General features: G+C 47.3%; 4 protein-coding genes across 4 annotated transcripts; 1 reads left to right on the top strand and 3 right to left on the bottom strand.

The window, feature by feature from the left end:
* Positions 1-4,316: 4,316 nt before the first annotated feature.
* On the bottom strand, positions 4,317-6,430 carry gdf3 (growth differentiation factor 3; the record flags this gene model as incomplete). Its single annotated transcript, XM_079170935.1, has 2 exons — positions 4,317-5,148; positions 6,135-6,430. The coding sequence occupies 2 exons, from the start codon at positions 6,428-6,430 to the stop codon at positions 4,317-4,319; spliced, it is 1,128 nt and encodes a 375-aa protein (XP_079027061.1).
* Positions 6,431-8,717: 2,287 nt separating this feature from the next.
* Positions 8,718-26,659, bottom strand: trappc10 (trafficking protein particle complex subunit 10). Its single transcript, XM_079169615.1, has 23 exons — positions 26,502-26,659; positions 23,463-23,544; positions 21,817-21,952; positions 19,882-20,081; positions 19,545-19,740; positions 19,063-19,174; positions 18,682-18,929; positions 18,254-18,400; positions 18,002-18,116; positions 16,903-16,979; positions 16,628-16,719; positions 15,856-15,996; positions 15,563-15,672; positions 14,739-15,271; positions 14,428-14,569; positions 13,231-13,389; positions 12,828-13,057; positions 12,409-12,509; positions 12,099-12,222; positions 11,599-11,763; positions 11,182-11,362; positions 10,364-10,558; positions 8,718-10,186 (listed from the first exon to the last, which is right to left on the bottom strand). Exons 1-23 carry the CDS (start codon positions 26,560-26,562, stop codon positions 9,933-9,935), a joined length of 3,801 nt encoding a protein of 1,266 aa, XP_079025741.1. The 5' UTR covers positions 26,563-26,659; the 3' UTR covers positions 8,718-9,932.
* Positions 26,660-27,712: 1,053 nt separating this feature from the next.
* Positions 27,713-33,894, bottom strand: cnga4 (cyclic nucleotide gated channel subunit alpha 4; the record flags this gene model as incomplete). Its single annotated transcript, XM_079170217.1, has 7 exons — positions 27,713-28,512; positions 29,080-29,245; positions 29,369-29,614; positions 30,931-31,514; positions 32,174-32,280; positions 32,379-32,480; positions 33,743-33,894. 7 exons carry the CDS (start codon positions 33,892-33,894, stop codon positions 27,713-27,715), a joined length of 2,157 nt encoding a protein of 718 aa, XP_079026343.1.
* A 5,058-nt stretch (positions 33,895-38,952) lies between these two features.
* Positions 38,953-54,052, top strand: fhip1b (FHF complex subunit HOOK interacting protein 1B). Its single transcript, XM_079170602.1, has 11 exons — positions 38,953-39,434; positions 41,559-41,960; positions 42,473-42,703; positions 44,645-44,890; positions 45,157-45,324; positions 45,789-45,868; positions 46,571-46,740; positions 46,868-48,316; positions 48,700-48,878; positions 49,213-49,375; positions 49,615-54,052. The coding sequence occupies exons 1-11, from the start codon at positions 39,306-39,308 to the stop codon at positions 49,923-49,925; spliced, it is 3,528 nt and encodes a 1,175-aa protein (XP_079026728.1). The 5' UTR covers positions 38,953-39,305; the 3' UTR covers positions 49,926-54,052.
* The last annotated feature ends 16,735 nt before the right edge of the window (positions 54,053-70,787 follow it).

Genomic DNA, 70,787 nt, shown 5'->3' on the forward strand with positions numbered 1-70,787 from the left:
AAACACCACAACATTCACCAAAACATGCCAACCATGGAGTCAGATTCCCTGAACAGCGTTACGCTGTCATTTTGAGTTTAGAATAGAGCATTCAACTGGAGTTGTGTTTAACTGTGTGACTTTGATCATCCCTCTCCTTTGAGCTCTGTTTTTGGTCTCCTCCAGCTGATGAAGGAAATATCTGTTTCTTTAGCAGCTAAACGCTCCATTGTGTTCGCCAGCCTTTGTGACATGTTCATTAGTGATTATATTTGAAAATTGGTTTACGTATGAATACATCTTTGTACAGAACCAGCAAACATTAATCGTAAAGTTTATAAGTGTAAGTATTTGCAATTAAAGACCTGTCAGTCCATTTGGAAGTCATGGTGCATTGCTTCTTGTGTTCTGATTGGGCCGACCCCATTGGTCATTAGAACAAACATGAGGTTTGACTGTGTTTTAAATGTTTCATTGACACACTTGCCGCTTTGTCAAATTATGAAATAATTCAAACTTAGCATTGAGCCCCACAAACACATCAAACCCAATGGATACAAAGAGAGCTACAGCAGCCAGGCAGCTCTGGACTCTGAGCTGAAGCCACACTGCCCTCTGCTGGTTGGTAGAGGAACAGCGTTTACATCCTTCAGACCTGTAATTCTACTCATTATTTCAGTGCTAAACAATGTGGTAACCCAGAAGCAGTATAATGTTGCAGCTGATCCAGGTGGAGCTGAATCTAACTGCCTCTTTCTACTTTGTGGTATGCTGTGAAGTGGAAGTAAAAATGTGCATAACATTGAAATATTAGCAGTAGAAGTACAAGCATCTTAGAATTCAATTAAAGTACAGTGCTTGAATAAATGTGGTTACTTTCCGACATTTTCTGGATTATTTTTTGCTTTCCTTTCCTTTATTTTTTTGCATGATTACTTTATTAAACGTCATTTCCACCACCAACGAGTTTCTTACAAAATAAAGCCTCAAACTATTGCCACGAAGTTGGAAGAACATTGGTGTCTAAAATATCATTGCTGCTATTGTATTAAGATTCCCCTTCCCTTGAAGACATGTGGACAGAGGGTCTGGGAGACAGAAACACAGACGGCTGGAAGAAGCCACATCCAGGATGGCTGAGTCACGCTGGCTCCACAGCTCCATCTCCACTGGTATTGATTAATCGTCTCTCATTGACTGGGCACATGTGAGAGAGCGAAGCTGCAGAGGAAGGAAGGGAGAAAGGAAGCCATTAGCCGATAACATCGGGACCTCTTGGTCACGACGCCAGTCCATGAAAGATTTAAACAAAATGAGTGTGCATGTATCCATTTGTAGTGTTTGTGGTCAACAGGCATTAAGATTACATGCATTTTACCAAGAGGAACTGCTAAATGTAGTTAGCCATACTGGCTCATCAGCTAATTCCCATATCAACCAGCAGGTTAGCTTGGTTAGCTGCAAGTACCAAGTCAGTAGCCTCCTTGTTTGATCATATTTGAATTAGAGGAATCACAATCCAGGTGACAATTGGTGCATACCACATAATGTGATATACATCATCTATGCTTTGAACTAAATGCTAATACCAGCATGCTAACATGCAGATATTTAACAGATATCATGTTGTACATATTCACCATCTTCAGCATGTTAGCATGCTAACATATGCTGATTACCAGTAAACACAAAGTGCAGCTGTGGCTGATGAGAATGTCATCTAGTTTGAAGATATGTGGTCATAAACGTATTGGACAAAATAAAAATGTTAGCCTAGAAAAGTGAAGGGGTCGAGGAAGTTATGACAGACGGTTCATCCTGCGGGGGACGTGAATGTGGGAAGCAAACGTCATGGAAATCCACCCTGTAGCCTGGTTGCCAAGACATTTCACTCAAACCCACAAATGTGAACCTCGTGGTGGCGCAAGAGGAAAGAGCAGGAGATCACTAGCATTCATCCTCTGGGGAACATGATTAAGTGTCCCACATCTCATGACAATCCATCACACAGTTAAGATGCTTCAGTCAGGACTAAAAGTGGTGGACCAGTCACGCTGCTATAGGCTGGCTAAAAACAGACTTTTACCCTTCGTCCTAGACCCAGCGAGCGCTGAAGGAGCTCAGAGGGTCCCCAGGCTTCACCGCTGATGTAAAGCTTAACTATAATTTGACTCTGTGGCCTCGTCTGTAACTGAGTGAAGATTCATTTGGGAGGAGAGAGAGAGAGAGAGAGAGTGTTTTAGTTTTAGAGACAGTAAGGAAACACTTCTGAGGCTGCCTGTTTGAGATAGTGTGTATTGTGGGCCCCAGAGGGTAAAGTGGAAATGACTTTGTCTTTGACAGCAAAGTGCTGTTGAACAGCCTGAGGCTTCTTCCTTTTCCCATCTATCTCTGGGCTTCTCCTCTCTCTCTCATTCATCTTCTGTTTCAGCTCAGTTGTGTTGCACATCAGAGGACAATAGGAAAACAGTATGATTAAGAAAACTGGCAGAGCAATAAACAGGAAGGGATGAAGAAATATATAAATACTGAACTGCTTTCATAGATCAAGTCTTTTAAAGGGGACATATGCTAATTTTCATGTTCATACTTTGTATTTTGGGTTTGTACAAGAACACGTTTACATACTTTTATGTTCGCAAAAGACAATATTTTTCTCAAACTGTCTGAATATACGTACCTGTATTCACCCTCTCCCTGACACACTCCGCACACGTGTTTCGCGCCTGTCTCTTTAAGACCCCCTCCGTCTGCCTTGATTGGCTTGAGAGACAAGTATTGCTCACCTTTGCAAAGGTCCAGCTGTGGTTGGAGATACTCAAATGGGGGAGGGGGTCACATTCTAATGAGCCAGTTAAAATGCTGTTGAAACGGCAATAATATGTAACCCACACATGTAAAAACCACACTTAGAGGCTCTTTTTCTACCTGTTACACGTGAAGGTTGGTTTAGTTGGTGGTGCTGACCCTATTGGTTGCATTATATAAATAAGATCTGGTGTTTCAGGAGCTTAACCCATTCCAGGGACTAAAAGTATCGCGGCCTCTGCTAAACAGATGTTTACCTTCATGTAAAATAAATAAATATATTGATAGTGTAAACCAGATTTTTCTCAATTGTCAAAAGTTTAAAACGGGTAAAACCTTTTCTTTGAGTGTTTCAGGAATGTTCTCACAACGTAGGAATAAAAGAAAGACTGTCTGTGAACCTGTACGAGCCGAACGTTACCGTCATCCACTGGGAACGTTAGGGGGACATACCGGGAGCCAGAGACTGCTCACTGGGTCCCTTCTTCCCCCCACGTTCACACCCCAAACTCTCTCTCTCTCTCTCTCTACTACAACCTGTCAGCCTCTCCTGGTTGCTGTGGCAACCGGCCGTCGCCTCGGCAACCCCAGTGGTCTGTCTGGCTCGGTGAGGGGGGGAGGGGGGTGTTATCAGGCGGGGTGGTGAGATAAGAGTTAATTTCTGCTTTAGTTGATGAAAGAGAAGCTGGTCTGTCGGTGAAACACTGGACCCGGAGAGGCCCGGGCTTACTGAACTGCTGATGATGTGAATGTTTCTGTCAATCATTTAAGAGCTTCACCAAGCAAGAACACCCAACATCCCCTGCTTTCTTCTCAAATGGGAGATTTTAATCTACCTGCTCTGATGTCCACAGCCTGACATTCCCCCCAAGTCTTTTATTTTGAAGTGACCACTTCCTTAAAACGCATGTTGCACTGAACATGCAGAGCAGCATACTTGGGACAAGGGAGAGGAGGAGAGACACCAGCACTGATCTAGAAACTATGTTTCGTGGTTCTGGATGAGCGGTCTGACAGAACCTCGACACTACAGTCTCTAAATGTTGTTGGGGGAAGATTGCTGAGAACATAAACCCATTGGATGGTCGGCAGTCTTCCAGGGAGACAAAGAACTTCTTGAAAGAAAACTCTGGATTATGTTCCACCAAGCCTTAGAGGGACCCATCGGAGAGGAAAACCTGGCCAGGGCCCAGACCTCTTAACTGAAGTAGTCTGGGCCCTGAAGTGTTTATTAGTAAAGAAAGCTCCACCAAAACCAGTGACTGACTTTTCAAATTCAGTCCTCCAGTGTAGCTTTATTTGCAATTTTTATTAACATCAGCTTTCATATAAAAAGATGCGTCTACATCTTTGGGAGAACAAACAAATACAAATGGTAAATTCTTTAAAATATTTGACTGCAAAGAACATTGTACACTGAAAACCTAATCTGACCAACAATCAAAGCAATCAAAGCATCAAGTCACATTAACACTTACTAAAAAAAGGAACTGGTGGATATTCGACAGTCAGAAAATGTCCGACCAACCTCACCGACACCCGCACTCGTCCACCACCATGTCCTGGTAATGCCGGAGCACCACGTTGTCGTTGTTGTCGTAGTAGAGCATGGAGATCGGGGAGAGGCGGACGGGCACGCAGCAGGGCTGCGGCGTGACGTCCGGGTCCAGGGAGTGCACCAGGGTCTGCAGGATGGCGTGGTTGGTGCCGTTCAGGCTCTCGCTGAGCGGGAACGGGCACTCGCCGTGGCAGTAGTTGGCCATGTAGCCCTGCGGGGCGATGATCCAGTCCTGCCAGCCCACGTCCTTGAAGTCGATGTAGAGGCGGCGGGCCTTGCACACGTTGCTGGGCGTCACGGGGAGGTGGACGGCGCTCCGCCGCTGTCTGGAGCGACACTGGTGGGGGTTTAGGGACACGGCCACCAGCGAGGCCTGGACCAGGGGCAGGGTGAAGGCCGGCTCCAACGGGAGGGAGTTCCCGGGGTGAAAGGGAAGCAGCTCCTCCGGATCGCCGTCGAGAGGCAGCAGCTCCAGGAGCAAGCCGTAGTTGCGTCCCGGTTTGCGCCAGCTCTCCGCCAGCGCGGTGAGGTCCATGGCGAGGGAGGTGGGCTCGGTCTGCAGCCTCAGCGACTGGGACAGCAGGAGCCTGCGGCCGGCCTGGGGGTCGGCTCCCCTCAGCGTGGCCCGGATCACTTTATACAGAGACACGCTGAGGGCCCGGGGCCCCTGCAGGAGCTTCCAGTGGAACGTGATTTCCAGCTGAGCCAGAGACAGCAGCTCCACAGGCTGCAGGACGGACATGTTGAAGTAAAGCTGCTTCTCCAGACAGGCCTGACAGCTGCTGCTCCAGCCAGACACCAGCCTGCCTGCAAAAACATCAGGGGGGGGGGGATTAAGCAGTAGGCTACACCTAAGACACATGTGCAGTATGGTTTATTGCTAACACCTTAAAATAACAAGCCTTTTGTTGCCTGTTGTAACACTTTGATCAATAATAATAGTGCGTATTCTCTCTCACATCATTTTGGCCACTTACAGTTAAATCTTATACGATTACTGTGCAACCGGCTCATTAAATGTAGAGGAATACGCAAGAACATGAGAAGTGTAAATTAAACTCCACGAGGGATTTACGTCTTAAAACTAATTAACTTACTAATTCATTTATTCTAGTAATTTACTGAAACACAGCACCCTCACACTACATGTACAAACGATCTACCGGGTCGTTGACATTTCTTAAAGTGACAATCCTTAACATTCCAATCCTGGTTGATTTTGAAAACAAAAGGGAATTGTGCTCAGGTTTAGCACTCTGGGGTCCACAAAACAGCATTTTATTGAGCAAAGTCTACACAGACGCCTAGTTCGTAATATACAATGCATATATAAATTGCAATACTTGCATAAGAGTACCACAGGCTCAAATCACCTTTGTGTTACCTCCCTTTGGCGACAGACAGGGATTTACATTTATTTAAATCTTGAAAGCTGCGCATGTTGATGCTGATACTGAAGTGTAGCTTCACACGTGGAGGCCTACCATTGATTCAGCTTCTACTTACATTCAATCATGTGTTTGGTGTGCTGGATGAGGTGGTTTAAAGACGTGGCATGATGTTACGTTGTAAACAAAAAGAAAAATAATTTCTAACAAATTGCCATGTAAGCTCTACAGTGGACTGTATCTATTAGCTAAAGATGAAGTGTGTACATTTCAATTACTGTATATTAAAAGAACAATTCATTTAAAAACGTTGATGGTCAGACGGAACATCTTTATGGTCTGCTCATGCGGAAGCAGCATATTGAGCCTTTCCAGCCAATCAACATCACGCACGTGATCACCTACCTTGGTCTTGCACGTACCGGATAATGTTGCCTGGGACTCCGTACTCCGACACCGTGCAGGGGTCACTCTCCCGGGCCTGGTTGTTCTCTGACCTCCGGAACATCCTCCATATTTCCGAGGGGACGTGGCGCCGGGGCTGCCGGTTCCCCGCGGGCCGAGGCCGCCCGGAGAGCCCCAGGGAGCCGAGGAACAGCCGCTCGTGGCCCCTCATCTCCTCCACTTGTGAGAGCGCGCACGAGCCGAGGAGACACGCCACCGCCAACAGCGCCAGAGGCGTCTCGTTCGGCCTCATGATTGTTTGTGGGCCCACTTCGGCTCTGGCGGCTCCTCACCTGAAATGTCTCCCCCCGCCCCCCTTACAGAGAGCGGGGCGTTTGTTGTAACCTGTGAAACCTCCCGGTGTGCAGCTGCTTCATTATGCTAATGAGAAGCGGGCAGACATGCAGGAGATAAGGTGAAGGGGGAGCAGGCAGACTGCTCTCAGGGTCAGGCCCTCAGAAAACAGCATGGCATTTTAACATTGTTGAATAATGTTTCAATAATGAAATGCATACACGTGTTTTGCTGTGTCCTAAAGTTTATCCTCCATTGGTGAATGCTCAGTCGTCCTGCCCTTTGTCCCCAAATAACTCAGGCCCTGTCAGTATCTTTACAACATATCAATGTGAGTTCACAACAGAAAGGTGTCACCTGAAAATAAGACACACCGCGTTTTTCTTTACCTTAGAATGAGCCCGTTATACAGAGCTGCAGCAGCATTTGTTGAAGTCCAACCAGGAAGTTAGCATCGCACTGGTTCCATCAACAAAAAAAGATAAAGGGATTTTTGCATCGGATTTTGGATAGTTGCAGAAAATAAGCTCTGTGGCAAACGCTTATGATACTTCCACGCTTTGTTCAGCAAGATAATCTTCACAAATGAACACCACTTTTATGACTTTTGACGGGGGAAATGCAATCGGCAGAAGTAAAAAGCCTAGCGCTGTAGGCTGTACATTAACTACACCACGGCCGCATGAGACTAGTCGGTGCCATGACGTGTATAGTAGTCGCATGTAGACTACCTTCTTTAAGACACATAAAAGTTACAAAATTCACAAGAGGGGTATTTACTTACATATTTTATATCGCAGAACAGAGCTAGATAGTACCATTGACGTTGGTCACTGTAGTTCTACACACATGGCACACAGAAGACGTTTCAGTTGGTTGCAATCTGCAACCTCACCACTAGATGGCCCCAACTTGTACACACTGCACCTTTAAAGGGTCACTGCACTCAAATGATATATAATTTTGAAGAAAATAAATAATATTAAAAGATACAACTGAGCCCAGTACAGCGGGCGTTATGTTGTGCAAAACAGCAACTATTGCATAAAGAAATTAAAATCACTTTGTTTAGGATATTTAAAATATCAAAATTGCAAACACACACACAGGTTGTGAATGGACACCATGTAGCTGATTAGAAGTGTGCGGAGTCTCAACAGAAAAGGGTCTAGACTCTACAGTCTAGACAAACAGCTAGAGCAGAATGTTAAACAGATTCTTGAGTTTATTCAACAATATTTCAACCCAAAGCTGTGAGGCCTGCATGTGGTAGAAGCATTACTGCTGCCAGCGGTTCATGAGGTTCTTACGCCACCTAGTGCCCATTTTAGGTACCTCTTCATTGTAATTCTACAAACTGAGCAGCCACACCTGATCCAGTGTGTGTGTACTTGTATTATAATGTATATAAAGCAGTGATTCCTAACATGTTTGGCTTGGGACCTCCTATCGCAGTGTACAGTTTAACATTCCCAGTGGTGGAAGAAGTATTCAGATCTTCTACTTAGGTAAAAGTACGATTACCACACTGTGAAATCACAGAAGTAAAAAAAACCTTACTCAAGTAAAAGTATATCAGTAGTATCAGTGAAATGTACTTAAAGTGTTCTTTGTGCAGGAAAAATGATGTTTCTGGATTGATATTACTGCTGCATTTGTTTAATCTACAGCAATGCATCACATTCTATAAGATCGTCATATGCTTGCAGCCTTGTAAAGTCAGGAGTGTAGGGGGGTCTGCTGCTCAGGTTTTTATATGCATTAGTGAGTAGGTAAAGGGCCAGTGTCCCACCCCCCACTCCCCCACTCTCCCACTCTACGCCCCTGGCCCCAATTTGGCGGTGCAGCCGGTGCAGCAATCCCCTCTGTAACTGTAAAGTTATAAAAACAACAAACATCAAGTCAGTTCCAATGATTCTTTTTAATATAGTTGGCAATCAAAGATGATTTGGATTTGAATCATTATTTACAAATCAGTATGTACAGTGGTCAAAGAGCAGGAGGCTGTAGTTACACTGTGTGTGTGTGGGTGTGTGTGTGAGCCAGGAGGGAGGACGGTAGGGGCAGAAGTAGCTAACATTTATCCGCTCAAAGAAATGAACAAATAAATCCAATAATGACTCATTCCATTCATCTGTTCAACACCCAGAGCTTGGACACACACACAGAATAAATATACACACTGTATATGAACAATCCACTGATAAGTGTGAGACAATAATGTGCACTGGCTGATCTCACACACACACACACACACACACACACACACACACACACACACACACACACACACACACACACACACACACACACACACACACACACACACACACACACACACACACACACACACACACACACACACCTACAGCTGAACAGATACACACGACACGCACACACTGCTAGACTCAGTCTGAAGCTCTCATGACATCAGCGGTTTTACATTTCAGAACGTTTGCATTCAGTCAGAGGACATGGGTCACTGTTTCTGTTCAGAGTGAATACAGTCATTCAGTGGTTCTTACTGTATTGTTGGAGATAATCACCAAAAAACTTTTTGTGTCCTGTCCGCAGGTACAAAGAAGATTTCTCTTAAACTGAAGTTCAGAATACAGCGTGTAGTGTAGTCATGTTTCTCTATCTAAATAAAAGCTCTTTACAGGAAGCTTTTTTTTAAATGGAGGCTGAAATGCTGAGGCTCCGTTCATCAATCTCGCATTTGATAAATGGACCAACACGCACCAAAATGGAAACGTAAAAGTATTAGTTTAAAATGTTTGTCCATTCAGAACTTGTTAAGAAAATAGAAAATGATGCTGGAGGTAACTCAATTTCACAAGACAGCGTCACAACGGTCTGCTGATATGACGTAGCATGATCTGCAGGATTATGGATCTGTCCGCAAAGACGCATTCGAGTTTGTTGACCTGCTTTTCTTTACTTCTGTAATATTTCAGCCACTTGAATGTGATCGTAGAAGGCAAAACCATCTGAAATGTAAAAGCGGTGACTACTCGAGACATAGAAACAGCACTCGGGTCGCTGAGCGAGGTACACACACATCTAGGGCTTTGGTGCATCATGGGACAATCAGGACTGTTATCCTTCAGTTTGACGGAGCGCGACAGGCGCCCTATCTGATTGATCAGTCCATATATATATTTATATTTGTATAACTATAAATCCATCCAATGAGCTATGTACAAAGTATGGCAAAGAAAAAATCTTTATTTAAATGTTACCAGCAGATGTCATTGGCTCTTCACTGTGTCCAGTCCGTAAGTCTCCAGTGATGTGAACGTGTCATGCTTGGGGGGGGGAGGAGTCCATGCCGGCGACCTGCGGCGGTCTTCGACATGGACTCGTGGACCCGATCCGCCCCGGAGCAAAAGCTCAGCAGAGTCCACCCGGGGCCTGGGTTCGGTTCTATGAGAAGGGGGCGGGCGCTCTCGCCACCGGGGTCATGTGGCGTTGACCTCCATGATGTGGTCGTCGGTGGCGGGCAGCACCAGGACCTGCTGCGTGTGGCTTTGGTTGAACACCTGCCCGGCGGTGAAGGGCTCCAGGCGCGGCATGGCCACGCCCCTCTGCTGCTGCTGCTGGTCACCGCTGCCCACCGAGTGCACGCTGCCCCGGCTGCGGATGCTCGCCGTGTCCCCCTGGTCGTCCAGCACCTTGTCCAGCAGGGACAGGCTGTCGTTCTCCACGCAGCTGTCTGAGGGCGGCGAGGAAAAAACACGGGACACATTACTGAGCATCCACAAAGAAGAGGAGATCAACAAGGTCCTGGTTCTTAACCAGTGTGTTTTCCACCAGTTTGTCCTGAACGAGGACTTCATGTTGCCTCAGAGACAGTGGCTTAACACGGTTTAGCTGATATTTAGAGTCTTACCGGGGTCTGGTTGAATGGCCAGCGCTGCGGTGTGAGGCAGGTACTTCAGCACTTTGATCTTGGGGAAGGGCAAGTGTCCCGCGAACAGAGGCATCACCTCGATCTGCACCTTGTGGGTGGCGTCGGCCGCCATGGGCATCGACACCATGCCCGAACTCTTCCCACACACCGCCCAGTTACTGCTGCTGTCGGCCACTGTGGACACACACACACACACACACACACTCTGATAAGTTGTCTGTTCTACGGTTGGCGAATCTACAGTAATGACTCGAAATATGAACATTTTTATTCATACTTACACAATCTACAAAGAGATCAATCTACTCCTCGAATTATTTGTTTCTGATTAAAAATGCTAAAAACTCAGGCTGAGCCTTAGCTGTGCTTACAGCTGATAAACACACACAGAGACGTTTTACCTTCACTTTTGTCTGCAGCTAATGAACATCTTAATCATTTTGTTTTCTGTTTCGACTCATATTGTTTAGGTATGTGGTTCTTGTTATTGTCGTTGTAAGAATATTTTCCTCTAATCTTTCAGAGTTGCAAATAATGAATATTTTAATTACATTTAAAGTTAATCATATAGCAATTTAGTCTGTATCACGAAATAACAAGAGCTTAGAGAGAGCTTAGATTTGATGTTCATATTCACATTGGAGTCGCTGTAAATATACATGTTACTTATTCTTTTTAATTATTTTTTCAGTGCCACTGTAATCCCCAGTCCCTCTGCTAATTATTAACTTCTGCTCCTGTTTATCCATCTTTTCATAGAAAGCCCGGATGATAACGCCCTTCTCCTGCCGACGTACCTTCATACATGAGTTTGGTTGTTCTGAGGCCGTCGGTGTCGGTCTTGCTGTCCTCTGCCGCCTCCCCCTCGGCGGGCTCGGTCAGTCGCGTTATGCACACCTCCAGCCCGCAGAGGAGGCCGGAGCGGCAGTGCTGCTCACCGGCGGGAGGCAAGATCTCAGCTCTCACGCTGTACAACGTCTGACAGCACACAAAAAACAACAACGGTGGTTTGTGACGGGGGAGTGCCCGGATACTCTAAAACCTCTCTCTCAAAATAGAGTACAGAAAGTGTGTTTTTCATACATTATCAGTTATTCAAAACCAGGAACTAAAGACATGTTAAAACGTGCCATCTGGACAACACAATGACAGCTCCGCTTGTGAAACTCTCAGGGGGAAAAGGGAAACATTATGAATGTTTGAAGTGGACTTACGGTGACTCTCTCCAGCTGGAACTGGTAGTGGAAGGGTTTGAAGGTGGAGACGTCTTGCTTGGGCGGAGAGAAGTTGGCGGAGAAGACGCACTGGAGGCAGGAGGGCAGGTCGTCCTTCCAACTCACCTCCCACAAGCAGAACACGCTGTGCTTGCTGCACAAAAGCTACACACACACACACACACACACACACACACACACACACACACACACACACACACACACACACACACACACACACACACACACACACACACACACACACACACACACACACACACACACACACACACACACACACACAAATATGAATTAGTGGCTGATGTAGTTTTAAAACTAAATATCTGAGCTCCCTCCCCCTCTCCGTACTGCTTAGCCCAACTAAGGACACTCAGTGTGGCTGCTTGTGAACATGTGTGAACATGGCCTGGGAACCATCTTCCTAATTTCCTTTATTTCCCCTTTATCATTACTCATAAGGCTTTTTTTTTACTCCTCACCTGTTGAGTTTTAGTGTTGAGGGACTGCAGCTCCAGCGATTCATGCTGCTTCTCCGTCAGCTTCACTTCTGCCAGCGTGAAGTTCACATCCGACACGTTCTGCACACACACCTGGATGTACTTCCTGTGGGGTTAAAAAGTTCCATGTGTGTGAGTGAGTGAGTGAGGAGAACGCTGTTAATATTAAGGTCAACTATGGGTTCTTGTCAGTTAAGGATTTTATGTAAAAGAGCAAACTACCCAAAGGGATAAACATTGTTTTTCTTTTTGTGTGACACATACAGGTACTTCTATGGGAATGGAGGCTCACCTGTTACCAGCAGAAAGCAGAGTGTGTTTGGTCTTGAAGGGGATGTAGAAGGTGAGGGCAAGCAGCGTGGAGTAGATGGACCACGGACAGTCGATGGACATCTGTGGACGGACACCAGCAAAACCTTATGATCAAATCTCTTCAAGTACCGCGACAGAACGGCGGACTAGCCAAATTGCAATGAGCAGCTAATGACTATTTTCATCAAAAATGACTGTTGATTATGTTCTCTAATATGCGATGAATTGTTTAGTCCACAAAACATTAGTAAACAGTGATAAACGTTTTACGCTTCATCCCAAAAGTCCCAAAGCCCTTACATCATAGTTGAACACATAACGAGTTGCCCCAACAGAGACGTGACATGCCTCCGTCACTATATCCCCCCCCCCCCACACATCAGTCATAACTCCTCTCACCCTCTGGTCGATGGCGGTCATGGGCGTGTCAGGGTGACTGTAGCTGCGCGGCCGGTGGCGGACCTCCCCGTTGGTCAGCCTCTCGTTGGCGGGCCGGTCGGGCCCGTGCGGGATGATGCACAGGACCTCCAGGTGGAACTCCAGAGTGTGGTAAGGAGGCGTGGCGGGCAGGCTGATGCTGGTCACCTTCTCAGAGGACTGGATGGACAGGGCGCTTTCACTCACCAACTCTGAACACAGCGACGGGACGGAGAAGAGAACGGTTAAAGCCAGACTTGAGTCTGTCAGAGCGTTTATAGGCACACAAACATCTGCAGGGACCCGTTTTTTTATAAGGCACCTGGTTTCATTTGGGTTTTCAAGATGAAAACAACTTTAAAAAAAAAAAGGTACGTGCACTGACCAGCTGCGGGGCTGGTGATGCGGGCGGTGCAGCTGGCGGAGGGCAGGATGGGCATGGTGTCCGTGTTGCTGAGCTGCAGAGCGTCGCCTTTCTTCACGGCGTAGTGACCTGTCAGCAGAGTGAACTTCACCATCTGGGGCAGGCCGGCCAACAGTGGCTCTGAAAGCACAAACACCAGTACAGTGAGTACCGCTCACACACACACGCACACACACACGCACACACACACACACACACACAGACGCTGCACGGTGGTTTTGATGGTGGTGATCAGAGCGTTGGAAACAGGTGTCTGACGCGAGCTATTTTGCTAACTCAACTTCCTCCAACACTAAAGTTTATTTATGATGAAGAAAGTAGGAGCTGCAGTCACAATGTTTTTATTCTCCTACATTTAAAAAAACTGCAGCTGTGCAGTTGTATGCTTCCACAAACCAGTAAAGTTGCAGTTTCTGTCCGAAACACGTTTTTTATTCTGAGACATATTCTGGAGTTATGGCCAAAAAGTGTTTTGTGAGGACACAGTGACCTTTGACCAACACATTCTAGTCAGTTGTCTTGAGTCCAGGTGGACGTCGGTGCCAAATTTGAAGAAAAGCTCTTAAGATGTTCCCAACTATAAAACATAATGTCTCTGGCCTCGGCTAGAAACATCACTTTAATTGACCCTCACAGCTTTTGCAGGTGCTGACGCCACAAACATTTACAGCAGATTCAGCCCTGCACAAATACATAATACAAAGTACCCACGCTTGTACAGAAACAGATCAATAAATATGATACACAGCAGAGGTTGTACATCTTTTTTTTTCCAGCCAAGAACCCCTTATCTGATCCTGAAAACATTTCACGGACTGAGCTGCTACATGGCCTTAACCAACGGATTGTAGACAGCCCGTAAAACACACAGACGCTGAAGAAGCAGCAGTGCTTGTGCGTCATGTCTTGGTCTGCCAGCTGCCTTTTTTTGGTTTATTCAATAAGAGAAATATCTAAGTGCAGCTGCTAAGTGATCTACAGTTGTCAAGAGAAAATCAATGTGCTTCATGTGATGAATGTGTAACTCTAGTGTTTCATCAAATGAAAACAATTGCAACAAATACCATAACCTCAGATTGATCTCATAGCGTTCAATTTCATATACACACACACACATATATATATATATATAAAATTAAAATAAAAAAGAAGTCAGACCTGAGAGAGGCTCCACAGTGAGCTGGGGCTCCTGAGAATAGACTTCATACTGGACCGATGGGTAGATATGAGGCAGCACAAACTGCACCTGACCCACGGTGGCGTACAGCTGACGCAACGTGTAGGTACCCGGTTGTCCACTCTGCAGCGATTAGAGGTGGGAAGTAAGAAGTGGTTACAAGAAGTTATATTAAAGAGAACAGCAAATATTGAGAGAGAGGGAAGAGAAACAGAATCTCCTTCTGAATGCCAAACACCAACTAACTAGTTGACCACTTCAAAAGGTCACACAGCAGCAAAGCGTCTCTTACCGGTGCTGTGAATGTGATGCTGTTATTCCCGGGCTCTAACGTCACATCCTGCACTTTCAGCATCTGTCCTCCATCCTTCACGGTGACGGCGGGGGGGCTGACGCAGTTGGGCGTGTCCGCCGGCGAGCTGCTGTCGTGGTGACGCATGACCAGGTGAGTGTTTTTGCACACCACTCCCGTGGAGTTGAGGGAATTGTCCGTGGGACTCCTGTCCTGAATCTCGTCCAGCTCCAAAGGGGGACCAGCCGCCGAGGCCGACGTGGGACCCGCCGACGAGTTGGCCTGGCTGAACTCCACCGTCCCCGGGTTGGTTTGCCTCGGCGCTCCCTTGGACCTTCCGTTGGTCCCCGCGCGCTCCAGGTCAAAGTGGATGCTGACCGCCAGTTGCTGAATGTGCACCGACACGGGCATCAGACAGCGCAGGGTGAGCTCCGCCTGCAGCACGGCATCGGAGTGCACCGACGCCGTGGCCGGACGGAACTGTAGCCGTGTGAGCTGAGAGAAAACGCCCATGCTGAGGGTCACTTTGGGCGCTGAGGGGGGAAGAAAATACAAGCAGGAGGTCATGAAGTGCACAACAAGGACAACACTGTGGATGTCTTTTTGAACCACCGTAACATGAAGCAGATGCAAGTATTGTTGTTATAGTTCCAAATTGTACTTTTCAATTTCTACAGAGGTTGTCTAAAAGCATTGTGGGAAAATCTCAGACATCATCAACTGAGCGGTGGGATACAGGGGGGGCACAGGGGAACACTGAGCGTCACAGAGCGATGCTGTATGATCCCTTTGGGTTTGGTGCTGGACCGAGCGGGATCACTTACACTGATCTTCAGACTTGCCGGCAAAGGTCAGAATTTCTTGACAAAAGTGCTTCCTCTCCTCCGTGTTCAGATTCACATCACCAGCCAGCAAGGCACTGGTTTGCAAGTAGCTGCGGTGGCTCGTAAAGGAAAAAGCAAACACTACACACAGCGTTCAGCTATTTGAACATCTTTATGTAAAGCTTAATTCCTCTTACGGTTTCGTCTCGGGCGCTACTCTGAAAGCTGAGATATCTGGCCGTTAACTGGCCCAACGTACGGCTGTTGTTGGTGTTGGCTGTTTGGAAGGATACTCTTCAGTTCTGCCCAGCAGCTTCTGACACTCGGCAATCTGTTTCCTGGTGTGAGTGACAGGGAGGCTCCATCCCTCTGATGTGTACGACTTCAGAGCTTCCTGTAAGAAGGTTTCTGCCCGCTCGGGGTCCCCCTTCCTCCTAGTAAACACACACACACACACACACACATCACTTTGTTTCTCACACTGAAGAACACAGAAATAAAAAGAAATAGCGTGAGCTCGACAAATCTGTTTAATGCTACTTAGGAGTGCAATCAACTCTAACTCACAGACAGACAACAGATAGATGTCATGGCTGTATCAGTGAACAGATATCATGTATGTATTTACATCATAAGACTGTACAGTCACTTTTCTTTTCTGATATTATGTTCTGTGTGTAATGCGACACAGTGCTCTGATTCCTCTTTAAAGCCACTTCAGTCTGCAGCTCGACTCAACACAGCAAGAAGAAACCCGTCACTGCACGAGGACTCGAAGAAAAGCGTGTTTGAAATGTTACTTTCCACTGCACGTTCATGGCGTCACATTTACTTTAAATCTCCTTCACACCCGTCGCACCACATTAGTGTTTTCATTTATTCTGCCGGATTAGACCTCCTCCCGAGTGTGTGGCTGTTTACCAGCAGCGACTGAGTGACAGTTCTGGAGAAGAGGCCTAATCCGACACAATAACTGGAAATATTAGCGTGGCTGCGCGGGGGGGGCTTTTAAGATCATTCTTTGAGACCCGTGTGTATCCCGAGGGAACCAGCAGGCTTCCTTACATGTAGAACTCGGCGAGGCTTTTCCCCACCAGCCTGGCAGACCTCAGCCGGCCGATGGCCCTGTACATCTCCATGGCAGCATGGGAGAGTTCCTGATGCAAGAGGTGGAGGAAGGAGAGAGGAGAAAGATAAACAAACGCTTCCACCGAGGGTTTCCAGGAGATTACATCATCAAAACTAAATTGCTTTCAGTTTTGAGACAGGAATTCAGGGAATTCGCGTTAACTTCCTGCTTGGCAAACTGCTCACCAAGCTGTGGCAGGATATCGACTTACCAGATAGTGTCTTTCAAAAGCTTCCACAGACGACAAGGCTTCCTTCAGCTTTTTGTAAGGGCTCTGCAAACTGCTGACTGTGGAGGAAGACGACAGAAATTTAAAACAAGGCACACATTGTCTTCATTCCATCTTAATCAACACGTATGACCGAACGATCTCACATATCTGTCAGTGAAAGGGAAATTCCAACCCTGAAGGCCGACCGAACGACAGAGGCATCGCTTTATGGCTGCTGTTAAAGGCTGCACTTGAACCATAGACTGTATATAAGCGGACAAAGTCACTGTGACGTCAACCCATTGGTTTGTGGACTTCGGTTTTGAAGCCTTGAGTTTTTCATGTTGGCTGTCGCCATCTTGGTTTTCGTCCGTCACCATCTTACGCCGAATGAAAAATGCATAAGTTGCCCAAAGAAGAAAACTCCCAGGCCGGACAATGCCGTGGTAGCGACCTGTCAATCACCAGGTAGCCCCGCCCTAAAGCATACCCTGCTTTATGGTCTGTTTGACTGTAAATGGGACCATCATGTACTAAATGAACATCATGCTGTATTGAAGAAGACTTGAAACTAGAGATTGAGACCATAAACTCATGTTTACAATGTTTACTGAGGTAATAAATCAAGAGAGAGGTAGAGTCATAGACTCTCCATACAACCAGACTTCTTTTTACATCCAGAGGAAAGAAAAGTTGGAACTGGTGCAGTTTTGCTTTGCTGGTGTTTTCAGCCAGCAGTTGTCTGCTCGTAGAAGAAAGAAAAAAAAAGGCAAAAGATAACAAGAAACTGCACTGAATGTGTGAAATGACAAATCAAACAGCCAGGCAGACATCCAGTCAGTCCTGAATCAGCTGACCGGCTCCTGATGCGGGCCGATCAAATTGCAAAAGCTACAGGCAACAGACGACCACACACGGCTCAGAGATGCCAGACTGCGTGGTGTTTCGGGGCCATAAATCACAACGCATGTGTTCATGTCATCGAGGGGAAAGGTTGGGATTTTTGGAGTACCTATAAACCTGCAATCAGCTCCTCATTACCACCCAGCAGGACTTGCTTTAAATGAAATGTGAAGTCTACTTGTTTCATTTCACTCACCAGTCTCGGGCCTCTCGTCCCCCAGTCCGGCCAGCAGATCCACGGTCCTGTTCAGGTCCTCAGATGTGGGTCCCTTCTCTGACACCAGGCCACAGAGTTCCCCCAGGGACTTCAGCTGGAGGAGGCAGAAACGGAATTAATGATTATATTTGAAAATGCCTTTATTATTTGGAGAAAACCAATTATTGACTGTTCCCTATCGAACTAATGGAAGGCTATGGAAGGAATCTCCGTCTCCATGCATGTCGTTACCTTGTCAGTCGCGTAAGCCCACAGCCCAACAGTATGGGAGCAGTTCGCAGCTAACTGGGCCTGATCACAGCAGCCCTCGATCCTGTGCAGAACCTCCAAGCAGCTGAGAAACACCCAGCAGTCCAGCGCCCCCTCCAGCACCGACACCTGGACAACAAGGGCAACAGCATCATGGTCAGTCCATTTAGGTTTTCAGTGTAGCTTTGTTGTCTGTTCATCACTGTATGGACGATGATTCCCAATGATTGGGGTAACCCCTGACCTCTTGTGTAGTGAGGTCTAAACATTCCCCAGATGAACATTTGGTGTTTTACTTTTTTAAATTGGCTACAGAGTTCAAAGAGCTTTAAGAGCTTTCACCTGCATAAAGTACATGTTGATTTAAGTATAAAGTACATTAACAAATGCCACTGTGGGAGTGCTTTTACCTCCAGCAGCTGCAGCTCCTGCACACAGTTGTGCAGCAGCTCCAGGGCCCTCTGGGTGACCTCCCACGGCCTCAGGAGGAAGATGAGTAAGGTGCACTGGCGGGAGAACAGGTAGCTCCGTAGATCCAACAGGCTGGCCTCCCCGCGCTGGATCCCGTCCCTCTTCTCCATGTCGATGGGCCGCCGAAGCAGCAAGCCGCTCCAGCTGCGCACCGGGGCGCAGAACGATCCGAGCCAGTTGGCCGTATCTGTGGATAGAGACGAGACTCGTCAGACCGAAAACCCCAAACACTTCCTGTTTCTGATCCCGGAAACAGGAAGTGCATGCACAAAAATGCAGTTTGTTTCACTTGAGAAGAGCGTCAGGTGGAGGTAACTTACCTCCAGCTCCGAAGTTGAGGACGTATTGGGTAAAAAGAGCGTCGAGCTCATCGTACTGGACCAAGGCGTCTTCAAACTGCTGCAGCATCTCGAAAACAAAGGCCAGCTCCTCCTGCACACACACACAAACATCACACATATGTGAGTCACAAGTGAACGGAAATGGTAGTGTTTAGAAAACCTCTCATTCTACTGCACCAGGGGTCTGACCGATGCGATGCAAAGCTCTGCTCGTGGCCGGAGGAGGAGGAGACGCTGCTGCCGGGTGCGGAGCGCTCCTCCTCCCGCAGGTCGAAGGCGGAAGCGAAGCCAGGATCTGGGCCTGTCGCTGCTGGAGACTGAGCTGAAGGGGTTTCTGACCCGGTGGCACCGATGACAAGCATTTAAATATACATAAACGGCTAATTAAAACTCAGTCTTGACCTTTACGTCTCTTTCTGTGCAGACGCACGCCTGTTGTGTGCGTTTTCTTTTCTGCGTACCTGGACCATGAAGTATTCACAGAAGCTCCAGCCGGGCTGCGTGCGCTTCTCTCGGAGCGTGCGCATGTCGTCTTCGAAGCGCCCCAGGTTCTTGGTGAAGGACATGAGGAGGAGGGTCCGCAGCTTGAGCAGCAGAGAGTTCCAGGATTCCTGAGACCGAGACGAGTCCTTCAGAGGATCCGACAGCACCACACACCTGCGTCAGAAAAGGCGCAATAACCTTTACATACTCGGGGAGGGTTGACTCAACATGGGCTCTTATATTCATTGTGTCGCCTGCTGTGAGAACACATGAAAAGCGCAGTAATGAGTCCGTCTGTTGGAGCAACGTCCTCACCTGTCGTTCTGCTTGTTGCAAAAATCGCTGCGGATTTTGTCCACGATGGACGACCGCGGCAGGATGTTGGTCTTGTTCTTCTTCTTGGTGTCGTTGGTCTCCACGACGATGATGACCCAGTCCGCTGAGGCATGAGCCCGCAAGCTGGTCTGCCAGCGCGTCATGTCCTCCTTCACCGTGCTCTTATACGCCTCCGTGTCCTACGATGAAGTACAAAAATAAGAAGTCAAAATAAAAAAAAGATAATTTCTTACAGCGGGAGGTTGGCAAACATAATAATCTCACTCTGTAGATGTGCGTCATATAGAAATGGATTGAACGACTAAAGAAAAGGTTACTTCTCCTAAAGTGAGCTGCATGTCGTACACAGCGAGGGACTGGGACGACAAAAAGAATGCTGGCCAGCGAGTTCACCTTTCGTAATAACTACTCGTGTGAACAACTGAACGCTGCGACTGACAGCTACCTGAGGGTACGGGTGGTTTTAAACTGGTTGGGACGTTGTACAGGCGAGACATAGTGAGAGCATTTGCTTCTTATGTAACGGTGGGGGTCCGGTGGCAGAGAGAGGAACTGAAGCCCTGATGTGTCACACTCTGCTTCGGAAGATACAGTTTGTAGGATCATTTTTGGGGGAAGTAAGAGTCTTGTGTTTTCAGATTGGGATTTTTTTTATTGTTGTTTGTGCATAAAATAAGCAGATTAGAGTGAAAAGCTCCTACTTCAAGAGTTGTTTCAGGGACTTGATTCTGTTGTGTTAAGTTCTACACATGTGATAGTGTTACTGTGGCCCGACTGCATACACACACACAGGCTCACTCTACTCACACACTAGAGGCACAGGCCTAAGGAAATGTCATGAGTCACGCGCTGATGACAATACTTCCTTAAACTAACCGGCTGCTGAGTCAGCAGCAGCAGGTTCCTGCTTCCCTTCTTGTTTTTCTCTCATCGGCTGTTCCTCAAGCGTTTAGTCGAGCTAGTGCACTTCAGGCTGCAGCTCCTACACATGCATCTATTAAGTGCACATCATTTGAAAACATATCCGCAGATAGAAAATCTTTTCCAAAAAGCCGGGACGGGTCGTCCTCATGAGACGGGCTACTTCGGAGAACACCGGTGGAAGCACCGGGACTATTGCACCAGTAAGCATTAAAACCATCCTGCTGGTTCCCCATTGGCTGGCTGTCTGGCTCCATATCCTTGTGGAAAGCCCTGTGTGTGCCTGTCCACCTTTCACAGACATGGAGTTAAGCCAAAGTCATCTTAATCTGAGTCAACTTGCATATTTAAAGTTCTCCCTCTGAGACTTTGCATATCTCGCACACGGAGCAATCGTGACCTATTTCTTTCTTTGCCCGGCGAGGACGCTGCAGCGAGGATGAAGTGCTCGTCTGTTCTCAGAGACATTTTCCTCTCCTCCAGAACACATGGAGGAGACTAAACTTATTTATTGTGACTGTGGCAGCAACATTGAAAAGGAGACCACCTACAACATGACTATGACGGATCAGTTGTACGTAGAGGTGCCGTAACGTATCGCACAATGAAAGTGTTCTCATCGATGCGTCTTTATATTCTATATATATATATATAGCTCAGCGATGATCACCATGAAACTAATCCAAACTCTCACAGGAGCAGCACATTCCTCATTCGTCTTAGTTGACAGGTAAATTGTGCACGCAACTCATGAAAACCAACCCAGTGACCTCGTCTGCTGAGTGTTAGAGAGTGAATAGATTTTGATAGAACTTTATTGACTCACTGGAACAGGACGTTTGTCTGAAGGGAATTTTAAAACAAGCCTCCCTTTTATCCTGGCACAGACTGATAATGCACAGTGCAATAATTAATGTTTCCCAGTCATGTTAAATAGATTACAGAGCGACTGGATGTGTGTGTGTGTGTGTGTGTGTGTTTGCAGCTACTCACACAGCAGTCGGTCCAATAGATGTGGAGGAAGGGGAAGGTGAGGAGAGCCTTGTTGCCCTCCTTGGGGAGGAGCTCCTCTTTAAACTGGACGAAATTAGCTTCAAGGTGGATCATTTTTGGTGCGCGGCCGTACGTCCTGCATAGAACAGAAAGCAGAGTCTTGCAGAGTCAATATATATATATACACGTTGTTTACGATGATGCGTATCATTTTTTACTGCCCCGGGACAAAATATGTCCGCGTGTCTCCGGACAGCCAACGGCAGAAAAAGTCAACTGGAACACGGAAAATCCAGTTTATTGTCCTGGTTTTGACAAAGCTTTTATTTTGAAACAAACAAAACAATAATCACAAAACAAAAACACCACCAAAGTCACGTTGAAACAGACCAAAATACAAACTCAGATTCATACATTCGAACAAACACACAGCATAGATCAGCAGCCCTAACCTCCTAAATAAAGAAAACGTAAGGATGATCATTTATAAATACTTCATACTTCTTGCATACCAACTCATTTCATTATTGTATAATTATTATTATTTGAGACTGCTTTGTTACTGCAAAATGACACCTATGATATAAATAATACTAACATTAATAAACCCCTGGGGTTGTTCATTCACTGCTGTTCATCTCACTCTTCACCGTCTCCTTCTAAACACATCAAAACACAAGAATGTCACGTATCAAAACTCTGATACTCATCTCGGGTTTACTACTGTGACTTCTGATTTATTCCTGAGTAATATCCGTAAAATGGAACATCAATACAGATAGCAGTGAGGAAAGCTCTGAAAAACACTTAAAGCTGCCAGATAAGAGGGAGCATTTGGATTGCCTCTCAACGGCTCTCAACATGTCGACCGTGAGCTGGCCAACAGCGCCAACAGCGCATTTATTTTTGGGTATCTGGAACACATGTGATTCAACGAGCCTATCATATGCTGACTACAGTGAAAGTGACTACAGTGAAAGAGCTAACAGTGTTTAACTGAGGGGGAACCGGAGGGTAAGAGACCACGCTGTCGGTCGGGACGCCATCTATCAGCTATAACCGCCGTATGAGCGCAGTGCAGAGCGGCGGTCGTGAGCTAACCAGCGGGGCACGCTCACGTGCACTAACATGCACTAAAAGCAACAACGGCTATGTCAACAAAGCAAGGGGAACAACACACCCGAGGGGGAGGGACTTCATCGGACTTAAAATTCGAGGCGATTTCCCTTGCTCAGTCATCATAGGAAGCATTATTACCTCATACACAGCAGTGTGTTATTGCAGTCTGGATCGAGTGACCTGCATTAACACCAACACATTGTCAATAAGTCATTCAAAATCACGAGCACTGCCAGTTAAATGTCGTTTGTATTCATGCGCTTCTCGCACTCACTGCTTCATATCGCGTGCTACTTGCATTTTACTCTCAATGTTTAAGGCATATTTTTTGTTTTTTGTGGCTATGTAATAAATTAAAGATTCATGCTGTGATGGTATTAAATGTTGGACCCCCTGTACCAAAAAAAAATTACAAATAAAAAAAAAAATGCAAAATCCATCCACAAAATCCTCCAAAACGACCCTCTTTGATACGGCGGTGACACAAATGAAAAGGATGATATGTATTTCTATGTTGCAGCACTCACCTCCTCCACTCCATTGGCTCCCTGGGGAGTTGCTGGGCCAACGAGGTATAGAGAGACGTAAACAAGCCCTGGTCTCCAGCACCTGTGACGAGAGGGACGACACAAAGAGCATTTCAACGTTAGGCCAGAAATGAAGAACTCAAAAGAGCACGGACATTTGAATCTAATGCAGTAGAGTTTACATGCTTTTAAAACAACTCTGATAGTCTTTGTCCAAGACATAAAAACACAGATAAACACATCCAACAGGCCTAGCTAACGATATAACGTCACGGCTAGTTGCTGCAGTTTGTGGGAAGGATATCACCTTGTTCCCTGATGGACAGCCACAGTTTCCACCGTTAGCAGCTCTGACAGCAGTCGCCACATGATGTTTCGGGCGGTGGGGTCAGCTTGCCATTCATAAATCCCTTGGAATCTCATGGAAGCTTCTTGGAGGGGTTATTTTTAGGAGCCGACTCTGGTAGTGGGTGCCAGCCTCATCTCAAGCCGCAGGCTGCTCCATTTTTAGCACAGAGCGGTGCAGGTATCTTCATTAATGAGGCTGTAGTAAGAGGACACCGAGGTTCAGCCAGGACAGTCTGATTTAAGACTCTCTTCTGGAGCCCAGAGGAGTCAGCTTCAGCCTCTCTATCGGATCTACAGGAAAGCTGTTGTACCACTGAAGGAGGGTTTGTCCCCTCTTCCCAAAACACAAAGATACTTTTCCTCTCAGACCGTGTTGACATGTCTACTTCTCTTATGGATGGGCGATATGGCCAAAATCTTCTATCCCAATACAGGTCATTTCATATCTCCATGTATCACGATACGGCATGTTAGAAACGGTCTATATAACCGTAACTTATGGTATCTCCTGTGTGAATTACATACGCGACAAATGAGAAGCACCGAGTGCTTTTCTTCTAGTTAAGAACTTTAGTGCAACATGAGCATAAATAGTGCCAAGTGAAATTAAAGAAGTTTCCAAAAAGCTTTAGACATTAGCTCTGTTCTGCATTTCATTCGTCCATGCACATTTCATGCTTTCACATTTTCCCCTTTTTCATCACGGTGCACAGAGGCTGAGCCTGTCTACGTAGAATCATATATGTGTGTGTGTGTGTGTGTGTGTGTGTGTGTGTGTGTGTGTGTGTGTGTGTGTGTGTGTGTGTGTGTGTGTGTGTGTGTGTGTGTGTGTGTGTGTGTGTGGGGGGGGGGGGGGGGGGCACTGCACGCAAACACAAAGCACTTTCAAAATAAAAATGTGAATATGAGACGGAGGTGCTGATGTTGGCTTAGTAGTACCTGGTCCATCCTCCAAATCCTCCCTGAGTCGGTGGCCCAGGCCCTCACCAGTGGTAGAATCCTCAGTTTAACAACAAAGTGACTTCAATGTCACCACCGGTGCCCCGTTTATGAAAAGCTTATTAAAAAAAAACCTGTCATCTGTGGTAGCTGTGTGCGCTTTGATGAACGGTGACACGTAGGGTAATTGCTCCAGCTGCACTGGAACTGGGCTGATAATTTGACTGCATTGTAAATCAATTAGCCCTCCCCTTTGCTGCCAGCTGTTGTTAACACATTCATAAATACAAAACACCGCTGAATGTGGAGGTTTGCAGCGCGGCGTATGACAAAACTATTGCCTCACATGTCATATATATATATATATATTCAGAAGTACAATTGTACTGTGGCCTTTTTCTCAAAGTCCTTTCAGCGTGATCCAGTGAGTTTATGTTACAGGCTAAATCTTTCCAGTGTGTTAAAGCTGAACTTTGAATGTCCACAAAGGTTATCAAAAACTCTTATCAAACACAAGCCTGCAGTGCAAACAGCAGTCCCTGTGAGCGCCTGCTCATCTGGCAGGGGAACACCAGCAAAAGCAGACGGAGCAAAAAGAGTTACACATTTAAAAACTCAGAGGCAAGCCTTTTATTCATAAGTCTATAAATCTGTGTTGGTTTTTTTGAATCCACACTTCATCTGAGTGACACGTACAGTCTGAAGGTGATTTAAATCAATGATTGATGAGAACGTAACAATACATTTCTTAGATATTCTGACATGCAAAGTGTCCAGTATTTAACAGTTTTAAACAAATTCTTCCAACAATTACCGGCGACTCTCAGAAATAAGCCACCGTTTGAAAAAACCTTGCACATTTATGTTTATTATTACTTACTTTGTATTTCCATATGTCGGTAAACTTTAAAAGGGACACCTCTCCCCTAAATTCCCTCCACAGTACAGCAACTTCATCATTCGTTGACCAAACAATCAGGGGGCAACTGGAGAAGACAACTTGCCCACAGAAATGGACTGAATTCTGCATTATTGTACACTGTGGCTACAGACTCTTCAGGGGATATGGATGCACCCTATGCATCCTGCAGGTGGAAGTCATGATGACTAAAACTGCTCATTTCTGAATCTAATAAGCAATGCAATAACAAGCACACACCTGAGTTCGGACCCTTACTAAGCCTCAGGACGGCCTGAGGTTACCTGCACCGCTCTGTGCTAAAAATGGAGCAGCCTGCGGCTTGAGATGAGGCTGGCACCCACTACCAGAGTCGGCTCCTAAAAATAACCCCTCCAAGAAGCTTCCATGAGATTCCAAGGGATTTATGAATGGCAAGCTGACCCCACCGCCCGAAACATCATGTGGCGACTGCTGTCAGAGCTGCTAACGGTGGAAACTGTGGCTGTCCATCAGGGAACAAGGTGATATCCTTCCCACAAACTGCAGCAACTAGCCGTGACGTTATATCGTTAGCTAGGCCTGTTAATCAATGTAGCTGCAGGCTAGCTGAGAGATGCCGTTTCCCATGTGGACATTTATTAAAGACAGTGTTGTAGTGTGCGAGTATGAAACTATTAAAGCCTTGACAAGTGGACATTAAAGCACACTTCGCAACACACACGCAGTGCCTCCAAGCTGGTTAATATGGGTACCAGCTAGCTTAGCTGAAACGAGCTATTGAACATAGCTAGCTGGCTAACTGTCAAGACCAGAAAATAAGACTGAACGTCTCCTTTTTAATAAACACTCACATGTCACAATCGGCTTGTTTTCCATAGTATAGATGATCGGCTTTTCCTCTTGACACTCCATGTGTGTTAGCGGTAGTACTCCATGGAAATTATATACAAACCGAGCTTTATTATTAGTAAGTGCTTATCTATGCAGTTGTGTTGAATCGATGGGGCCTGTGTCCCCGCTGCACTTCCGGGAAGTACGTAAACTCTGCGTCATTAAAGGAGCGACCTGTGCTTTTTATGACACACATTACAGGTGTTCTGAGAAGTAGAAGGAGCGATACCACAGTAAGAAACGTGTACAAGTATTAACTGTAAATACAAAGTAGATAATAAAATAACTATCATCATAAACTTTATTTATACAGCACATCTGACTGCAATAAGGCCAATAAAAGGAGAACATTTAAATAATATATATATTTTAAAATAATAAAATATAGTGCAATAATATGAGATGAAAACAGTAACAATAATATGAATCAGACAAGACATGTTGGAAATAATTAGAAATAATGTGTCTTAAAGCCTCAGATCAGGTAAAAGTAGTCATAATACAGAAGAATGGCTCCCAACAGTGTCATATTATTATATATTATAATATGAGGTTATTGTCTGCAGGTTCCTTTTTTTGGTGGTGTGGTGGGACTGCCTGTTTGTTTAGATTTTGGATCACATATTGTACCTTTTAAGGAGTCAAAGAGAAACTATTGCAACGTTAACTATAATGTATCAATGTATTTTTATGCAGCATAATTAAGACAGAAGTCTTAAAAAATAACCCTGCAGGGAATATGGGTGACTTTAGTATTATTATGGGAATGAAATTATGAATAAATGCTTTTCTTTTTCTTTGCACAGTGAGCACCTGAACATAATGTAAAGCTGTAATATACCTGTAATTAGAAAACATGAACTCAGTAATTTTCAGAGAAGAGTTTGGTGCTCCAAGATGGTCTAACAGCGATAGTTCTTCCATTGAATTAAATAAATAAATAAATCAAGTCAATAAATGAATACATTCAAATCTACCAAGTAGTTTCAACCGTTTTGGATGATACACATACACATCTACTGTGGGGGATACAATGCTGCCATCTAGGGGTACAACGCTGTAACGCAGAAAGTGTGTCAATGAGATGTTACGATTTTCAATAATTCTATTAATAATTAAAATAAACAAATACCCAATGAAATAAATGACCTGTTTTTTTGTTTTTCATTCATTATTTGTTCTGCCCTTCATCTTTCTGCTCCCTCTCTACATGTTCTGAGTCTTCTTCAACCTTCTCTCTCCCCTCTTCAGATTCTCTCTCTCCACTTGTCTCTTCTTTCTCATCTTCATATTCAATCTCAGCCCCATCTCCTTTCCCAGGTCTGTCATCTCCTTTCTCTCCGTCATCTTCTTTTTTTTCCCCCCGATCCTCCGGGTCTTTCAGCCCACATTTATCTCCCTCCACCATCCTTTCCATGTCCTCTTTTGTACTTTTAGTGCTCTCTCCATCTCCCTCTTTGGTCACATCACCACCCTCTCCCTGTCCCTGTTTTTTCAACTTTGTATCCAAACCCTCATCTGCCTCCCCCTCTGCCTCTTCCCGCTCCCATCCGACCTCCCCTCCCACCCCTTCACCTCTCCCCTTTTCTCTTTCTCCTTCCCCATCTTCTGGCAGCTGGGGCTCCACGGCTGCCACCTCCCACTCCAGCTGCTCCACCCTGGCCTGCATCTTGCGGCTGCTCGACTCTAATTCTGACATCAGTCGAGCTAGATTGGTTTGCAGGATTTCCAGTTTGCTCTCCAGTCTGCCTATCTTGGTTTCCACCTTCTCTGCCTCCCCCTCCTCTGGCTCCCCGCTCTCCTCCAACATGCCCATCTTGGTGAGGATCTGTCGGCCTTTCTCCTCCAGGTGACGTTTGGCTGCAGGGAACTCGGACAACACGTCCGTCAGGTCTTCTTTGGACAAGCTGAACAGGTCAGAGTAGCCGATGCTGCGGATGTTGGCAGTGCGGCGATTGCCTGACTTGTTACCTAAAAGGAAACAAGTGGTGATTTCTTTTCAACTTTAGTGAGAATTTTCTTCAATAAAAAACAAGAATTATCTAAAGCAGGCCCATTTCAGTGTTCAAAGGAACACTAGGGAAACTTGTTGTTGCTGCTTTAAGTGAGAAAGTCTGTGTGTCTCAACTCTGTGCTTTCCATTCTCACATCAAGTTCCTTTCGTTATGTTCATCTACGGGACCACAGTTACACGACTGACCTTTCATTTGAGCTGCCACTCAATCATCTACCAAACTGTCCAGCCTTGACCAATGTTAACATAGCAGGTGCTTCATTCCTGAGTGTTGGATCCTTCCCTTCATAAGCCGAATGCATTAGCAGTCTAAATGCACCACAAAAAGAAGTCTACTCTTGTCGCGCCACATCAAACTTAAAGCATAAAGTCTAGCATTCCACCTTTTTGCATTGTTGACTTAGCTAAACTCTCTTCTGATTTTTTTTTTTTGTATTTTGCCAAGAATTGGCCCATTCCCCCTCACTTGCATGAATTAATAAATGTAGCATGACCACGTGCAAAGTACTTGACAACTAACTTACCTTTGATATTGAGGATACTAATTTCCCCAAAGAAATTTGATTCAGTCAGGACAGCATACTCTGTGACCCCGTCATCGGCTACAACTGCAAGTTTCCCCTCTCTGATGATGTACATTTCATGGCCCACGTCTCCTTTCCTGCAGACGTACTCTCCCGGACTGAACACCTGCGAGACAAAGGGCATGAGAATCCTTTCATCTTAATCCTTGAACAAGTCTTTTTCTGGAAGCATTTTCCGATGCATTCGATGAACCCCGGAGCAGCAGGTTCACCTTCTTTTCCCCCTGACCTGTGGCGTTAGTTTAAGCACCAGCTCCTCCAGCAGACTTTTCTCACAGCGCTGAAAGATGGTGACTTTGGAGAGCGTGGGCAGGTGGACGCTGACAGCGATCTCTGTCCTCAGGTGTACCGGCAGCTGCTCCAGGATTTCGTTCTCTCGCGTGATCTTTTTGTTGATGTGAAGATGCTGGTACCAGCTGTCGATGCGCTGACGAAGCTCCTTGCTAATGTGATGGCTACGCAGGTATGCCTTAACCTGAGAGAGGGAAAAGAAGCGCCTTATTTTCCATACAACAAATGACTTTGAGCCAAAGAATGTAATTAAACATGACGCAATCTGCCATTCCTTTTCTAGTGTCATATCACATCTCTAGGAATAGATTGTGCATTCACATGCAATCCTCCGGCAACGGGACAAGATTTTGCAGCACATTCTCGCTCCCAACTTGTCAAATAACGCAGCTTGGTCAGTGGCCCAAAGCTTCAAACTATATGATGTTCTAGGTACACCTCTAGCATCAGTTCTGGATGTGTCAGGGACGGCGTTTCAGGGTCCACTAAATAAATGCATAGTGTCTTTTAAAAACTTCACAGGAAGTTAACTTTAAGGCAACAAAACCACTTACATGACTGTCTCAGAAAATTAGAATATTGTGATAATCCCCATACGTGTGATTTAGTTTACTGAACCAAGCTGAGTGTTTTTCAAGGCTCAGGAAACCCTTGCAGGTGTTTCGAGTTAATTAGACGATTCAAGTGATTAGTTGAATACCCTACTAGTATACTTTTTCATGATATTCTAATATTTAGAGATAGGATATTTGAGTTTTATTAAGCTGTAAGCCATAATCAGCAATATTAAAAGAATAAAAGGCTTGCAATATTTCAGTTGATTTGTAATGAATCCAGAATGCATGACATTTTTGTTTTTTTAATTGCATTACACAAAATAAAGAACTTTATCACAATATTCTAATTTTCTGAGACAGTCCTGTAGTTAGGTTTAGGAAAAGAGCGTGGTAATTAACTTGACTGACTCATTACAGAGTGACAAACAACTCAGGTGACTAATGACTGACATGACAAAGTTTACTTCTAGTTTCATATGGGACACGAACTTCAGTCCCTTGTACGAAAATCCTGCTTCCTCCCACCCTTCACTCTTCGTGGAATACCTCCCGCTTATGCTCTGAGCATCTAATCATGATGCAGGTGAGTTTACATTGGTGTTAGATGAAAGTGCGGCGCATCGGTATCAAACGCAGAGGGGCATTGACCAAACCGGCTTTGATTGAATGCAGATTAACAGTTTGTGTGGAGAGCAAAGTGGCGTCACGCATTGGCTCACCTCCAACAGTCTTGCATCGCAAGTTGCTAATCGGACTCTAAACAACAAGCGACCCATGTAAAATGAAGTCTTGGCCCTTATATCCACTAGCTACACCGGATCCCCAGAAATGTAGCCCCTTGCCCCAAGAGGCTTATCAATAGCCAATGGGTTCCAAGATTGTATCACATACAGAAAATGTCAGGAAGAAGATTCATTTCAGAAACTGAGGTCTTCCAACTTACCAGCTCATGGTTAGGGAAGAAGACATTGTCACGGTCCCTTAGGCTTGTGATGACATTGCCAACATTGCCTACGATTGATGCAAACACCAGCACGGCAATGAGCAGGTCTGCAATCATAAACAAGTACTCTTCTTCCCTTTTCGGCAGGGGGGTGTCTCCCACTGTGGTGAAAATCTGGGCTGAGAACCAGAAGCAGTAAAAGTACTGACGACGCATGGAGGCGAACGCTGGGTTGGTCATGTTGGGGTAAACCCAACGATCACTTCCGAAGCCGATGTAGCTGGACAGTGCAAAGTAGAGACAGGCGTTCCAGTGGATCAACACAAAGATGTAGATCATGAGCTTGGAGATGCGGAAGGTGTTGGGGTAGGAGGTTCTCGTCTCCATGCGATCCAGGGCCTCGGTGAGTCGTGGAATACGGACAAGTCGGTTGATCCTCACCAGCGGAGCTTGGATGCCAAAGACAAAGTAGAGGAAGTCGGTGGGCAGTAGGGAAACCAGGTCCCTTACGAAACTTTTAGAGTGCAGGTAGCGCTTCCTCAGCTGCGTGACGTCCTTGACCAGGATGCCCTGATCCAAGTAACCTGGAGAAGGAAGAACAAGGTTTAACAAAGCCCAGACTACACTTCCTACACTGTTACCAAGTCAAAGCGTTGGTTGTCACTACTTATTGAGATATTAAATCCATCTGACTTGAAAGAGTTAGTGGCCTTCTGCTTTCACATCACGAATGGGAGGTAGGGATGGAAAAGATTCCCATATTTATGACTTTCGAGCATTCTCATCATCTGACGTCTTAAGACGATTGTTTGGCTACAGAGTTGCTCATATACGATACCAATACTTTGGAAATGTTGTCCTTATTACATTTTTTGCCATTAAAGTATATTGAATTGACTTGCTGTGCATGGTCAATACAACACGATATCCATTGATTGTTTTTAAAGTTACTATGAGGAACTTTCATTTTCTGAGGGTTTTGGTAGTGTTTGCCAGCATCGGAGCAATCTGAGTTTCACAGTCTCAGTTTTAACTCCCATGTAACACAAATGCAGCATTAACCCATTAATGCTATGATTAATTAAAAATGCTATTTCAGTTCATTACAACTCGGCTGAAACTCGGTGTTCCTTTCATATTTCACGTGTTGTAATACTTCACATAAAAGCTGGATTTGAAGAGTTGTATTCTATTTTAAAGTCTCAATCAAAACCAACAAAAAATAATAATACAGAATATTTACCTGTGTGGACTGTGATGATCATGTCAACCAAATACATGAGGTCTGCCAGATAGTCCAGTGTGAGCCACACAGGCAGGTAGCTCAATGCAATTGTAGTGAAGCATGTCCTGAGAAAACATAACCAATAAGACGACAGATGTCATGACAGGTTATATGCTTCGATGTGTGGTTAATATTTGATATCCTCCATGTTCCGTGTTTCTACCTCAGAATGATGATCACCCAGTTGTAGACGACGGGAAAGATCATGACCTGTAGCCAGACATAATAAAAGTGTTCTGCCGGATCAACCACCCACTCTTTCCAGCTGATGATGAAGAGAAAAGGAGAGGCAAATGAGGATCGTCAGTCATGATGATGTCGGTGTGACGTGAGGAGAATTGTCACATAGAGATTGTGTTTTTTGTGTGGTTCTCATAACTACATGAACAATAAGCTTAATGTTTCCATCTGTCACAGCATGACTTCTAAAAGTGAGGCGCTAAAACATCATTTTTCATGCACTGATCAATTTTAAGATTTTGGGCGTTTCTGCTTCCATGACAGACCAGTGGAAAGAAAACATCCAAAATACACATTTAGGTGTTTTGTTTTTACTACGTTGTCTATTTGTGTCTGTATTTCTCCTAAACTCACCAAAATGTTATCAATAGATGATGCCACATTTGCATATTTAAACATAATATTTCGGAAAACTTGTAACACAAAAAACAATTGTAATTAATTAAAGTAATCAACTGGGACACTTCCATTTTTTAAATCCTTTACCCATTCACATGTAGTGTTTTTACAATTTTACAATACATATCATTAAAGGACGTTTTCTTAAAATGAGAACTTCAGTACTTACACACCAAGCTTTCCAGTCTCATTCCCATCTATATTCTGAAGGTTTTTCCGTTCATTCATTGCCTGATTTATAGAACATTTTATGATGAAAAAAATAGAATTTGTTGTTTTTATGTCTGTTTGATTAATTTAGCATTATTTATGGATGAAACAGGAATTTTGAACCTGGCTTTATCATTCAGAATTCTGTTGTGAAAATGTACCGCAAATTAGCATATATTTAATTCGATTAATACATAATTTGCTTAATTAAACACACATTTCAGAAAACATGTAATACAATAGATAATGCCAGTTACCTGGGATGTGATACATATTATTTTGTTTCCCTATTCATCCAGGGTGTCTTCCCTTAAATACTCAAAAACACACACAGTATATGTTCTTTAAAAATAATACATGTTGATCATCTGTCGAATGGAATGAGCATAATTTAAATTGTATTACACGTCTTAAGGATTCTGTGGAAATAATGACATTTTGTCCACACTGCCTTGCCCGGCTTGTTGGTAAGGTAGGACACATGATTAGGTAGATTCTATTTTAAATACCCTACAAATTAAGATTCAAAACCAAGAATATACATTTGGGAAGAATGGCTTATACATTCATTCTCTCATCAAAAGGCTTGTTAGTTCTTCACCAATTCAGAAGTCTGAATAAATGTCCTCACACTAATTGTAATTACCAATTAACTCCGTGATTATGATCCATACTTACTTTACTTTCCACTTCAGATCCAGATTGGTGTTGCGTTTCTCCTCATCCTTGACTCCATCTTCTCCTTCCTCGGACACTTTCTTCCCCCGATGCCACCTGAGCAGTCTCTGCCATTGGTTACCTCCAATACTAACATCGCCTGTTTTAGCCATTCTCCAAAGCGTAGCCTCAGACTAACACATTGTATTCAGGGAGCATGGCCTTTGCTTTTGTTTCCTCCTGCATGATCGTTGCCCTTTCTCGTACGATAAATGAAACAACCTTGTTGACCTGCATCAGGCAGTGCGACGTGGTTCACCTAACAACAAACCAGGTGTTAAAGACGGAGGACTGCCTGGTGATGCAGGTCTCCATGGAAGAAAACCACAACAGATGTCATGTGTCCTCCGGGAGTTCTTTCTTCCCCTAGAAAAGAAAGAGGTCTTCCTTTGCACATCAGAGGCTAGAGACAACAAACAGTAATGGGAGCGTAGAGCCCAAACTACAGGGAAGGTGTCACTGTCAATAAACACACATTTTTTTAATTCGTTTTTTAATTATGGATAATCTGGCCCAAATGAAATGTTTATAATAAATACAATTTTTTTAAGTTTAATATAAAATAATATAATATTTTAATAATATAAAATATGCACATTACATTTTTTTCCCTTTAAATTAAATATATAAAGAAAAAAAGGTTACATTTAAATTTAAAAACGTGAAATGGGAACATCGGAAAAGCTCAAATGATGCAAAATGCTTTACAGAAATATCATCTTTTATTCCATTTTCTGCTTTCCATTTAGCATTTTTCTCTTTAGCATTTTGTCATTTGGGTTGATGGTTCATTATTATGAATTGTTCGCTCAACTGTAACGCTAAATCAACTGCATTTTGACAAAGAAAATCTCAACTCAGTCAACTCAAGTATTATTTTCAAGTTCAAGAATGAACTTTAGTGTTTAACTTTTAATCGGTCACAACATTTTACACATGAAGTACATTTTCAGAACGGAGTCGGCCCAAGGGATGTTTTCTGTGGCTATGGACGGAGCTTTAGGGGGAAACATAACCAAGATGGATTATCCTCAGTTTGGGTTTGATACTCTGACATTCTTTGGTGTTTTTAGCCCTGGTTTGGTTCAGTATTTGCCTGTTTTTTTATATTTGTAAAGCCAAAACTTCTGCTGCTGTCATTCCATGCTGAAATGAAAAGGTTAAAATGTATATTTGCTGTGTTTTCTGTGTTATTCACCGTAATCAGCCAAGTTAAGGGAATTGTTTAAGGGGTCTGATAAGATATATTACTGAGTTGTATTAGGAGAAATGTAGGATCAGCGTTTGTGGAGTTTGACCCATAGTGACTTAAGTTAAAGTGAGGGTATTTCGGCTTCTTCTGCTTTGATTTGGACCAGTCTCTTCTTTTACATCTGTTGCATTAACTTTATAAAAGTCGGCTATGACACTTAATTAGAATCAACACATGATAAGCATGTGGATCCATGACAGCTGAGCAACATGATGAAGACGGTGCGATTTGGTTGTAAGCACCACGGAGAGCTAATTAACAGTGTTGTGTATTTCTGTCGGGTGATGCTCGGTCCTCATGGTTTCAGATGTGATTTCCCATCTTTTTTTTTTATCAGCGCCTCGTGTTGCCTACTGACGGCCACAATAGAGCTGCAAGTACACAACGCACATTTGTCAGTGTTAGCGTGGAACTGGGTCACAGGTATCAACCTTTAATTTGGACACATGAAGCCGCTCCACGCACACACGAACAGGGTGACACAGATGAGCTGCAGCGTCGCTGTGGGTGTGAGTCACAAGTCGTGTGGGAGGAGTCAAAGTAAGATGGCTGCGGGGAAGGGACGAGTGTTTGAGAAATCATCAGATGGGATGTTTATCTGTCTCTAACAGGATGCACGGCAGCCCGACTGAAGGAGTGGTCAATGTGTTAGCTGCCCCGGCTCAATGCGGTCTAGCTCGCCAGTTGTCTCCAGGTTACCTGCGCGCTGCTCACCCGTTCACTGCTCTGACATTGTGGAATTCATTAGCGGCTAGTCGTTAGCAACCCAACGGCGCTAACTAACTAGCACACCGGCTAAATTAGCAGGTATCCGTGGAAATTGGGACCTCGTAACAACTGTTGAGACTCCCACAAATACCAAAGGTGAGTCACTATTTAATTACCTTCCATTAAATCGCACTGATATGTCAAACTTGGCGAACTAAGCACATACATGGTTGACATTTCTAAGCTAGCTAATTATCTTTTTTGCTGAAACGTTACCAACTAGCTTGCTACATCATCTCTGATTGTTTTCCCAGCGTAAGCCGCTCGGGTTGGCAAACATGAGATCTGGCGCAGGATGATGACTACAGATCAGGTGTAAAGCCCAAATACCGTTAAGATAACGGTTAGTCAACCAATCTGTCTAAAGGCAAGGTCGTCGTACGTGATGGTGAAGTGCTGGTGAGGTGTGCCAACGTCCAAAGTCTGTCAGACACATGACCCCCAGCACACTACCGTAATTGATGGCTGACTGTGGACGACAGGCTCCCGTGAGTGGACGTTGTTCTGCCTGAAACTCGGTCACGGAGATACTGTGGTGCTCATCCTGTCAGCCGAGGCAGAAACACGCAATCCTTCAGTCATCGCTCATCTTTTGTCACATACAACTTGAGTAGATCCGATACCTCGATCAAAGGTTACACTCTGATGAAGTGTACTTTTGACATATTATGATATACATTTCCGTAAGTTTGGGGTATTGAATACCAATAGGTCCTCTTCCTGACTTCTTCTTCTTCTTCAGATCTTTGAAGTGCATCTGAAGTCATTGATAAGCAGGTCAAGAGTTATGAATAATTTAGCTGATATTAGACCTCATTAGAGCTGAAACAATAAGTCAAGCGACAGGACATTTTGTATTTATTTTTTTCAATATGAGCAACAATGCCAAAGCTTTACTGATTACAGCTTCACCAATGTGAATATTTGCTGGATTATTTTTATTAATTTCAGGGATCTCCTTTGTATCATGAAACTTTGGCAAACGGCTGCTTTTGAGCTCTGTTCAGTTTCACTTGGTGAAAGTCTGTGGAAGAGATCCTGTATTGATGTCTTGTGATCATTTAACTTTGACGGCTGACATCGACTCTCTCGGAATAAGGTTGTGATTTGTGCCATGTCGGTAAAAAGATGCACTTTGTTTGTTTGGTACAGAGACGTCTTGTGAAGCTGGTTGTCACACTGAGAGGTGGTGCTTTACGGAGAGGAAATGTTTGTTGGCACACGAGATCAGTAAACAGGCGACAGGAAGTGAATGATGTGCGCTGCAGGTAGCACATAGGTAGCGACGCTTTGTGGTTTTGTGTTTCGGATCCGCTTTGCCACTGCCTTTTAAAAAAAGACATGTGTTAGGTGAACGGAGAGGCTGCTCACATCTGTCTCAGCTGCTCACATCTGTCTATCGCTGCAAAACACAGAAGTGATCCGTTAAAATAACACAAGAAACTTTGGAAGCAAACCACTTTCAGTCCGTCTGAATGTCCAAGAGAGTTTGTTTGCTTTGAGACATTGCGGTGTGAGAATACAACAAGTGGAGCTGTGTCGTGGCTAACCTTTGACAAACTCCCTTGTCTTAACTTTAGCCGAACTTTGAGCTCATTTTATGGGTGTCTTTTGTGTGTGTGTGTGTGTGTGTGTGTGTGTGTGTGTGTGTGTGTGTGTGTGTGTGTGTGTGTGTGTGTGTGTGTGTGTGTGTGTGTGTGTGTGTGTGTGTGTGTGTGTGAGAGACGTGACAAGACAACGAAACACGTATTTTGATCGTTTAGTCATAAAGTCTGTCAAATTGCTGTAGATGAATTTGCATCCCCCGTCATGTCTGGGTCTGAATTCATTTGGTAGATTTAAAAACAGAGTTTTCTCTGAGCAACACGACTATCATTAACTTTGACTCTCCTGCCGATGTTCTGGTGAATCATTAGAAGAAGCGTGGACGTTACATTTGACCTGCCGTACGCTCGCACAGCTGCTGTGTATTAAACCCCATAAGGAAAAACATGGCCCTGTATTGATTTAGGGGAGTCATGAGATCTGGTGCTTGTGTCACGTGACTTTAGTCCACATTATGTCACCACGAATAGGAAAAAAGGAAATCTTCTTCTAAAGTGTATTTCTCTACACTTTGTTAATAGCATTGAACTCATTGACCTATTGTTTTATTCAAACGGATGTCACAGAAATAGCTCTCATCACCACTAACCGATGCTTGTATTTCAGGGAAATCCCACTTTCATAATAACTGTTTCTCTTGATGTTTAATATCTTTTTAGTCTCAGGTTGGCCTGTTGGGCATCAAAGCCACTCCTGCAGCATAATCCACATGTTGACCCATCTGTTCAGTTCTTTCCTAATAATCCTCACAGTAAGTCACCAGATACATCACTTACCGCAGATATCTTTGGAGCTTTTAGGACGTAATAGCAGAAGCAGTGTATTAAGCGACATTATGGGAACAACTACAAAGTGTTTGTCATCCAGGTTGAGAGTATTTGATACAGGCATTATTTTCCATAGTCCCACAGCTCAGAAAGGAACCGGCATTGGTTCGATCCTCGCCGGTGTTTCTCCAACGTGACCGCAAACTACTCACCTGGCCGTCGGCTCGCTGCGGCCGCTTCCTCTTGTGTTTCGCCATTTCTTTGCGATAACATGCAAAACTGATCAGCCAGATGTTTTATCAACGTGAGCGCATACTTTGCACAGACCGGTCCTCCCGTGCTGAGCATGAAGGGGGACGGAGCCTTTTCCACAGGTGGACCGAATGTGTTTCCCTGGTAACGGCGTACTGTAAAGGCTCACTTATGTGTTTGTTTTAGGAAAACACAGAAACAATACAGACGCCCATCGGCACAAATGATGGACGTCTGACTGAATGCAGATGTATATCATTGACATTAAACTCACTGGAATTAGCCAAAACGGACATTCCCATCTGGGTATTTATTATTATTATTATTATTATTATTATTATTATTATACTGGTATGTTTCTACAATGTATACATACAGTAGAGCTTTCAAAGATAGATTGTGAAGCTGCAGGTCAACATGCGTGTCAACAATGTGTCTTGTGATTGTTTACAGCGCAGAGGGGCCGTCCCGACTGGCTATGGGGGGGTGTTGGCTGCAGACCGGATGACAGGGTCTACAGGGCGGACGGGGTCACACAGAACCTGAAGCAGCAGCAGCAGCAGCAGCAGCAACAGCAGCAGCAGCAGCAGCAGCAGCAGCAGCAGCAGCAGCAGCAGCGGTGGGCTCTTCCTGGATGTACTCTGACTGGCAGTGACAGCGCGTTTTGCAGCAGACCTCCTCCCCCTTCCTCCTCCTCCTCCTCCTCCCTGTGTGGATATACTTTCACTCCCCTCCCCCTTTCTCCCTCTTCACCTCCTCCCCCACATCTTTTCCTTTTTTTCTTCACCCCTCTTGATTTTTATTTTTCTTCGCTTCCGAGCTCCTCTCGTCGCCGAGTCTCTCGTGACGACTGACTCCGCCCCTCTCGCCGGGCGCCGGCATGAGCTGGCTGAGCAGGTTGAACCGGCGGGGTTCCGGGAGTCGGACCGGCCGGAGCTCCGCCCCCTCCGGCCCCTGCACCGCCGACCCGGAGACCTGCCTCATGGTGTTTGAGAACCACTGGAGACAGGTGAGACGCATACAATCACACATTTTGTGGAATTTCTTCATCGTTTCATTCTGGTCTCAATCCTCCGTTCACGGCATGAAGTGTACAGAGCAGCCACACAGGCCGGTGTCCACTTATAATATTATTCACCACTTACTTGAAATTATGACCAAAAGGACAAAATGAAGACTCGAGTTCTGAGAAGTGTCCATCTAACCCGGAGGTTTTGAAACTGTGAGGCGTACCTCCCCTGGGTGTGTTTCTCACGCCTCACTGAGTCACATCTGAACACAGACACACACTTTAGATTCAGCGTGACTTCCACTTTGGGAGGACATCATCACATCTGATGTTATGGCAAAGAAACATCCACGAATCCACTTAATATTCGTAGAATAAGTAGCTCCAGGACTCCAAACATTTCTTTTTTTCACGTTTTCTTTGGTATCAAACTGATCCAGTGATGGTTGGCTGGACATGCACGGGTGCATTGTCATCAGGAACTAGTACAAGCTAGTTCTGCAAACTTTAAAGATGATTCTGTTTGAGGGGAGTGGGGCCAAACTTAAAAAAATTGCAATTAAATAAATAATGAAACGGAGAAACGCAGAACATCCTTAAATCTGAGAACACGTAAACCACAAAGTGTCGTAGCTTGGCTTCATTTTCTGTTGAATAAATGAAGGTCACTCATTTCAGCACGAGACGAGTGACCTTCATTTATTCATTCACACTGGTTGAGAAATATTTGTTAAGCAGATTAAAAAGTAAATGATAGCGAGACCGGTTAGAATGTTTCCCCTCGTTTGAGTGAATGATTATCTGTCCTGACGTTCACACCTCCAGCGCTGACGAGAGGGGCGGGGCTACTTCAGCAAGATGACTTGGCTGGATGTTTTATGGGCTACCGAGCCGGGCCGCTGCCCGACCGGAGACCTTCCTCAGAGGCAGTATCAGACTTCTGAGTGGTACTTACTGGTTTATTGGGGGAGGGGGGGGGGGGGGCACCGTGAGTGTTGCCTAAGCTCTGCAGATGTACTCTTTCCAGACCAGACTCTTTGCGTTTAGTTCAAGCAGAAAGCCGTGTCACAAGCAGCAGACAGCAGTCTCAATAGGTGGATGAGCTGCAGCTGAATTGCCACATATCCACACGGTGTTAAAGCACTCCTACATGTCTCCACATGACTCCGAGTACTGCACCCAACATGCACTGGTTTGGGGGAAACTGGCGCACCCTGTCACACCCCTGTATTGAAATATCAATCCTCCATGTTATCATAGTTTGTAAGTGGAGGGTCGGGATAGAGGCGTACATCTCGTACCCAAGTTACATGAACGTGGATGTGAGATAATAATAAAACAAACATGTGTTGTGCAACATTCACCACACTGCGTCTGCACGAGCTGCTCTCAGATCTGCAACGTCACCGTTGCTGCAGACACGCCGACCGCTCGAGCTGTTGACAAATGTTGCAAAACGTTTATTGTTTTAACACCACAAATATGTCATTTTGGTACGTTTTGATCCTAGAAAAATTCAAACTGTGTTGCGAATGACTCTTTATTGCGTTTGTAATATCTATCAAAGTATTTTAGTATATTATGTAGAATGATTTTGCATAAATTGAATACCTATTTTTGAATATATCTTTAAAGGTAGAAAATACACAGAGGAAAGAAGGCTTTCAGGTGTGACCCTTCATCATATCTATCATTGTGAAAAAAAGATTTGTTTTACTTTTCCTTTTATCGTTTTATTGTATTAAATGATGTGTTATTGCCTTTTATGCACTTCTGAAGCCTTTGACTTGTGTAAACCTGTATAGAGGCGGCTAATAACCCATCCGCCTGAACGGGAAAACACTTCGGTTCAAGTCCTGTTGTTTTTAAAATTCTGCTCCATTGCATTATGGGAATATTAGCAGAAAGTGGTGTACAAGCCATGGACCTCTGAGGGCACTACAGAGAGTATTGATTTCACCCTCAGACACTCGAGTACAATGGCAGACAGTAAATGTAGCGGTTTCGGATACAGCTGCTGTCACAATAACACGATACAGAGAAACTGAAGCAGCTAAATGGAATCCGTTTAATCACACCTGCGCGTTTCCTGCTTTGACGAGTCAAAAATGCTCCTACGTTCAGGTCTCGTGGGTGTTGGAGCAGCAGGAGCCCTCGTCCTCCAGCGACGACCTGACGGCGGTGAGGAATCACACCGACCAGATGCTGTGTCTGCTGGCGGAGGAGCGGCCCGCCGAGAGCCCCGAGGGCGCCGGCGTCGCGCCCATGGGCCCCATACTGGAGCTGGTGGTCACCGAGAACATCCTGGAGCACCTGGTCCAGTGGCACCTCCGCCGCGGCCTGGACCCCGACAGCCAGGGGGCGCTGCTCAAGCTGTTCGAGATGCTCATCGGCCAGTCGCAGCAGCCGCTGCTGCAGCACACGGCCGTCCTCCACCCGCTGCTGAGGCTGCTGGGAGCGTGCGCCGACCCAGATCTCGGTTGCCCTCCGGCCCTGGAAAACAGCCTGGTGCTGCTGCTCAACCAGGTACCTTCAGTCTACACACGTCTACACTCGTCTCTGACGTGCAGATAGATGCCTTCAGCCCACATCAGGTGTTTGTTGTTCTGGCTCAATTAGCTAAATGTAATCTGAAGAGGAGAACGGGCTTTTTAGATTGAGACTAGATACCCCACACATGGTCAACATCAACATCTCGGAGACGAGGAACACAAGTTGACTAGAATCGTGTTGCTAGGCAACTCTAGATATTCCAGCAGACCACTTTAGATGGAGGTTTGCTCCACAGGAACTTTACTTTGCTAATTCTGCTGCAATATGCGTGCAAGAGGGAAAAGGAAAGAACGTTAAATTTGGATGAAATTGTGAATTTCATATGAGCTCTGCACTAAAACCTCTTGAAGTGAATTATAGAATCGCTCTCACGCCATTTCCCCAGAAGTTTGAAACGCGGATGCTTCTCTGAAATCAGGAGACGGTGTATTTTAGACCTTACCATAGCACTGGTAAGAATTGTGGCTGTGTAAACCCCCAACCAGATCTGCGTGTCCATGGCCCGGCAGCCGGTGGTTCTGGAGATGTTGTTCCGGGCGGCACCAGCCCAGCAGGGCTCCACCAACCTGCTCATCTTCTCCCTCCTCGTGCCGTTCATCCACCGGGATGGAGCCATCGGACAGCAAGCCCGCGACGCGCTGCTACTGGTCATGGCGGCCTCGGCCAGCAACGAGTCCGTGGCGCGCTACATCGCCGAGAACTCCTACTTCTGCCCGGTGAGTCGTGGCGCCCATGAGAACTATGTTGAGGACAGCGTTGGTGGCCAAAATGAATCTTAATACAAACCCTTTGGAAAGCCAGTAAAATAAATTGTCACGACTCATATTCAAGCATTAATTAAATCTCTTTTTCAGTTGTTAATAACTCACAAAGTAGGGCAGAGATCCGATCATTTGGGATAGACAGTTTATTAACATCCGCGATATTCTTCAGTTTCCACCCGCCATGCAGATCTCTATGAGCGTCTTTCACTCTCTGTTCCACGGTCAAAGGAATTTTTTATTCCCCTTTTTACCTCAGCTGACTGAACAGTAGTCCACATGTGTATGCATAACATCAAACTCGGCAGAAAAGGCCCATCCGTGTTACACACACATGAATGTGAGCTGCTCTTCAATGATGTGATGGTTGAGGACAGCTCATAATGTGAGGCTCGCTTTCGACACTGCTTTTAAGTGTGTGTGTGTGTGTGTGTGTGTGTGTGTGTGTGTGTGTGTGTGTGTGTGTGTGTGTGTGTGTGTGTGTGTGTGTGTGTGTGTGTGTGTGTGTGTGTGTGTGTGTGTGTGCGCTGTAATTCTGATGCATCAGTGATGGTGTGTGATAATGGAAGGGGAAGGATGTGACTTTGCACTCTGACAGGCCGTTAATCCTGATCTACATCTTATCAGCTCTGCCTCAACTTAGAAGGCTTCCTGCAGAGCACTTGCACACTAACCTTACCCAACGCCTCAGACTGCTAAACACTGCTGCTGCTTTACACAAATCAACTGTAGTCTGAACTACCAGAACAGCTCATCGGAGGATTCGACTGAAACGTAACCGCGTGATGGAACACGGCAGTTCGTGCAGCAGCTTACCTTAAAGAAATGATGCGGATGAAAACAAAAATGGTCTTTAATTAATTTGTGATCACTTTGATGAATCAGCTTTTGCTTTTTGATGAAATTGAAAAACCAGTCGGAGTGTGTTTTGACATATTTTTCTGTCTGTAGATGATCAAAAACAAAGACGATTGGAGCGGTGTCCTCCTGTGTTGTTGTAGTTTCTACAAGCCTCCACTAGGTGCTACTAAAGAGCCATGTTTTGCTCATTGCACTTTAACAATATATTTCTACTAAATCAGGCTGTACTAACCTGCTGGAGTGTGATAGGGACTCCTGTGCGTGTGCATTCATTAGAGCATCAAGCCCGTCGTTCTACATCCAGTCTCAACAGACCACATCTCTGGTCACAAATTACAGCAACCAGAGAGGACGGTGGTCGCGTGTGTCTGCACACCGTACAAAAGCTGCGGTCGGTGCTGTTATCGCGCTCCTCTGCCTGTTCACTCTGGCGTTAAAGAGCTGGCTCAGCTATTTTCTGCACTGCGCTCCTTCCAGCAGCTTCAGTCTGACCTACTTACAGGCTGCAAGGACCAGCGGAGGTGGCACCGAGGACCCAAACGCTCCTCTCCGAATCTTAACGGCTCCACGTTTCTGCATGGCGTGTTTCCACTGGTGCAGCAAGCAAAAACAACACAGTTTCGTGAATGTCATCAGCTGTTGTCAAAACACTTGAGTTACATGAGGGCTTTAAACTGGGATTGTGCGTCTTTACACACGGAGACTGCAGTAGGTTAGCGAGCTGTTGTGCATTTCCGTTGGGTCATTAGCGGTGTAATGAAAACACAACGTGTTTCAGCCAAGATGCGAGAGAACACTGCCAAGTATTATGTTAGCTACATAAACATGCCATCTCTGATTATTGTCTATTAATTAATCATTTAGTCTAGAAAATGTCAGCTTGTATTGTAGCGATGTAGCGATTACTCATCACAAAAACCCCAATGTGACATCTTGAGATAACTTTCTTTGTCAGACCAACAGTCCAGCACCTCGACCCCCCCCGTCCCGGCCCACAGCCGTCCCGTCTGAAGCCCGTCTCTTGTCTCCTCTCAGGTGTTGGCGACGGGCCTCAGCGCTCTCTACTCCTCCCTGCCCAGGAAGATTGAGGTCCGCGGGGACGACTGGCACGCCCTGCGGCGGGAGGACTGGATGGGCGTGTCGTCGCTCGTGCTGTTCATGAACTCGCTGGAGTTCTGCAACGCCGTGGTGCAGGTCGCTCACCCGCTGGTCCGCTCCCAGCTCCTGGACTACCTCCACAACGGCTTCCTCGTACCCGTCATGGGCCCCGCGCTGCATAAGGTAGGGAAAAGGGGGGACGGGAGGCAGAAGGAAGGTCAGTTACTGCAAGACATTATTATTACATTATCGTGAATTAGCAGGAGAACCATTGTAGGACCTGGTTTGTTTGCTGGACTTTCCACAACAGATGAGTCAAGAGTGGGAGTCGAAGCTAAAAAATAATTTCGATATCTTTGAGAGAATCTCATTTGCCGCCTTCATCTTATTCATAATCGCTCTGACCTCTTTTGCGGTTCTGATGCAACATTTCTGCGCGTGTTTTGTAGTCGTCGGTGGACGAGATGATCGCCAGCACCGCCTACCTGGACCTGTTCCTGCGCAGCGTGTCGGAGACGTCCCTCCTCAAAACCTTCCTGCGCTTCATCCTGCTGCATCGCCACGACAACGACACCATCCTGGACACGCTGCTCACACGCATCAGCAGCAATTCACGGGTATATAAATATATACGAATACGTGTTTGTGTGATGGAGCCTCAAGGCTCTTATGTGAACTCAGTGCGTGGGCTGAGTGCGTGGGCTGAGAGCATTGATTGAAAGCGTCTCTGGCAGCATGCAGACGGATCTGGTTTTGCAGAACAATTGCGGAGAGTAAATGTCATCGAGTCTGCTTCATCCGGCGGCTCTCGCATCGCACGTTGTTTGCGGTCGGTAAAAGGACGCGCAGTGAAATGTGTAGGACGTGATCTTAAATTTCAGCCGCTCTGAGAGAATCTTTTGTTTTTGTGACGATGAAAGCAAAACAGAAATCAAGCGGCGGTAGATACTGCAGTACCGTTTCTATTACTGGAACACACCTGGAAACGTGTCACAAATTTATTTATTCATATTTTATGACCATATCATATGTAAATTGGCAGAAACAACCCTTTTCCCACTGCCTTCCTGGTCTGTTGCAGCTGTGCATGGTGTCGCTGAGCCTCTTCAGGACGCTCCTGTCCCTGAACTGTGAAGACGTCATGCTGCAGCTCATTCTCAGGTACGTCTGCACATCTCAGCACGTCCTCCCAAGTTTTTTTATTTGCTCATTTAACATGCAAAAACATAGATCTAGCAAGTGAATCATTTTTCTCCATACTCGGATGAATTTACGGTTAATCTCTGTGTCAAAAAGTCACCAAAGCACAGAGCACTTCTGCCCCTCTATCATCTGTTTGTTAAAGTACCACCTGGGTCCTTTCAATGAGCCATTTAACTTTAAATGAAAAACATTTACACGGCAAAGTGACACACTTTGTGTCCTACCTTGCACAATGTTGAACAATGAAACACGGAGGTCGTTTAGTTTTCCTCTGTCCTCAAACGGTCACAGATCATTTGTTTCTGTTTTTACCATGTAAAGTGTCTTTTTTAAAGCGCTATACAATAAAATGTATTATATATTATCATGGTTAGATAGTGAATGTGCTGTTTCCACATGTTTAGTTTTTACCAGCCCTTTGTGAACTTCCAAGGCCAGTTTTGCCTATTTTTGTCTCCAGGACTAAAACAGCAAATCTGGCTCCCTGTGACTCATTACTTCTGTGTTTTCTCACCAGGATGATTAAGTATCTCGATTAACATGTTAGCTAAAGTCTGTGTCCGCTCAACTGTGAGCACTAGGATAGAACAGCCGACGTGGCCGAAGAGAGAACGTGGTACGAAAATATTTACCTGTGGTTTGCCCCCCCCCCCCCCCCAGGTATCTCCTGCCCTGTACCCACGTCATGCTGAGTCAGCGTCGTGCTATCAGGGAGACGGACCTGTACGGAAAGTCGGCCGACAAGTTCCTGTCGCTGATCCCACAGTGCTGCCGGCTGAACGCGGCGTCCTCCGCCGAGCGGGACGACGACGGTGCATTCTGGGGCAAAGGTGAGCAACGGACGCTTTGGACCGACTATGGACATGTTGAACATGAAGCACTTTGACTTGATGTTCTGTGTGTTGAGTTTTTGTTTTTGCTTGCGCCTGACATGATGTTTTTTTCATTCTAATGTAGTGAACAGTCCCAGCACAGAGTCCCCTGCGCCGCCCAGACCCAGCACCCCATCCCGCTTAGCCTTCTTCATCCGCCAACAGAGCAGCGGAGGTGGACCGGGAGGAGGGGGTCCCTCCACCCCCACCAGCACGGAGCCGCTGCAGTCGGGCGCCTCCTCCTCCTCCTCCTCCCGCCCCCTGTCCCCCGACAGCCCGATGCACCAGCAGCAGGCCAACACGGAGTGTCTGGACTGGGACTCGGGTTACCTGGAGTACCTCAAGGACTCTTGCCGGGGCATCGAAGTTTGCTCCTGGGCCTGTCGCGACTGGTCGGCCCCCTACGACGGGGAAAACCCCTCGCCGAGCGCGGCCCCTCCGCCCCCGCCTCCCCCCGCCTCCAACCCGGCCATGGCAATGTTCCCCGAGCACTTCTCTCTCCAGCAGGGAGGAAGCGGCAGCAGCAGCAGCGGCACCCCCCCGGGCCAGCAGAGGGCGGCCGTCGTGGCCGCCGCGCGGTCCGAGTGGAGCAGCTCGGAGCGGGACAGCGGCGAGTGGGACGTTACCATCGGCAAAAACAACTGCATCAGCCTCACGCCGCGCTCCAAGAAACGCAGCCTGCAGCGGGAGGAGGTCCTGCCGAAGCCTCTACCTTGTCTCGTCCCCCCCTCCTCCTCCTCCTCCACCTCATCATCAGCCACCCCTGTATCGGCCTCCCACGCCGCCTCGTCCCCAGCACCTCACAACCCCACCTCTGCCGTGACCGTGAGCTACCAGGCCATGTATAATGGAACGACGGGGCCGGGGGACGGGTGCTCAGACAACCGGGACCGAGGACTGGAGGTGAAGAAAGTGAAGAGGGACTTGGGGGAGCAGCAGTATTTGGATGAAAACGCCAATCAGAATGGGTCCCTCGTCACCTGCTCCTCGCAAAGCTGCGTCGCTCTGCCGCAGTCCATTTTTAACGACAGCGAAATGAGCGACGCCAAATCGCCTCGCCCCAATGCGATTTCCTCGCAAAGCCCCGTCGCCCAGCCGGCGTCTGACGCCAAACCGCAGGCCGGCGACACCTCGAACCCGCGCCTCGCGTCCTCCGATCTTCCAGAAGCCAACCAGACGCAACAGTCCGTGGAGAGTCTCATCCGGGAGCTGCTGGAGCAGGCGCCGGGAGAGCCGCAGCACCCCGGGGACTCCAACGGCCAGGGCATCAGCATCGAGGCCTTCACGCAGGAGCTGAGGGAGCTGGAGGACCGGGTGAGGGAGCGCGGCAGAGCGGCCTGCCAGCAGGAGGAAACCGCCAGAGAGGGTCGGTCGTCCGAGCGGCGGCGGCGGCAGCAGCAGCCGGAAGAGGAACAGCAGCTGTCCTCGGAACCGGAGGCGAAGCCGGCGGGCGGCACGAAGGGAGACGGGCCCGTGGTGGGCCTCTGCAGTCCTGCCAGACCGCTGAATCAGCCCACGTCTCAGCCGTACACAGGTGAGACGCACGCTGCTGATGGCTTTTTCTTTTTTCTGGTGGGTATCTGTCTGTCTGTGAACACAACATACAGAATCCAATACAAAAATGATACAGATGCACCAAAACCAATTACATAAGACACAGATTTATCAACGTAGATAATACATTTAATAAAAATAGATACATTATTTCCTCCATTGTAGTTTAAAATACAGAATCATAAATTCTATTGACAAAATCCCAGAGGAGGAGGATGTCTTTTTCCTTTTTTACGAACATGACGCTGACTTATTCTGTGTCCTGGGTCAGTGTCATCCTCCTGAATTTGGTATTCTCACTAACGCTGTTCACGTCCATAGTTTGTTCCCATGCAGCTGAGCTGAAGTTGTGTTCCTGTGCAGGTCCGTTCATGGTGGTCCTGTTTGCCAAGCTGGAGAACATGCTGCAAAACTCGCTGTACGTCAACATCCTGCTCACGGGCATCGTGGCCCAGCTGGCCTGCTATCCTCAGCCCCTCCTCCGCTCCTTCCTGCTCAACACCAACATGGTCTTCCAGCCCAGCGTCAAGTCGCTGATCCAGGTATGCAGAAACCTGCCACACGTTGACCCAGGATTTCTCTCTAAAGCGGATGCTCGGCACAGACTGGGGAGAATAGTTTGTACATTTCTGCTTGAACTGGTGACAGCTTTTAGTCTCCCGTTCGTGGGCATAGGTGTCCACTTCCTGCCCACCTCACTTCTGTGTTAACTCGCGTTCCAAAAGCATCAGGCCCACAATGCATTTACGTAGACTTATCTTTATTTATATTCTATTCCTGTCCATATTCAAAGATGCTGTAAATAGATGACTAATACGGTCGTTACTGACCAGCCTTTCAATCAAAACCTTTTTTTCCTCCCCCGACTCCCCTCAGGTTCTAGGTTCTGTGAAGAACCGCATCGAGGCGTTCGCAGCCTCTCATGAGGACTTCCCTGCCATGCTGAAGAAAGCCCAGCAGTACCTGGTGGCCCGAGGCAAAGTGGACTGGGCCGACTCGCCCGCGGCTGTTCCGACCCTGCGGCGCTCCGATTCATTAGGTGAGCGTGGAAGCAGGAGAAGCTGCGCGTGCGCCTGGTATCAGGCAGAGTAGGACGGGTCTGGGTTCTCTTCAGACCTGCTGGTTGTGTTTGGTTCATCTTGTGTCACTGTTAAACAAAATCATCTGAACTCAACGTCCACTAAGTAGCTTTGTTCCAGAGCTTTCAGTCGTCTTTGAACACTCTGTAAAAACCCAGTAAGTACCCCGTGCTCACTCTATCCCTATCTCTCGTTCCAGTGAAGAGTCGGAAGCCGTCCCTCGGGGACCTGATCCTCCGGCACACAAACAGCCCGACCCGGGCCCGGCACGCCGCCCAGCTGGCCCTCGCGCACGTGCGGGACGGCGGCCAATCGCTGCACAGCGCTCTGTTCAAGGGCGGCGGAGGCGGGGGGGCCTCCGGCCTGGAGAAGCAAGCGGAGGCGCTGCGGGTGAAGAACGCCGTCTACTGTGCCGTCATCTTCTGCGAGTTCCTCAAGGAGCTGGCCGCCCTGGCTCAAGAGCACGCCGTCACTCTGCCCTTCCCCCACAGCCGGGAGGCCGAGGAATAGACGAGAGAGTGACTCTTCAAATCTAGCTCTTAGCCGACCATTTCTTTTTTTGATTTGGCTGTAAAAAATAATAATAAAAAAAGAGTCCAGTAGGATTCTCCCATCGACAGAGGACGAACTGGAGAACCAAGACTTCTCTGTCACTGACGTGGAGTCGTCGTGCAACGACAAAATCATTATAGGATACCTATAGGACTGGAAGAATATTCCCTCATCTGTAAACTTCTACGACATTGTGCATATCATGTTATGTATTATATTTACATTCTATACATAGAAGATCTCAGTCATTGAGATTTAGGAGCTCGTACATACACGTTACCACGACACGCCGAAGCCACATAAACGAAGTAGGTGCCCACGCCGGTGCTAGTCTCTCCGTGTTTTTAAGTTGAAAAACGGTGCTTTTCTTCAGGCGGCGCAGAGGAGAAGGAGGCTTCGTCCTCAAAAATAGTTTGTAGAAACTATTGAAAGCGCAGACGCGTCAATCAACCCGCAAAGCGGTCCGATAGAAACGGTAAGTGATCCTCGGAGCATCTCAAGTGTCACGCAGGTGAGGGAGAGTGTTACCTTCTCTCCTGTGAATCAGCACGGCCAACACAAGTACTGGGGAAAAAAAAAACTTTGGGTAATGACTACCATTTTTTATTTCCTTTTTTAAAATATTTTGTTTGTCTTTTGCATTTGCACCATTTTCTATTCATATCAGCATTGCGTGGGAGCGGGTGTTGTCTGCCGGGGTTCCTTTGAGCTCTCCGGGCCATCAGTGAGCCATTCACCTGTTGCCATAAAGGAGGCCGTGGGATTCTGAAAAGGCAGCGCCGCTTTGCAAGTCATACCTTTTTTTTTATGTGTCATTTAGTCTTTTTATTATTTAAAAAAGGCGAGACGGGAAAGGTTTCTTTATTTTCTTTTCTTCTCGGGAGCGTTGGCGAGATTTCCATTTACTTTGAACTGACATTTGTAAAAAAAAAAAAAAAAAGCTCACGATGCGTTCACTGACTTCTCTGTTAAACAGGTCTTTGTTGTGAGCTAACAGTGAAGCTTGTAAGACACGTTCTCATTCTGTTTTTACCATCTTTTATTTAGCTTCCAAATATTGTCTCTTTTGGAAGAGACGGGCCAAACTGGACACGCAAACTGTTGCCTCCTGGAACTTTAACATGCTGCTATTGTTTTTGTTTTCTTTTAACACCAACGCCCATTTTGTTCTCGGTGTAATTTCACTTTTAGGTACCAAGTATAAATGTGCATGCGAGGATGTGCCAGTGTTGTGATCGGCATTTAATTTATGTAAATGTTTGTGCGTCTGAAGTTGAATGCGCTCGCAGCCACACAGTGTTTAAAAAGACGAAATTCTCTTTATATATTTCTGTTGTTCTCGACGTTCAGCAACCTTCTGAGGCGCTGGATTGTCGCACGTTGGTAGTTTGTTTTGTAAGATGGCGATTCTTTGTTTTCCAGGTCTGTTCGTTTCTTTATGATTTTCATAAAACTATTCAGAAATGGAGGACTTGTAAAGTGAAGCATCGCCTGTGTGATACTAGCCATTCTCTCTCAATGCCTGCCATCCTGCACAGTCTTCATCTTTTGAGATTGAACATCGCTTTTTTATTGACAACCGTTTCATCCGGACACGTCATCGTTGCCTCCCCAGCTCGTCGTTCGTCACGTTTGTAAATGTCCTCCGTTCCCCTTTTCTATGGACTTTTTCTAGACGCGTTTCGTAACACCCCGCGGTTTTAACGCCGTTAGTCGAGAGTCTCTGCATGCGAGTCAAGGCCGGGTTTATAACTCGATAGTTTAGGGTACGTTTTCTTTGGTTTGTGCGAGAGTGCCGAGCACTAAAGGGTAACTTGTTTGGATGTTTGAGTGACTAATTCGGACAATTCCTTTTTTGAAATCGGTCCGTTTAGCATTGAGGGAGAACGCCGTGTTTGACAACGTTACAGGAGGGACTCTGTCTTCTGTTGTGTGTCCACATTGTCGAAATCATCTTAATATCTCATTTAGGAAATATGCAGCGTTCTCCATCGATACTGGACCAATTAAAACAACCTCTTTGTCACCATTACTCACTTGGACATCATCCCGGTGACGAAGACTCGCACTGAATGTTTGCTCCCGCTTAATGAAGTCGGTGGAGAGTTTACCCGCTGCCATTGGTCCATCGGTCTGTTCGTCTAGTCTGATCAATGTCTCCTCGTCCCAGCTAAGAAGGCCAGAGGGCCTCACTCCTCACCAGGCTCCTCTGCTTTCACACTCAAGATTGTGTTGTTTTTTTAAACTAAACTATTTTTTACAAACGGTTCTGTTAGAGATAGCTGGTATTTTCTCAGTGCTGTCGCTTCCTCGATTCAGTCGTTCAGTCACGTTAGTTGTGTGTGTGTGTGTGTGTGACACACTCGTGGACACCAAAGACCATCTCCATCCACTGTCTCTGTTTAAGCACTCGAGACCGTTCCATGGCACGTAATCTGTAATAAACCATATTATTATTCACATAGCACTTTTTTTACAAGTGCTTTCAAGTAACCCCGCAAAAAAGATGCATAATACAGTCTCATTAAAAGTAAGATGGAAACCATGAGGATGAAACTGTCCTCAAGCTCATTGTTCAGGTGTGTTCTCCAAATGGAGCTGCTCAGTAACGCTGAAATGCTAAACCTTTTTTCTTGCCCTTGCACACCCGTCGACACTTCCTGCAGTCATTGTTCACCGCTTACTGGTCTTTATTTTTCAATATTTACTCGTATTTCATTTTGAAGAACGTAACGTGACGTTTTTAAAAGGGATTATTTCAAAACAGGGACTTTGACTTCTTCCCTGAGTTGTGACGGACTGTGAGCGCTGATGTGGACTAGCACGCAGTGGGGAAGAAAAAGAAACAAATACAATGGAGGTGGTGTGGTTACCGTGATGGATTATCTAGCTTTATGGAAGTTGTTTTTCACACTCCACAAGAAAGGCAGCAAATCGCTTCCTGTGCTGGTAGAGAAGTGAGTCCTCCAGCTGTTCAGGCACCAGAAGGGATCGATACTGAATTGAAGTCTTTAAATTTACACTTGGGAGAGTTATTATTGTTGTTTTTAAATATGCAGCTGGATGCTGCAGCCCACACAGAAAGGTCTTTACTTCCAGTTCCTTTGATAACCACCAGAAACATCTTACTGTAATGAAGCGACAGCGGAAACCAAGTAAACGAACAGTCTTAAAGGAACAGTGTGTAGCATTTAAGGAGGCCCAGAAATAAGACTGTAGATTGGGACACTTGTGTTTTCACATTGGCCAAAGGAGAAGTTTCAGCTGGAAGCAGTCTGCAACCTCACCGCTAGGTGCCGCCAAATCCTACACACTGCACCTTTAAACAAAAACGATCATTTAAAAACAGTTCAACGTATGTCTTTACAACAAGGAGTCAAGGCCTCGATGTGAGACGTCCTTTGTCTCAGCTCAGCTCTACTTATAGACTCAGAGTTTATTTGCTTGATCATTGTGTTAACTGACAAAAGATGGTGGGGAGTAGTGAACCCAAAGCTCAGCTTCAGAACATGTGTTTTTATTTTATTGTGCTGTCCGTGTTTCAGACGGATATACTTGAACACTACAAATGATCTATCGGTGAGTTGAAACTAGAATCAGATCCTTTTGAATTCCCCGTTGTTTGTAGTCGGGGCTTGATTGAGTGCATGTTATGTTTTGTATCTTTAAGTTGAGCGTCCGTTTGGCTTTGACAATATAATGTACGGTTCATCTGAAGGGACTTTCACAGCTGTTTTCTTACCGTATCTTTCACACGTTTTGAAAACGATTTTTCAAGTTTTGACTTTATGCTTTTTCACGGGATGTACCGAATCTTCTCACTTCTCTTTCTTTAAGAAGCGCTTCGACCCCCCCCCCCCCCCCCCCCACCTGATGAATTTCTCACCTGTGATCTATGCAAAACATGCTCTGGTGTCCCCCGTTTGAGGCTGAAACATGACGTGGACTGATGTAATGTGTAAATACTGTAAAAAAAAAAGAAAAGAAAAGAAAAAGAAGCAGCAATGGGTCTAAAATGCAGATGTATGTGAAAAAGCCAACAGGAAAGAATGAAAATCATGCTAAAAATAATGTAATGATGAATGTTGTCAGAAATATTTTTCTATATTTTGAAATCATTAGAACAAAAATACGAAGTGGGCAAAAAGCTGTCGGAAGAACACTACAAAGGGAATGTTTCTATTAATTTATAAATTCTTTGCCTAGCAATATCGCATTTGTCCCGGTGTCCTTTCTTTGTCGTCTTGTTGCTCCACTGGGGCTCCCAACCTTCATGAGTAACGTCACACGATTGTGTGGATATACATTCAACCAAACTTTTTTTAATTTCATGATTTTTAGAGCACTAAAAATATGGAACTTTCCAGTATTTACTTGGACTGTGTGTAGAAGTATCTGATGATGAAATGAACTAGTAAGCATGTTAACGCGCTCACTGCATTAAGCATCAACACTAAGCCGTGTTCATTTAGTATTCACACCCCGGCAGGTATTAGGCATGCTTCAGCTGCTGCACACTGGAATCTCAAATGAAGGTGTTTGTAGTGTCATGTTTAGATGTTTCCACATCCTGGATTGAGAAACCTGTGGGAGACCATCGACTGTTTCCATCAGAGTAAACCTGTTCCTCAAAACCAAAGATAAGTTTGTGACCTTTGCAGGGGAATCTTTGACTTCAATCATGTAGTCGTTAAACAAAGCTATATATATATATAGATCTATATATATAGATATCTATATATATATATAGATATCTATAGATAGATATCTATAGATATCTATAGATAGATATATATATAGATATCTATATCTATATATCTATATAGATATATATATAGATATCTATATATATATAGATATCTCAATGTCAATGTCTTTCATTACTGGTGAAGAGATGAAGAAGATACCGGCCGAGAGAACTCAAGTCTGTGCAGAAATGACCGAGACGCACCTGCACTGATGCACTGATGCACACACTGTAGCATCAGACACCTGAACGTGGTGAGAGATGTTATGGATTACAAAGTATCTGCAGCTACTTTGATGATCGTTTCAAGGAGGAATGCCTCGTACTCCTGTTGGGATCTGCCAGGAGCGTGTGTGATTATCGGCAAGTATGGAAACTAAACTATTGACATTATTAAAGTGATGAACATCATTAAGATTATCAGCATGTGTTAACGAGGCACCACCCTGGGATCAGGGACCAATAACCAAACTATAAATTGAGTCTTAAAATTGGTGTTCACTGAAAAACGTCAATAGCCAAAGTATACTATTCCACATGCAGGTCAAGAAGTGGGTCCGTGCTTTTCAAACTGATTTTAAAGCTACAGTAAAAAGAAATTCAGCTAACGAGGAGCCTGAAAGTGCATGAATTATGTTTTCTGTCTCGTGGTTGTGCATTTTGAAATTACAAACCGGAGAAGCTTCTTCACATGATTTAAAGGATTCGTTCAGCATCCTAAAGATAGATTTGGATTGACGTCCGTCCTGCAAGTATTGTATCATCTGCTGTAAACCAGCTGGAAAAATGGTATCTTATGAAGATTAGTATGTACTGTATACAATTAGATAGATACTTATATTATCCAGAGGGAAGTTAAGACGTCCAGGAGTTTATAAAACAGTGATACACACAGGTTTGAAGAAAACTCCCCATTTTCCATCTCATTTAGTAAACTTTTCAATATATTATATACAGACAGTGAAGCTAATGCTCTGTCGTCATCATCCATCCATCCATCAATAAATCAGTCACATCCAAGAGGAACTACAGCAGGGGTGTCCAAACCTTTTTCAAATAGGGCCAGATTTGATAATGTGAAGATGCCCAAGGGCCAACAGTCCCTGCTGTCATTATTTTAAACAATACAAGTTGCCTATACATACACTATTATTTAATAATTATATTTTCAATGACACAGCAGGGATAATTTTATTTTAAATATGATCTTTAAAATGTAGCATTCTGGTGTACTCTGAGAAGAAAATTAAGGGATAAGACATTTACTTTAAGCAAAAAACTAATTTATTATTCAGTTATTAATCAGTATTTCAGCTCTGGTTGAACAGCTGGATAGTTTTTTTCAATCAATATTATTATTAACCTTTTATGTAGACAAAATCCATTGAGAACGAGGTCTCATTTTCAAAAGTTTGTCATTTAAAAACAAAGATAGCAAGAGTAGCGAGAACCATCGCCTGTACAAATAAAGTGATTAGCTTTCATTGAACCCCGTTACTGTATTAACTTCCACTGTTACTGTAAAGCTGTTAGAATTGTGGCCTATCTTCTATTTGCAAATAATATGCATTCAATCCAGTTCAATTATTTAAATTAGAATGAAGAGTAAAGTAATAGCTGTGATCTATACACACCTCTGCATTAGCAACTCGCTGAAATGAAGATACAGGCACCTTAACCCTCTCTATCATTACTTCAGGGCCCTGTTGGGACCGGAAGTACCCTGGCTGTGGTCATCACAGTGAACAGTGTCTGGGAGTGTGATGAGAGGGCAGTGAGCCCTTGTTACTGTAGTTCACCTCCTTGGAGCAGAGGCAGCATTTAGCATACCCTGCCTTATCAATATTTCTAAAACACTGCGACAGCAGGAAGCTGTACTCACGTCTGTTTAGAGTAGACCTCCACCTTTATCCAGCCCCAGCTCCTTCACATCTCAGCCCTGCATCAAGCTGCGCTACACAAACAGCGTCCTCTCCCTGAAGCTCTTTGACCTCATCATCTCATCAGTATCTGGGCCTCATCATCGTGGTCTTAAAAGTTGTCACCACGAAATCATCCTCATTCTACTTTGAGTTAAAAAAACAACAACCTGCCAGCAGATCCGCGGTGTTTCGGTTTAACGTTAACGAGTGACCGCGTTGGGACAGCCTCGTCGCAGCCGCTGTGACGCGTTCGGTCCCCAAACGCGTCGCAGCCGCTGTGACGCGTTCGGTCTCCAACGAACGCGTTCGGTCACCAAACGCGTCGCAGCCGCTGTGACGCGGTCGGTCTCCAACGAACGCGTCACAAAGATCAAAGGTTTGAGCCGATTAAAGGCAAAGAAACACACAAGACGGGACACACACACACAAGACTAGACTTTCAAGAAACACGAGTACAATGGGAGAACGAATTATGGATAAGCACAAAATTATTGCCCTCGAGCACTGTCTTCAGACGGCTCAGCGTAGCAATGATGTCAAGTTGCGCCACATTAATTACCTTGAGAAGCTTCTAAAGGAGGCTAAGCATAAAGATGATGACCTGTCAGCCCAAGTTAATGACCTCGAGCAGCTTCTAAAGGAGGCTAATCATGACAATAAGGTCTACTGGGACAAAATTAATGTCCTTTTGCAGCATCTACGTAGTTGTCATTGTAGCAATAATTATCAGGCAAGCAAAATTTACATCCTTCAGGAACATATAAGGAAGGTTCAGCTTGAAAAGCTTCAGCAAAATCCCAACAAAGACTCATCTAAGGACCTGGAGAATAAATCTGATGATGAGATAGAGATCTGTCGTGATGAGATCCTCCTGGACAATACATTTGATGATTTAATATCTGAGATCTGTTCTGATGAGATCCTCCTGGACAATATGTCTGATTTAATATCTGAGATCTGTCGTGATGAGATCCTCCTGGACAATACATCTGATGATTTAATATCTGAGATCTGTCCTGATGAGAGCCTCCTGGACAATATGTCTGATTTAATATCTGAGATCTGTCCTGATGAGAGCCTCCTGGACAATATGTCTGATGATTTAATATCTGAGATCTGTCCTGATGAGATCCTCCTGGACAATATGTCTGATTTAATATCTGAGATCTGTCCTGATGAGAGCCTCCTGGACAATATGTCTGATGATTTAATATCTGAGATCTGTCCTGATGAGAGCCTCCTGGACAATATGTCTGATGATTTAATATCTGAGATCTGTCCTGATGAGATCCTCCTGGACAATACATCTGATGATTTAATATCTGAGATCTGTCCTGATGAGATCCTCCTGGACAATATGTCTGATTTAATATCTGAGATCTGTCCTGATGAGAGCCTCCTGGACAATACTTCTGATGATTTAATATCTGAGATCTGTCCTGATGAGCGCCTCCTAGACAATACTTCTGATGATTTAATATCTGAGATCTGTCCTGATGAGCGCCTCCTGGACAATACTTCTGATGATTTAATATCTGAGATCTGTCCTGATGAGCGCCTCCTGGACAATACTTCTGATGATTTAATATCTGAGATCTGTCCTGATGAGAGCCTCCTGCCGGCTCCAGCTGCTGAGACTCAGACCAGAAGTTGGTGGTGTCGCTGTGCCAAAGGTCCACTGACAGCAGGATTAATTGTTGGCATCGCTGTCGCTGGACTGAAAATAGCGAAAAAACTTTAATATGTGAGACTGGAGTATGCAACCCGCAAGAGGTCATTTGGTGATTAGCACAAAGATAACATGTTGTGAGTGTGACGCCCACAAATGTGTTGTCACATGTGTGTTATGTATCTCTGTCTGTTGCTCTCTCTGTCTCTCTCTCTGTCTGTCTTTCTATCTCTGTCTGCCTGTCTGTTTCTATCTCTCTCTCTGTCTGTCTCTCTTCAGGAGAGAACTGCAAAGCTAATAACGTTTAGCATTTTAAGAAAATCCTACAGTTATAGATTCTGTTATCCTTCATGTTCGAGAACATTTAATGTGTGTGTACTGTACCGAAAATAATGTTTATGTTCGTTGTTTAGTGCTGTATGGAATTGGTGTCCATCTGCACTATGTGCATTTGAGCTAGCACAGAGATAACATGTTGTGAGTGTGATGCCCACCAATGTGTTGTCACATGTGTGATATGTATTTTGTTTTCGTGCACAGCCAATATGTTTTAAAGTGAGCACACTTGTTTATTCCAGCAATAGTTTTATAAGTGACTGACCTAGTGGGATCTGATAGTGAATGTCTTGCAATTACATTGAACGTGTTGTAATTCTGTTATGCTGTTCTACACATGATATCTATTGCACTTCTGTCCATCCTGGGAGAGGGATCCCTCCTCTGTTGCTCTCCCACAAGTCTCTTCCTCTTTTTACCCCGTTAAAGGGGTTCTTTTGGGGGAGTTTTTCCTGTTCTGATGTGAGGGTTCCGGGACAAGAGGATGTCAAATGTGTACATATTGTAAAGTCCTTGAGGCAAATTTTTAATTTGTGATTTTAAATAAAAAATGCAAAAGCAATAATAATATACTGTAATAAAACCCCAAATATGAATACATAATATGTAAATATACAACAATTATGTATAGATGTGACTGTGAAAACAAAATGGACGTGAAGGATTCCATCGTTGCTACGTCTCAGCGCTTCATTAATATACGATAATATATGATATATCATTTAAACATACACAACGCCTCAAACGGTCAAGAAAAGTGTCTTCTCAGCTTTCACCCAACGATCTGTTGCAAAGTGTGGCTTCTACTGACGACTTGATACATCCCGACAAGAACTAGCCTCACAGAGACCGACAGAAGAGATACAACTGACTTCCATCATGGAAAATGTGAGATTTGACACCAACACTTTGAGTGGTTTTAGCGTCGAGACGTTTAGCTAAGGCAGGGTGTGATCATGTGAGCGTCCCTCTTAGCTTTGCTACATTGACTGAACTGTGTTGAAGGTTGGTTTTAATTGTGAGACAGGGTTGTGTTTCTAGTCAAAAGCCTCGAGCTGAAAAACGGCAGAATCAGTGTTAATGTAAAATACACAACATCATTGTAATCGTCATGATCCGTTTAGTTTTTTAGATGTGAGAGGGGAGATGTCCTCGTTGGTTTAACTCTACATAGACCAGGTCTAGCTTTGTGCACGTTCAACCTGTCAGTTTGCACTCAATCTGCATAGCCAGAGTCCGTGTACTGTAGACGAACTGGACTATTAAACTCAATATTTGATTTATTCTACAGGTTGGAACAAACATGCCACATCATCTACAAATAGTCCAGAAGCCTGAGTCCTTCGTCCTGCTGCTGGGAGACGAGGACGACTCCCAGACTGGGGGGGAAAAAATAACGCTTTTTGGTTGAAAGAAGCAGTGGTCCGCTGTGGGTCTGGGTCTTCCTGGGATGATGGGTTGGCTGACGTCCACTCTCAACTGCCCCAGGAGTGAAACAACAGCACAGAGGAGTCCTGCCCTGTGAGACACAAACACAAGTGATGAATACTTTTGAACTCAACTATACAACCTTTACATTGTTGCTGGCTCGTGTTGAATCCGGCCTCCAATGATGGAATGGTCTTCTGTTACTTCTGTAGTCTTAGTGAGGCATTACTTACTCAGCCCACTGAATGAAACGTGACCGCCGTTCTCCATCTGGTCCTGTGGTCCTCCGTCCTTCTCACCTGGTCCTGTGGTCCTCCATCCTTTACATCTGGTCCTGTGGTCCTCCATCCTTCTCACCTGGTCCTGTGGTCCTCCATCCTTCACATCTGGTCCTGTGGTCCTCCGTCCTTCTCACCTGGTCCTGTGGTCCTCCATCCTTCACATCTGGTCCTGTGGTCCTCCGTCCTTCTCACCTGGTCCTGTGGTCCTCCATCCTTCACATCTGGTCCTGTGGTCCTCCGTCCTTCTCACCTGGTCCTGTGGTCCTCCGTCCTTCACATCTGGTCCTGTGGTCCTCCGTCCTCACCTGGTCCTGTGGTCCTCCGTCCTTCACATCTGGTCCTGTGGTCCTCCATCCTTCACATCTGGTCCTGTGGTCCTCCGTCCTTCTCACCTGGTCCTGTGGTCCTCCATCCTTCACATCTGGTCCTGTGGTCCTCCGTCCTTCTCACCTGGTCCTGTGGTCCTCCATCCTTTACATCTGGTCCTGTGGTCCTCCATCCTTTACATCTGGTCCTGTGGTCCTCCATCCTTCTCACCTGGTCCTGTGGTCCTCCGTCCTTCAAATCTGGTCCTGTGGTCCTCCATCCTTCACATCTGGTCCTGTGGTCCTCCATCCTTCTCACCTGGTCCTGTGGTCCTCCATCCTTCTCACCTGGTCCTGTGGTCCTCCGTCCTTCACATCTGGTCCTGTGGTCCTCCATCCTTCACATCTGGTCCTGTGGTCCTCCGTCCTTCTCACCTGGTCCTGTGGTCCTCCGTCCTTCACATCTGGTCCTGTGGTCCTCCGTCCTTCTCACCTGGTCCTGTGGTCCTCCGTCCTTCACATCTGGTCCTGTGGTCCTCCGTCCTCACCTGGTCCTGTGGTCCTCCGTCCTTCTCACCTGGTCATGTGGTCCTCCGTCCTTCACATCTGGTCCTGTGGTCCTCCGTCCTCACCTGGTCCTGTGGTCCTCCGTCCTTCACATCTGGTCCTGTGGTCCTCCATCCTTCACATCTGGTCCTGTGGTCCTCCGTCCTTCTCACCTGGTCCTGTGGTCCTCCATCCTTCACATCTGGTCCTGTGGTCCTCCGTCCTTCTCACCTGGTCCTGTGGTCCTCCATCCTTCACATCTGGTCCTGTGGTCCTCCGTCCTTCTCACCTGGTCCTGTGGTCCTCCATCCTTCACATCTGGTCCTGTGGTCCTCCGTCCTTCTCACCTGGTCCTGTGGTCCTCCATCCTTCACATCTGGTCCTGTGGTCCTCCGTCCTTCTCACCTGGTCCTGTGGTCCTCCGTCCTTCACATCTGGTCCTGTGGTCCTCCGTCCTTCTCACCTGGTCCTGTGGTCCTCCGTCCTTCACATCTGGTCCTGTGGTCCTCCGTCCTCACCTGGTCCTGTGGTCCTCCGTCCTTCACATCTGGTCCTGTGGTCCTCCATCCTTCACATCTGGTCCTGTGGTCCTCCGTCCTTCTCACCTGGTCCTGTGGTCCTCCGTCCTTCACATCTGGTCCTGTGGTCCTCCGTCCTTCTCACCTGGTCCTGTGGTCCTCCGTCCTTCACATCTGGTCCTGTGGTCCTCCGTCCTCACCTGGTCCTGTGGTCCTCCGTCCTTCACATCTGGTCCTGTGGTCCTCCATCCTTCACATCTGGTCCTGTGGTCCTCCGTCCTTCTCACCTGGTCCTGTGGTCCTCCATCCTTCACATCTGGTCCTGTGGTCCTTCGTCCTTCTCACCTGGTCCTGTGGTCCTCCATCCTTCACATCTGGTCCTGTGGTCCTCCGTCCTTCTCACCTGGTCCTGTGGTCCTCCATCCTTCACATCTGGTCCTGTGGTCCTCCGTCCTTCTCACCTGGTCCTGTGGTCCTCCGTCCTTCACATCTGGTCCTGTGGTCCTCCGTCCTTCTCACCTGGTCCTGTGGTCCTCCGTCCTTCACATCTGGTCCTGTGGTCCTCCGTCCTCACCTGGTCCTGTGGTCCTCCGTCCTTCACATCTGGTCCTGTGGTCCTCCATCCTTCACATCTGGTCCTGTGGTCCTCCGTCCTTCTCACCTGGTCCTGTGGTCCTCCATCCTTCACATCTGGTCCTGTGGTCCTCCGTCCTTCTCACCTGGTCCTGTGGTCCTCCATCCTTCACATCTGGTCCTGTGGTCCTCCGTCCTTCTCACCTGGTCCTGTGGTCCTCCGTCCTTCTCACCTGGTCCTGTGGTCCTCCATCCTTCACATCTGGTCCTGTGGTCCTCCGTCCTTCTCACCTGGTCCTGTGGTCCTCCGTCCTTCACATCTGGTCCTGTGGTCCTCCGTCCTTCACAATTGGTCCTGTGGTCCTCCATCCTTCACATCTGGTCCTGTGGTCCTCCGTCCTTCTCACCTGGTCCTGTGGTCCTCCATCCTTCACATCTGGTCCTGTGGTCCTCCGTCCTTCTCACCTGGTCCTGTGGTCCTCCATCCTTTACATCTGGTCCTGTGGTACTCCATCCTTTACATCTGGTCCTGTGGTCTTCCATCCTTCTCACCTGGTCCTGTGGTCCTCCGTCCTTCACATCTGGTCCTGTGGTCCTCCATCCTTCACATCTGGTCCTGTGGTCCTCCGTCCTTCTCACCTGGTCCTGTGGTCCTCCATCCTTTACATCTGGTCCTGTGGTCCTCCATCCTTCACATCTGGTCCTGTGGTCCTCCGTCCTCACCTGGTCCTGTGGTCCTCCGTCCTTCACATCTGGTCCTGTGGTCCTCCATCCTTCACATCTGGTCCTGTGGTCCTCCGTCCTTCTCACCTGGTCCTGTGGTCCTCCGTCCTTCACATCTGGTCCTGTGGTCCTCCGTCCTTCTCACCTGGTCCTGTGGTCCTCCGTCCTTCACATCTGGTCCTGTGGTCCTCCGTCCTCACCTGGTCCTGTGGTCCTCCGTCCTTCACATCTGGTCCTGTGGTCCTCCATCCTTCACATCTGGTCCTGTGGTCCTCCGTCCTTCTCACCTGGTCCTGTGGTCCTCCATCCTTCACATCTGGTCCTGTGGTCCTTCGTCCTTCTCACCTGGTCCTGTGGTCCTCCATCCTTCACATCTGGTCCTGTGGTCCTCCGTCCTTCTCACCTGGTCCTGTGGTCCTCCATCCTTCACATCTGGTCCTGTGGTCCTCCGTCCTTCTCACCTGGTCCTGTGGTCCTCCGTCCTTCACATCTGGTCCTGTGGTCCTCCGTCCTTCTCAGTTGGTCCTGTGGTCCTCCGTCCTTCACATCTGGTCCTGTGGTCCTCCGTCCTCACCTGGTCCTGTGGTCCTCCGTCCTTCACATCTGGTCCTGTGGTCCTCCATCCTTCACATCTGGTCCTGTGGTCCTCCGTCCTTCTCACCTGGTCCTGTGGTCCTCCATCCTTCACATCTGGTCCTGTGGTCCTCCGTCCTTCTCACCTGGTCCTGTGGTCCTCCATCCTTCACATCTGGTCCTGTGGTCCTCCGTCCTTCTCACCTGGTCCTGTGGTCCTCCGTCCTTCTCACCTGGTCCTGTGGTCCTCCATCCTTCACATCTGGTCCTGTGGTCCTCCGTCCTTCTCACCTGGTCCTGTGGTCCTCCGTCCTTCACATCTGGTCCTGTGGTCCTCCGTCCTTCACAATTGGTCCTGTGGTCCTCCATCCTTCACATCTGGTCCTGTGGTCCTCCGTCCTTCTCACCTGGTCCTGTGGTCCTCCATCCTTCACATCTGGTCCTGTGGTCCTCCGTCCTTCTCACCTGGTCCTGTGGTCCTCCATCCTTTACATCTGGTCCTGTGGTCCTCCATCCTTTACATCTTGTCCTGTGGTCTTCCATCCTTCTCACCTGGTCCTGTGGTCCTCCGTCCTTCACATCTGGTCCTGTGGTCCTCCATCCTTCACATCTGGTCCTGTGGTCCTCCGTCCTTCTCACCTGGTCCTGTGGTCCTCCATCCTTTACATCTGGTCCTGTGGTCCTCCATCCTTTACATCTGGTCCTGTGGTCCTCCATCCTTTACATCTGGTCCTGTGGTCCTCCATCCTTCTCACATGGTCCTGTGGTCCTCCGTCCTTCACATCTGGTCCTGTGGTCCTCCATCCTTCTCACCTGGTCCTGTGGTCCTCCATCCTTCTCACCTGGTCCTGTGGTCCTCCATCCTTCTCACCTGGTCCTGTGGTCCTCCGTCCTTCACATCTGGTCCTGTGGTCCTCCGTCCTTCTCACCTGGTCCTGTGGTCCTCCGTCCTTCACATGTGGTCCTGTGGTCCTCCGTCCTTCTCACCTGGTCCTGTGGTCCTCCCTCCTTCACATCTGGTCCTGTGGTCCTCCGTCCTTCTCACCTGGTCCTGTGGTCCTCCATCCTTCACATCTGGTCCTGTGGTCCTCCGTCCTTCTCACCTGGTCCTGTGGTCCTCCGTCCTTCACATCTGGTCCTGTGGTCCTCCGTCCTTCTCACCTGGTCCTGTGGTCCTCCGTCCTTCACATCTGGTCCTGTGGTCCTCCGTCCTCACCTGGTCCTGTGGTCCTCCGTCCTTCACATCTGGTCCTGTGGTCCTCCATCCTTCACATCTGGTCCTGTGGTCCTCCGTCCTTCTCACCTTGTCCTGTGGTCCTCCATCCTTCACATCTGGTCCTGTGGTCCTCCGTCCTTCTCACCTGGTCCTGTGGTCCTCCATCCTTCACATCTGGTCCTGTGGTCCTCCATCCTTCACATCTGGTCCTGTGGTCGTCCGTCCTTCTCACCTGGTCCTGTGGTCCTCCATCCTTCACATCTGGTCCTGTGGTCCTCCGTCCTTCTCACCTGGTCCTGTGGTCCTCCGTCCTTCACATCTGGTCCTGTGGTCCTCCGTCCTCACCTGGTCCTGTGGTCCTCCGTCCTTCACATCTGGTCCTGTGGTCCTCCATCCTTCACATCTGGTCCTGTGGTCCTCCGTCCTTCACATCTGGTCCTGTGGTCCTCCATCCTTCACATCTGGTCCTGTGGTCCTCCGTCCTCCTGTGGTCCTCCGTCCTTCTCACCTGGTCCTGTGGTCCTCCATCCTTCACATCTGGTCCTGTGGTCCTCCGTCCTTCTCACCTGGTCCTGTGGTCCTCCATCCTTCACATCTGGTCCTGTGGTCCTCCGTCCTTCTCACCTGGTCCTGTGGTCCTCCGTCCTTCTCACCTGGTCCTGTGGTCCTCCATCCTTCACATCTGGTCCTGTGGTCCTCCGTCCTTCTCACCTGGTGCTGTGGTCCTCCGTCCTTCACATCTGGTCCTGTGGTCCTCCGTCCTTCACATCTGGTCCTGTGGTCCTCCATCCTTCACATCTGGTCCTGTGGTCCTCCGTCCTTCTCACCTGGTCCTGTGGTCCTCCATCCTTCACATCTGGTCCTGTGGTCCTCCGTCCTTCTCACCTGGTCCTGTGGTCCTCCATCCTTTACATCTGGTCCTGTGGTCCTCCATCCTTTACATCTGGTCCTGTGGTCTTCCATCCTTCTCACCTGGTCCTGTGGTCCTCCGTCCTTCACATCTGGTCCTGTGGTCCTCCATCCTTCACATCTGGTCCTGTGGTCCTCCATCCTTCTCACCTGGTCCTGTGGTCCTCCATCCTTCTCAGCTGGTCCTGTGGTCCTCCATCCTTCTCACCTGGTCCTGTGATCCTCCGTCCTTCACATCTGGTCCTGTGGTCCTCCATCCTTCACATCTGGTCCTGTGGTCCTCCGTCCTTCTCACCTGGTCCTGTGGTCCTCCATCCTTCACATCTGGTCCTGTGGTCCTCCGTCCTTCTCACCTGGTCCTGTGGTCCTCCGTCCTTCACATCTGGTCCTGTGGTCCTCCGTCCTTCTCACCTGGTCCTGTGGTCCTCCGTCCTTCACATCTGGTCCTGTGGTCCTCCGTCCTCACCTGGTCCTGTGGTCCTCCGTCCTTCACATCTGGTCCTGTGGTCCTCCATCCTTCACATCTGGTCCTGTGGTCCTCCGTCCTTCTCACCTGGTCCTGTGGTCCTCCATCCTTCACATCTGGTCCTGTGGTCCTCCGTCCTTCTCACCTGGTCCTGTGGTCCTCCATCCTTTACATCTGGTCCTGTGGTCCTCCATCCTTTACATCTGGTCCTGTGGTCCTCCATCCTTCTCACATGGTCCTGTGGTCCTCCGTCCTTCACATCTGGTCCTGTGGTCCTCCATCCTTCACATCTGGTCCTGTGGTCCTCCATCCTTCTCACCTGGTCCTGTGGTCCTCCATCCTTCTCACCTGGTCCTGTGGTCCTCCATCCTTCTCACCTGGTCCTGTAGTCCTCCGTCCTTCACATCTGGTCCTGTGGTCCTCGGTCCTTCTCACCTGGTCCTGTGGTCCTCCATCCTTCACATCTGGTCCTGTGGTCCTCCGTCCTTCTCACCTGGTCCTGTGGTCCTCCGTCCTTCACATCTGGTCCTGTGGTCCTCCGTCCTCACCTGGTCCTGTGGTCCTCCGTCCTTCACATCTGGTCCTGTGGTCCTCCATCCTTCACATCTGGTCCTGTGGTCCTCCGTCCTTCTCACCTGGTCCTGTGGTCCTCCATCCTTCACATCTGGTCCTGTGGTCCTCCGTCCTTCTCACCTGGTCCTGTGGTCCTCCATCCTTCACATCTGGTCCTGTGGTCCTCCGTCCTTCTCACCTGGTCCTGTGGTCCTCCATCCTTCACATCTGGTCCTGTGGTCCTCCGTCCTTCTCACCTGGTCCTGTGGTCCTCCGTCCTTCACATCTGGTCCTGTGGTCCTCCGTCCTTCTCACCTGGTCCTGTGGTCCTCCGTCCTTCACATCTGGTCCTGTGGTCCTCCGTCCTCACCTGGTCCTGTGGTCCTCCGTCCTTCACATCTGGTCCTGTGGTCCTCCATCCTTCACATCTGGTCCTGTGGTCCTCCGTCCTTCTCACCTTGTCCTGTGGTCCTCCATCCTTCACATCTGGTCCTGTGGTCCTCCGTCCTTCTCACCTGGTCCTGTGGTCCTCCATCCTTCACATCTGGTCCTGTGGTCCTCCATCCTTCACATCTGGTCCTGTGGTCGTCCGTCCTTCTCACCTGGTCCTGTGGTCCTCCATCCTTCACATCTGGTCCTGTGGTCCTCCGTCCTTCTCACCTGGTCCTGTGGTCCTCCGTCCTTCACATCTGGTCCTGTGGTCCTCCGTCCTCACCTGGTCCTGTGGTCCTCCGTCCTTCACATCTGGTCCTGTGGTCCTCCATCCTTCACATCTGGTCCTGTGGTCCTCCGTCCTTCTCACCTGGTCCTGTGGTCCTGCGTCCTTCACATCTGGTCCTGTGGTCCTCCGTCCTTCTCACCTGGTCCTGTGGTCCTCCGTCCTTCACATCTGGTCCTGTGGTCCTCCGTCCTTCTCACCTGGTCCTGTGGTCCTCCATCCTTCACATCTGGTCCTGTGGTCCTCCGTCCTTCTCACCTGGTCCTGTGGTCCTCGTCCTTCACATCTGGTCCTGTGGTCCTCCGTCCTTCTCACCTGGTCCTGTGGTCCTCCGTCCTTCACATCTGGTCCTGTGGTCCTCCATCCTTCACATCTGGTCCTGTGGTCCTCCGTCCTTCTCACCTGGTCCTGTGGTCTTCCATCCTTCACATCTGGTCCTGTGGTCCTCCGTCCTTCTCACCTGGTCCTGTGGTCCTCCGTCCTTCTCATCTGGTCCTGTGGTCCTCCGTCCTTCTCACCTGGTCCTGTGGTCCTCCGTCCTTCACATCTGGTCCTGTGGTCCTCCGTCCTCACCTGGTCCTGTGGTCCTCCGTCCTTCACATCTGGTCCTGTGGTCCTCCATCCTTCACATCTGGTCCTGTGGTCCTCCGTCCTTCTCACCTGGTCCTGTGGTCCTCCATCCTTCACATCTGGTCCTGTGGTCCTCCGTCCTTCTCACCTGGTCCTGTGGTCCTCCATCCTTCACATCTGGTCCTGTGGTCCTCCGTCCTTCTCACCTGGTCCTGTGGTCCTCCATCCTTCACATCTGGTCCTGTGGTCCTCCGTCCTTCTCACCTGGTCCTGTGGTCCTCCGTCCTTCACATCTGGTCCTGTGGTCCTCCGTCCTTCTCACCTGGTCCTGTGGTCCTCCATCCTTCACATCTGGTCCTGTGGTCCTCCGTCCTCACCTGGTCCTGTGGTCCTCCGTCCTTCACATCTGGTCCTGTGGTCCTCCATCCTTCACATCTGGTCCTGTGGTCCTCCGTCCTTCTCACCTGGTCCTGTGGTCCTCCATCCTTCACATCTGGTCCTGTGGTCCTCCGTCCTTCTCACCTGGTCCTGTGGTCCTCCATCCTTCACATCTGGTCCTGTGGTCCTCCATCCTTCACATCTGGTCCTGATGTCCTCCGTCCTTCTCACCTGGTCCTGTGGTCCTCCATCCTTCACATCTGGTCCTGTGGTCCTCCGTCCTTCTCACCTGGTCCTGTGGTCCTCCGTCCTTCACATCTGGTCCTGTGGTCCTCACCTGGTCCTGTGGTCCTCCGTCCTTCACATCTGGTCCTGTGGTCCTCCATCCTTCACATCTGGTCCTGTGGTCCTCTGTCCTTCTCACCTGGTCCTGTGGTCCTCCATCCTTCACATCTGGTCCTGTGGTCCTCCGTCCTTCTCACCTGGTCTTGTGGTCCTCCGTCCTTCACATCTGGTCCTGTGGTCCTCCGTCCTTCTCACCTGGTCCTGTGGTCCTCCGTCCTTCACATCTGGTCCTGTGGTCCTCCATCCTTCTCAACTGGTCCTGTGGTCCTCCATCCTTCTCACCTGGTCCTGTGGTCCTCCGTCCTTCACATCTGGTCCTGTGGTCCTCCATCCTTCACATCTGGTCCTGTGGTCCTCCGTCCTTCTCACCTGGTCCTGTGGTCCTCCATCCTTCACATCTGGTCCTGTGGTCCTCCGTCCTTCTCACCTGGTCCTGTGGTCCTCCGTCCTTCACATCTGGTCCTGTGGTCCTCCGTCCTTCTTACCTGGTCCTGTGGTCCTCCGTCCTTCACATCTGGTCCTGTGGTCCTCCGTCCTTCTCACCTGGTCCTGTGGTCCTCCGTCCTTCACATCTGGTCCTGTGGTCCTCCGTCCTCACCTGGTCCTGTGGTCCTCCGTCCTTCACATCTGGTCCTGTGGTCCTCCGTCCTTCTCACCTGGTCCTGTGGTCCTCCGTCCTTCACATCTGGTCCTGTGGTCCTCCATCCTTCACATCTGGTCCTGTGGTCCTCCGTCCTTCTCACCTGGTCCTGTGGTCCTCCGTCCTTCACATCTGGTCCTGTGGTCCTCCGTCCTTCTCACCTGGTCCTGTGGTCCTCCGTCCTTCACATCTGGTCCTGTGGTCCTCCGTCCTTCTCACCTGGTCCTGTGGTCCTCCATCCTTCACATCTGGTCCTGTGGTCCTCCGTCCTTCACATCTGGTCCTGTGGTCCTCCATCCTTCACATCTGGTCCTGTGGTCCTCCGTCCTTCTCACCTGGTCCTGTGGTCCTCCATCCTTCACATCTGGTCCTGTGGTCCTCCGTCCTTCACATCTGGTCCTGTGGTCCTCCGTCCTTCTTACCTGGTCCTGTGGTCCTCCGTCCTTCACATCTGGTCCTGTGGTCCTCCGTCCTTCTCACCTGGTCCTGTGGTCCTCCGTCCTTCACATCTGGTCCTGTGGTCCTCCGTCCTCACCTGGTCCTGTGGTCCTCCGTCCTTCACATCTGGTCCTGTGGTCCTCCGTCCTTCTCACCTGGTCCTGTGGTCCTCCGTCCTTCACATCTGGTCCTGTGGTCCTCCATCCTTCACATCTGGTCCTGTGGTCCTCCGTCCTTCTCACCTGGTCCTGTGGTCCTCCGTCCTTCACATCTGGTCCTGTGGTCCTCCGTCCTTCTCACCTGGTCCTGTGGTCCTCCGTCCTTCACATCTGGTCCTGTGGTCCTCCGTCCTTCTCACCTGGTCCTGTGGTCCTCCGTCCTTCACATCTGGTCCTGTGGTCCTCCGTCCTTCTCACCTGGTCCTGTGGTCCTCCGTCCTTCACATCTGGTCCTGTGGTCTTCCGTCCTTCTCACCTGGTCCTGTGGTCCTCCGTCCTTCACATCTGGTCCTGTGGTCCTCCGTCCTTCTCACCTGGTCCTGTGGTCCTCCGTCCTTCACATCTGGTCCTGTGGTCCTCCGTCCTTCTCACCTGGTCCTGTGGTCCTCCGTCCTTCACATCTGGTCCTGTGGTCCTCTGTCCTCACCTGGTCCTGTGGTCCTCCGTCCTTCACATCTGGTCCTGTGGTCCTCCATCCTTCACATCTGGTCCTGTGGTCCTCTGTCCTTCTCACCTGGTCCTGTGGTCCTCCATCCTTCACATCTGGTCCTGTGGTCCTCCGTCCTTCTCACCTGGTCCTGTGGTCCTCCATCCTTCACATCTGGTCCTGTGGTCCTCCGTCCTTCTCACCTGGTCCTGTGGTCCTCCGTCCTTCTCACCTGGTCCTGTGGTCCTCCGTCCTTCTCACCTGGTCCTGTGGTCCTCCGTCGATACCTGAGTAAAAGAGACTTGGAGACTTTTTCTTAACG

Source organism: Pholis gunnellus, assembly GCF_910591455.1.
Source record: "Pholis gunnellus genome assembly, chromosome: 12".
Taxonomy (NCBI): Eukaryota; Metazoa; Chordata; class Actinopteri; order Perciformes; family Pholidae; genus Pholis; species Pholis gunnellus.

Bases quoted from the DNA above. Each gene is read 5' to 3' on its own strand.
- trappc10 (XM_079169615.1), bottom strand. From the start codon at position 26,562: ATGGAGTGTCAAGAGGAAAAGCCGATCATCTATACTATGGAAAACAAG. The intron at 13,390-14,427 runs GTCTGACTTCTT...TTGTGCTTTCAG, and splicing joins CACTGTGGAGCCTCTCTCAG to AGCCACTGTTGGCCGGCCTG. The intron at 10,187-10,363 runs GTAAGACTCTAA...CGCCGCCCTCAG, and splicing joins GGCCATTCAACCAGACCCCG to ACAGCTGCGTGGAGAACGAC.
- fhip1b (XM_079170602.1), top strand. From the start codon at position 39,306: ATGAGCTGGCTGAGCAGGTTGAACCGGCGGGGTTCCGGGAGTCGGACC. The intron at 41,961-42,472 runs GTACCTTCAGTC...ACCCCCAACCAG, and splicing joins TGGTGCTGCTGCTCAACCAG to ATCTGCGTGTCCATGGCCCG. The intron at 45,325-45,788 runs GTATATAAATAT...GGTCTGTTGCAG, and splicing joins GCATCAGCAGCAATTCACGG to CTGTGCATGGTGTCGCTGAG.